Raw genomic sequence first — 70,571 nt, forward strand, 5'->3', positions numbered from 1 at the left:
AAATCCTTTTTAATTTAGGGAAAATTGAAACTTTATTGTCAACTCTCTTATTGCACACATTAATGAAGGAATGTATCATTATTGCTACCATATGCAGATGATAAAAGCCGCACCAAAATGCATCTTTCTCATTTAATTGTATCCATTTCCATTACGTTTTTGACATCATCCTACCATATAGGTTGATATTAAAGAGGTTTTACTTTTTGACATCATTTTGAACTACCACCCACCACCCCCAACCTATTTCACTAGTTTCTTTAATTGTTGACAAGAGCATTGCATCTGCATAACCTTAAAAAAAAATTGAAGACTTCAGTTAATGAAATAGAGTCCAACACAAATTTAAATTGATGTCCATTACTTAGTAACAATAATACGGACACAAATATATGTAGTATGCATTCATTGTCACATCTAACATATATGGTTGAAGTAAAATGAAACACACACACACACACACAATGTCAACTCAACATACTTGTCTAGGTTTTTTTTTTGACAAAACATACTTGTCTAGTTGTCTACCTAGGAAAAGCAATGTAAAAACATAAAATATGAGAAAAAAGAATAAGAAAGAAAGGGCAAGGAAATGACTAGTTATATGATGTAATTTAGGGTCGTCGACAATGAGCTTTGCACATATGGTAGCAGTCATAGAAACAAGGTCCACCACAGTGAAGAGGACAATCCAACCTCATACCTTTGCACCTTGTTCTTGTCATGCATTGTGCAAACTCCCCTAACCTATATTCTTCCTTGGATGCATGTTGATGTTGTTGATGATGATGCTTCATGCCTTTTATAGTTCCTCTCTTCCCTTTAACACGTGATCTTGGTTCACCTCTACACCCCCATTTCCACCAACCACCCCCTCCACCTCCTCCTCCCCATCCCCATCCACCACCACCTCCTCCTCCTCCTCCTCCACCACCACCACCTCCACCTCCTCCACCCCATCCCCATTTAAATCCTCCACTTCCTCCTCTCTTATACCAACTACCTTTGCTTGTGTTAAACACAACTTCATTGTTGTGTTTTCCTCTTACATGTTCCTTACTAGCCTCATGATTAGAGAGGGTTGCTAAAGTGACATTGCCTTGACTTTGAGCAGTGTCATTTTTCAGCTCGTCACCTTTAAGACCAACAATTTCCACTGTCAGAATTATCAAGCAGAGAACAGTACAAAATCTCAAGTTCTCCATCTTTTGGCAAGCTACAGAGGAAATGGAATATTAGTTATATCATATATATAGCAGCTTTTGTGACTAATATATATGGCGTGCCATCAACACTGGTTGACATTTTCCATCACAAACCTTTTCCTTCTTAGAAATATCTTACCATTCACTTTTGACCCCACATGCAAAATTTGTAGCAATGAGTAGTGCAACTGTACAAGCACCTTTGTGTACCTAAACTTCCCCACAAACACTGCATGCGTGACTCTTGGCATGGGATCATAGCTGGTCATATTCTCAAGTGATATTACCTATCCTCCATATAACCCAATATCCACAAAAAACACATTACAATTCTTAATAGATCTTTGGCAAAAGCTTTAATAAGAAGTCACTTTCAAAAGTGGCATTCATCAAATATTATGAAAGTCATTACTCATTATAGCCATAAAAAAAACTGGTTTTTATAGCAGTTGAGATTTACTAAAAGGTACTACACTAATTATCATTATTTAAAAAAGAATATACCAAACCAAAAGTTTAGCTCGAGTTATAGATTGCTGGTTGCATTAGCATGTATTAAACTTTTAGAATCAATGAAAAGCTATCCAAATAATAGGGAATCTTTGCCTCCAAGCAATAGGGAGTTTTAGCCAATATATATACACTATATAGATATATAGAATAGTGCAAAATCAACGCCAACCAAGAAGTTGAACGCCCATAATGATGGACCCTCATATCATGCAGAATCAACTTTTGGCATTTGTTCGTTACACACTTCTTCCGACTCTGAGTTGGTATTGCTTGGCCTTTAAGCCTAAGACTGTGGAGAACGTATATCACAAGACGTAGTGACGTAGTAGAGACGGATGGGAAGAAATATCCATCCATGTGATATACACTATCAAGCTACGTACCGTAATGAATATTTGACAACCATGTGTAACTAAAAACTTATTTAATATATGTATGTATATCAAGTAATTAAGAGCATTTGAATCTGCATAATATTAGAGCATCATAATTCATAAATCAATACCAATATTCAAGACGAATATTTGCTTTTTAATGCACATTTTTTATCTTAATAAAAAGAGAAAGTAATTTTAAAGAGCCTAGCGGCAAAATTCACACTTAATAGGTGAAAAATTGCTAGTTCAAACTCACACTTTAGCATATCAAATACCCCTATAGTCTTTTATCATATGTACTTATGGGACGGATCTTGACAATTTCATTCATTATGTGCAAAAACTACAGAAGATGTGGTGGCAAACTTATAATTAAAAACAAAAGCACCTATGAAAAAAATTTAAAACAAGTTTTGTGAACATTTGTCCTACACGGCGTTAAATACGAAAGTTGGTGAACTTTAGACTCAAATTTGGGTACAAAAAGGTAGAACAGTAAGCTTCAAGCCCCTATTTTTTCCCCAATTTGATCTTGCACCATCATTGTCACTGAAGCAAATCTAACACTCAAAAAGAGTAATGATATAATCAGCTTTCTTGTAATATTGAGTTTCTCACTTTCTAATTAAGTGGGGAGTTTTTTTTTTTTTTGACATTGTTCGTACCTACACAGACTTTTTGAAAATAAAAAAATATTGCAATAATCATCCAAATCTTTGATTAACCACCCAATCCTCAACTGAAAAGGTTTACATAAATTAATTGAAGTTTACACAAATTATTGTTAGTTTTCTAAGGATTGGTTTGGGAATAGCTCAGCTTGGTAAACTCAAAACCTAACATCCTTCCATACTTGACAACTTCCCGCTTCGCTTCCCTAATATTGTCCAAACAATGACCACATTACACTTTTCCATTTGATAATATCGTTTTCATTTTTGAATTTCCAAACGATTGTAAGTAAATAGAGGTTTAACATCCTAACCGGATAATTATTTGATCAAATACCCTGCAAGTATTTACAGCCTGACTACATAAATGCTTGAAAAATGCACAAAACAACAGGTACATACAAGACTGTGGAGATAGGCTCGAGAGGGTGACATTGAAGTGCACACTAACCTGACATATATTACATGTTACAAAACCTAATTACGACTCAAGGACAGCTCCTTCAACAATTTTCCACCCTGAACCTGAAAAAGACATTTCATATCTTGTTGTGTAGGTTCTGCTGCTGGAAGTATCATGTTGTGGATGACCAACAGCAGTGAGGTGGGTAGACTCTTTGAGAGTTGTTTCCACTACCGCACGCTGCCCATTCTGTGATACAGTCACACTGTCAATGTTGAGATCCTCCAAATTGTAGTCATACGACCAACCAAGCTCTGCAATCTCAGCTGCTCGATCAGTCCATATCTTCAACATTTCACCGTCCAACACCTGGCAGATCTTAAACTTCAGTGAAACTTCATATATGCAAAGATGGTAGGTAAATTGTTTATGAAAAATAAAAGGATAGTATATAATTCACCAAAGAAAACTGTCTCAAGATTATTAGTAATCAGTTAAGAAGTAACAAAAGAGAATGTTCAGTACTGGTCCAGGAGAAAGAAAAATCCACAAGCAATATAATACATAACAGTTCATTCAGAAGTTGCATAATGCTTCTCAGTTCCCAATATCCCCACATACATACACATGAAAAGGTCACCCTGCCCATTTATGCACATATATATAATATATGATCCATCCCATATGCAAGGGGTCATGTTATTTATACTTGACAAAATTCAACCTGACTTCGGTATCTAATATGAAATGTTAGTTCAGTTTTACTGTGAAATGTTGACAAAATGAAAATTCAACACCCATTTTTTATCAGTGTGGGGGTATGGGAATGGAGGAAGCAAACCAGGAAGAGGAAGTAAATGGTTAGCTAAGTTTGGGAGATTTTTCAATGGAGAGGACTAGAACCCAATTTAAAAATATCATGTGGTACGGTGTATACTCGCATCATCAAAATGATTGTTTAGAAACCACTAACCAGTTTACAATTTTCTACCAAAAAAAGAAAATAAACAAAAAATTCTTCTCCAAAAGGTTCTAATTCCACTCCTTCATTTTCAATTTATGAAACAATTCATTCCCCCTGCTGACAAAACTAAAAAAAACATAGCCTAAATGGTATCCCATTGTACCAAATTGGGATTCAATGAAAAGGAAAAACAATAAACACACATAAATAATTGCACATGAGGTCAAGGAAAGACACATGATTGCACAGTTGCCATATTTAACAAGACTGTAGAAGAAAAATATATTATCGCTGCATTGATCATATTCACACAAAATTTTGGAACAGTGTGATTAGTAATTCCCACCTCCATTTTAAAGGACCAACTAAATTTCTTACCTCTTGCAATCTTCCTAGGCAATGGTCAGGTCCAAAAGCCTGGGATTTGATATGTTGCCACTTGCGGACTAGAGTTTCTGCAACCCTTGCACTCATTTTTGGTAGTTGCTCTCCTAATTCTTCATCTCCTACAGGACCTGTACAGTTGAATCTGTTATGCATACAATAAGCAACTATTGCCAGAAGTTTACATCAAAAACCTAATTTCAGATCTCTGATAATTGAATCAATCTCAAGAGTAAGAAAATATATGTACTATAGTACTCCAATGGTTGTGTAAGAAAATATCTGTAGTTCTGTACTAGTACTCCAATGGTTGTAGATGATTCAAAAAGATCATACCTAAATTGATAGTATCTGACGCAATTGCTGAACCAGTCACTTTGCGAAGAATGGGCGAGCCATTTTTAGAAGGTAAAATCTTCAAACCAGCTAAAGTTATGAGTCCAATTGCTACACCAGCACACATGATCTTCACACTTGCATTTTTTATTTCATCAGTAATAAAGTTTCCATCATTTATCTCAGAAGTATTTTTTGTTCCAGAAACCTCAACATTGACAGGAGGATTCTGATCTGATAATCTAAGGGGATCCTCATTTTCAGAAACACTGGAATGATCCTTCTCACCATTTACTTCATATGTCAATATTTTATCATCAGACCGAACAGGAAACACCCTCTTTAATGCTTTTATTACACTAGCCTGGACATGGCCAATAACAGCAGTAGCCTCAGCTCCAATTTTTGCTATAGCTGCTGCAGCAGCCAGGGGTGAACGACCAGCACCCTCCAGCCTCTCTAGATATCTTAGCACTGTGGGGTCATCGTAGTAATCTCCAAGCTTAAAGCTTGTCTCTTTAGTATCTCTAAACCTGGGGAAAACCACCTCCATCAACCATGTCTCCAACAATTTACAGAGTCCAGGAAGATCACTGTCTTCATCACCTTTTGCGTTTTCCATAATAAAGTCTATAATGGATGGGTTTCGATAAGGAGAGCTGTCACTATCGAGTCCCAACCATGATCGACATTGATCAAGCTCCCCAACAAGCAGTGCACACAGACCCTTTTCTAATGCAAAATCAACTTCTCTCTTCTCCATCTCCATGGGAGTATAAACAGAGGGAGCATTCCTCATATTTGTTACCTTAGTTTGTTGAAGTTGGTGGAATAAATTATCAGCATCTTGGATAAGATGTGGCTTTTTACCTACAAAGGCTTGTGCAACCAATGCAAGTGCAACCCCATAGGCCTCAAAACTTTCAGCTGGAATATTGCTAGGGGTTGCTACAAAAAGTTCGACCTTAAAAAAAAAAAAAAAATTGGAGATAAAAAGAATTAATGAAAGAGATAAATGTAAATCCTTCATAAACAAAAACTAAGGGGGAGAAAGAAAATTAAAATAAAAAACATGCACAAAATATTCTATGAACACCTGTTCGGCAGCTTTCATATGCAGGAATGCCTCATTCATGAAATCCTCACGTGTGAAACTCCCGGCAATTGCTGCTGCTCCTCCACCTCCGACTGCCCACAGAATGTTGCGGACACCTTGGAGACCTTCTTCTCTGCGCGCTCGATGTTCATCATCAAGAGGCAAGGCTAAAAGTTCTAATACGCAGCGTGGGGTTATCTCTTCAAGTGTCTCATCAATTTGTGTTTGTAAATCCGGTGCTAGGCTGCTTGCCCCTTCTTCCTACATGATCAGGTGAGTCATCAGAAAGCATATTTCACCAGAACTGCAATTTAAAAGTCTACAAGCTATACACGTTGTTTTAATGCACATTAAATACATGCAAAAATAATATTGTGTAGATTTTGGAAATGCAACAGTAGTAAAGTTTTAAAAGGAATACTATACTTGACAAATACACAATTTCACCCCAAGTACTTATTACTTCCACATCCATAATACAACAACAGCACCATATCAATTTTGTGGCAGTAGTGATGAGTGAGATTACATCAATATTAGGAAAGCTATGTACAATAATGCATGAAAGAGTACACAAAATTTTAAACGAGTCCTGATAACAAGTAATCCACGGACATTCATTAAACATTATACAATGTTTAATAAAAAATATACAACATACATATATGTTCTAATATATTGCAAGCTTAAAAGAAAAGATTTTGTAAAAGTTGCATGAGTAATTAAGATTGGTTGAATAACTGGGTAGATTATTACTTTTTACATTGAACCATCATGAATAGTTATACTTTTTCTTTATTTTTGTACTCAGTTCGGTAACAAATCTTTATACTAGATAGTATGGCTCCACTAAAAAAAAGATATATGTTTGTCTAATCAGTGCAATTTCTGAATACATCAAATTGCAAAAAAGGGGGCACTGCCTATGTTCTATGTCTACAGGGTATTCTTCTACTACTCGTAGAGTCAAGTATGGATAATCTTGTCTACAAATACTTATCAAAATTGAAATATTAAAAAGTCGTATAATATCAATAAATTTTCAAACAATTGTTTCTCATACAACTTGAAATTAGCCTATACATTTCAAATTTCTCAAAAAACTCTCATTTAACTTGTCTATAATCAATCAATTATCTAAAACCATATAATGGTATTTCCTTATCCTAGAAGCTAAATCCAGACAGGCATCAGTGTTAGTAAATTACATTATTATAGGCCTGAAAACTAGGTATTATCTCTCACCTGCAAAAGCTTCAATGCCCTTTCCAGCATCTCACAAGCAACAATGAAATCCGGTGGGGAAAAAGCCATAGCATCCCTAGAAATGTCAACATATGCAAGCGCCATAGCCAACACAACATCTTGCTTAAACGTCTTTGGCAACCTCTCTCTCAGTAAACCCCCTCCAATCCGAAGCACCAACTCTGTCTCTCCAGCTTCTTGCAACACGCACAGAGCTCCAGGAACCTACAAAACATAAAAATAAAAAGAATCCTTACGTTAAAAATAACAAATACTCTGCCTCATTTGCAATATTTTTCTGTCCCAAAATAATAGTCATGTTAGTATACCAATGAAACATTAACTATTTTTTCTCACTAATTTAACCTTATTAAACTACAACTAATAAGGGTGTTTTAGTAATTGAAACTCATTTTATCATTGAAATCAACACACACAATAAATTATTTTCTTCTGAGGTGCAACTCAAACGTGGCACTCAAGGTATGTTTGCCAAGACACACTTCTGAGCTTGTAGCTTATGTCTGATTAAAAAAGACAATAGTCATTTTGTCACGAGCTTATTACTTATTTTTACTAGCTTAAAGTTTCTTTATAAGCTAACTCAAATAGTTTATAACTTACCAGTTCTCTCTCTCAATTTTACCCTTATAATCTAAATTGAAAAAAATTATATATTAATTAAATATATATTTTTTCATGTCATTTCATATATATAAGCTAGTTCAACTGCTAATTTAACAAACACTACAAATTCAATCATCTAGCTTATCTACCATAAGCTCATCCACTATAAGCTGCTTATCAACTATTCGCTGATTTTACCAAACATAGTCTTAACCTAATGTTTTGTATCTTATTCTTCTAGCTACACTACTCCACTTAGTACAATTAATAAGAGTGTTTTAGCAAATGAAACTCATATTATCATTGCAATTAACACAATTAATCATTTTCTAACGCAGCAGAATTCAAATGTGAATTGAATTGAATTGAATGAAATTGAAAGCTTACTTTGTCGAAAGGGATTTCAGTGAGAATGGAAGATTCCTCATCTTCGTCCTCGTCATCGAGGAGGCTTTGATTATACTCTCTTCTAGAAGCAGGATCAGCTAGGGTTTCACAAGCAGCTTGAAGAATCTGTCGACGACTAATCAAAGCTTCATTACTGAAAGCATACTGAGGAGGCTTCGAGAATTTCGCCTCATAAGCTCTCCGAATACCATCGCCGAGAAAATGCGTTTCTGCGCCGAGGATTTTGTACAAGTCAAGAGGGAGTGACACGTGGCGTTCGATTGGAGGAGGGTAAGAAGGAGTGAGAGTGACTGTGGCGGAGGTGGTGGGGGTGGAGGAAGAGGAGGTGTCGCCGAGGAATTGGAAATCGGAAATGAGTCGCTCCGCCCATTTGCTGGTGGCGGAGACGGCGGAGGAATGGAGGCGGTTAGGTTTTTTGGAGAAGCGTGTGAGACGGCGGGGAGTGGAGAGGCTGACGCCGATGGTTACGCCGGTTACCACCGCAGCATCCATAGCTTAAAACTTTGAACTTTTGTTAAAACCCTTTTCTTCTCCCTCCCTCTCTCTCCTCTAGTTAGTTATGTTCTATCCAATGTGTAATAAAATAATCTCGTTGTTTCTGACTATTGGTTATAAGAGTGAAACTCAAAATACAACTCAAAAGGTCTCTCGGGTTCAAATTTAAACCTGTTTTATTTAAATCGATATTCAAATTCAGATGAAAATATTTAGATAAACTTTTTAACAAGAAACATATCTATATCTATATAATATAAATTTACCACCTATTCCAAGGCCTCTTCTCTTCTTTTCTTGACAAGTGTCACCATTTTTAAAGGTTTTAAAGTTTCATTCAACTAGCGACATGTGGCACTCTAATCTTCTTTTGTTCTAATGTTTTATTTATGAAAATGTTATAATTCAATTTTTTTTTTGGAAGACCAATTATATTGTGTTATTATATGTTATTTTTTTTATGGAAATGTTACAATTCAATGTTTTTTATTTTTTATTTTTTTGACAAGATTCAATGTTTTTTATGTAATGCACTATATAAATTTAATAATAATTTTTCTAATACAAAATATTATTGTAACATTGACTGATTGATACCCTATCGAATTGATTTTTTTTTTGCTAATCCATGATTTTGTTATGAACTAACGAAATTGATGAAATAAACTAACTTTTATTCTTATTTTTAAAAACATATTACTAAAAGATTTTTTTAATTTTAATCTTCGATGAAATTAATTATTTTAATTTTTTTAAATTCAGATAGATATAAATATTCCAAAAGATTTATTAATTAACATAAAATCGTTTAAATGAATTTTTTTAGTTAATGTTATTTTCGATTTATTAATTTGACGTTTTTTTTTTTGCGATTATTTTCAATTTATTTTATTTTTTGTATATTATATGAATAATTCAAGTTCAAATATGATTGTCTATGATGCATACAGTTATTGTATCAACCAATTAAAATAAACATAGACACATTTGTCTTAATAATCGACCAATCAAAACGAAGAATAACTTATTTCTCTTAATAACCAAATAAAGTAGTAATTAATTTGCAGTTATGAATTCCAAAATAAGAAATGAAATAATAATAACAAAACTATTAATTTTAATGGAATAAAAAAGCTATCTTTGTATTGCGTATTAAGAAGCTTTAAAAACCTGAATAAGTAAATTGATTGACTATGATGAAAATGATTTTCATATCAACCAATCAAATTGAAACATGACTCATTTTTCTTTATTATCAACGAATCAAAATGAAGAAAAAATTTCTACATTAATTTCTTGAATGTGACATAAAGGAGAGAATTGTTAAGTATACATGATTTTTACCCTATAAATAGATAATCATTTTCTCATAACTTTCATCTGCCTCTTCATCCCATACCAATTTTATTACTATTTCTTCATTTGAAATTCGTTTTCCATGGAGAATAATCGTGTGTATGGTTTGTCCATGATATAAATTGAGACACACATCGTTTCTCCCTATATATGCACTATACAGTTATTAGGGATGCATCGTGTGTATGGTGTTTTTTTTTTGTGGTACATGTAAATCATGTTTTTTATCAAGGCATCATGAATTCTTATTATGCAGTCCCGTATAATTTTTTTTATTGTCAATTTTATTGATTTTTTTATTTGTTTGTAATTTCGTTAATATACAAGTTTAATAAACAGTTGAATGAGGGAAAGTGTATTCTAAATAACTCAGGTGTTGCTGCAAATCTAAATTCGTATCAAACAACAAAACATAATACAAACTCAATTTTTATTTTATCCGACAGATTCTTTTTTCTGTTTTTTTACCATGACATTAGTCCATCCGATATTTCACCACTAAATCTATTTATTTTTTTAGCAAACCACAGCCCCGTTTGAATTGAGTTTATTTTAAGTTTATGAAAAAGAGTATGCAAATAAATAGATTTTTATCTTAAATTATAAGTTCACTTTAACGAAAATTGTATCTTCGCAAACTGTTTTATTCATAAACCATTAACAAGCTAATAAATAATATAATAAATAATACATGAAGACATATTTATTTGCATAAGCTGTTTTGCATACTAAAATAAGCTAATCCAAACATGCCCAAATATATTCTAAAGTATAAACAGATAGGACTGTATTATCAATTCTCACATTCTCATTTCTCAACATCCGTTACGGGACTGTATTATCAATCCTCACATTTTATTAAAAATAATTTATGAATAAAACAATATATTTAAATGATTATTACCTTTTTTTTTCAACGTCAATCAATGCTCAATAAATATAACACACCAAAACTTAATGTTGGTTCGTTAAAAAAAAAAACTTAATGTTGGTGATTACATTAAAAAGTGTAACGTATTAGCCCAAAAAATCACAAACAATCACAACGATGTATATTTGTAAAGGTTTATTATTTATTTATACCACAAAAAAAGATTAAGAGTGATTTGCACACAAAAAATCACGTTTAAACGAAATATTTTTAAATTTGAAAAATATAGTTAAGATTATATAAAAAATATTAAGAGTGAAGATTCATTTTGATCTCTTACAATTTTCTAACAGTATAATTCAAACCTTGAGAAAAAGTAAAATTCAAATTAGTCTCTCATATTTTTATACTAGAGACAAATCAGTCCCTGATTTGTTATAATATAGAAATGATTATAAACAATTTGAACATGATATGGTTGATGTTCCACTTTTTTTTTTTTTAGGGAACTATTTATTCTTTCTTGATAACCATCCATGTACATCAACACATATCATGGAAATGATTGTGACATCAAATTCAATAAAATTCTTCTTTGTGGATTTTTAATTTACGATTTTAGATTCATCAACCGTTTATATTTTTTAATGTTAGCCTTCGTTTTTTAGGAAAAAATGATCCCAATATTTCAGACTTCAATTGAGAGACAAGTAAAAACTAACTAATAATTGTTCTATTTAATAATTAAATAGGTTCTTCAAAATGATTCTTTTTGTTTTTTTTGGTGTTAACCTTTTGGTTTTCAGGGGAAATGGACTTGGGAAATACTTTATGGTATGGAGGAAAAACTATGAATAACTACGAATAACACTATAGCAGACCCATGATTTCCGCTAAATAGCAGTTGGTATGCATCTCTACCACTGTTTCGTTGTTTTCCGTGTTTTTTTCGTACTACATAGCATTGCTCAATGGACTTTGGTAATCTGGAATTCCTCCGTGAGGTAAGGATAACCTGATCAAGAATTGTTCCATCAAAAAATCAAACTCAGATTCTCTCGAATTATTCGTCTGGGAGCTCATTAACCACTTGAGCTCAAAACTCAATCACTTGGTTACATCAACATATTAGATTTAATTGTGCCTTTGTTGTGATTTATTTTTGTAAAGATTTAATAATCTCAAAATATATCTTCATTACCGGCTAACACATAATCTACTCAAGAATATATACATGGGTGAGGAAGGCGAATCATTCTATGTAAAACTCATCAATAACAATGTTAAAAAGTCAACCCAAAACCATGTATTCTCTTTATGTATTGTATAGATTATTATTATTATAATTATTTCAACAATTTGTCAAAAAAAATAATTATTTCAACAAAAAACATAGTATTTTTCATAATCATAACTTTTTGGGATTACATAATTACGACATATTATACAACAGTGGACTTTCCTTTCTTAAAAAGTGTTTATCATTGATATATATATATATATATATATATATATATATATATATATATATATATATATATATATCTTTCTCTCAGTTTGGTTTCCCAAGCCGTGATGAAAGAGAAGGGTTGTATTAGGTCTCGATAGCCAACACAATAATTTAATTAATCTCCATGACATGGGCCGAATGCATAACAGTGTGAATGTTAGGTCGTTCCCTAGAAGCAACATGTTGTATAACTTAGGTACAACGTCAAATGAGCAAGGGTCCCAACATCGCCATCGAGATATAGTAAAAAATAAGCAAGGGTTCCCACATCTTCATGAACGGGTGTGGGTAAAGAAATTTACTCACTCTTACATGGAATATAGGTACTCTTACATGGGAATCTATGGAAATAGTGGATACTATGACTATGAGGAATAATAATTTTACGTGCATACAAGAAACTAAATGTGTGGATGAAAAGGCGAAAGAATTATATAGTTCATGAATTAAGCATTGGTACATTCACAAAGTTACATTGGGACATGTGATAGACATTATTGTGAATAATGAATGGAAGAAGCATATTATGAATGTAAACATGATAGGAGATCATATCATAACCCTAGAATATGTTTTGGAATAAGACAACTTTAGTGTTATTAGTGCCTACGCACCTCATGTACGGTTGAAAGAACACCTTAAAGTAAAGTTTGTGAGGATTTAAAGGCTTAATTTAGGATATATCACTAGGAGAAAATATCTTTTTAAGAGAGAATCTAAATGGGTATGGAGGGAGTGTTTTGAGATGTTTTGAAGGTGTGTGTGGGGGTATGGCCTTGGGGAGATAAACGTGGAGGCTAAATCCATCCTGGATTTTTTGTCGGCTTTTGATCTTACTATAGCTAATATGTGATTTTGGAAAAGAAAGATGCATCTTATCTCATACAAGAGCGAGGGTGTCATATTCTCAGATAGATTTATTATTCCTCACATTTAGACTATAAAGTCTTACCAGGAGAGAGTTTGACTACTGAACATAGAGTATTGGTTACGATTGTGAGGGTTAAGAGGTGAACGGAGAAAAGATGTCATGTCTGGGCTCCAAAGGATCAAGTCGTGACATTTAAAGGGTTAAAAACAAATTAGTTTCCAACACAAGATTTTAATGGAAGGTTTTAAGAAACTACATGGAAGCACCAATGACTTGGTAAGAAGATGTTACATGAGATTAGAAAAGTAACAAAAGAAAAGGTGGGAAAATCAAGTGGTTTTGGACCTAGGGGTAAAGAATATTTGTGGCAGAAATAAAGTGTTCAAAGTAAAGTGATAATCAAAAGAAAATGTTTTAAAGAGTCGTTTAGGTGCAAAAGTGCCAAATTTTGGGAAAGTTATAAGATGAACAAGGAGACCAAGAATGTGTTGCACGAAGCAAGAATGCAAACTTTTGATAGGTTATATCAATCCTTAGGCACCAAGGAGTGAGAATATATATATATATAGTCTTGCTAAGGGACGAGAAATAAATACAAGAGAATTAGATCAAGTGAAGTGTATGAAAGATGAAGAGGGTAAAACTATTGTTCAGGAAAGAGATATAAAGCATAGATGGAAGAAGTATTTCCACAACTTATTTAACGAAGGTTATGTGATCTTACTATACTCTAACAACCCATACATTAGATAGGAGAACCAAAACTATAACTACCATCGTCAGATTCAAGAACATGAGGTAAAGTAAACGTTGAAAAGGAGGATGATGAAAATGTGAACTCCCAACCATTTATGCATTGGAGAGACCGTTTCGAGTGATGACATGATATCATACCTATTAAAGGGTGGAAAATTCTAAGAGACAAAGGCATTGAGTGGCTTAATTTTTTTTTAAAAGAAATGATATGGTCAAAGCAAATGCCGGATTAGTGGAGAAAAACACTTTAATTTTGATTCATAAGAACAAGTGGGATATACAAAATTGGATATAGGGGAATTAAACATGAGTCATACCATAAAATTCTATATAAACAAAAAGGAGTGATTGAACATATACTAAAAAAGGAGACTCATGTTACTAATAATCAATATGGTTTTATCTTTGAGAGGTCGACTATGAAATCGATATACTTACTACGATGTGTGATGGAGCAATAGACGATGGATATAAAACCAATTATTTATAATACTACTAAAATTGTAAAAAATATAAAATACAAAAATTTATGATGCATGCTTAACATGACTCTCCACATATATTTAATTTGTTGATTTGGTGTTAACTTTGTGGAATTCAATGGACATCCGCTTCAAATATTAATAATTGAAGTATAAAAAAAAAGATCGCAGATGAACCGAGTAAAAAACATACAAAATTGTAAGGAATACCACAGTACTCAATAAGTGTACAACTAAACCGAAAAGAAATAAGAAAGAAAGAAAAAACAAATAGCAAGAACAATATTTTCTTGGTGCAAAAATTGACATGTGATTTAAACTATTATTACTTTTTTTGAATGACAAATGTTATTAATTATTTGTTAGATTAATATTTACTTCTTCATTCGGGTTTGAACCCAGGACCTATAATTATCCTTGGAGTGATTGAAAAAATTATTACTTATTTTAGTGACTTAGTAATTAGTTGTTAGATTAATATTTACTTATTTTAGTGACAAATGTTAAGAATATTTTCTTTTGATATACACCATAAATGGCCTCATGTTCTTAAACTGATGTTTCACACGCATAATGAACAATCGATACTATACGATGGTGATCGTGACATCGAGGACATAGTGAGGTATAACTAGGAAGCGTCAACCACTTTTCTCACGTGGTTTGAAACAAATCGTCGGTATGTAGGCAGTCGCAATCTGACGTATGCTGAATTTCCAACAAGATTTATTTATGTCAAGAAAGACAAACAGTGGCAGCCACGTAAACTAGGATATCAAATTGGAAGACTTCATTACACACTGCCTGGTATAGGGGAGCTGTACTACATGAGGATATTGTTGACCATTCAGAAGGGTTGCATGGGATATAGTTGCTTAAAAACAGTTAATGGACATACCTATGACACGTTCCAGGAAGCTTTGAGATTACTTGATGACGACAGAGAGTTTATAGATGGTATCACAGAACATGGTGAGTTTGGTTCGGGTCAACAATTACGTTGGTTGTTTGTGCATCTCTTAACCACTAGCACAATGACGAGCCCTGATATTGTATGGGATGCGACATGACAGTTGCTGTCCGATGCTATCTTATTTGAATGTAGGAGGCATCTTAATATTTCGGGTAATATTTATTGTACTTATTTCGAAATCTATGTACCATTTTGTTTTGTGTAAGATCTGATTTTTGCATTTTTTTTCTTTGATTAAAAAGGCACAGTTTAGAAAATGGTTGACATATTCATGCTCAAAGTATTGTATGCCTGTCTCGATAAATATATTTATCTATTTAAGTACTAATAATAAACAGATACAATTTATGCTTTGATGTGAAAGAATTTATACAAAAACCTATAGAATACTGAGCTTGAAGTAAGATGCAAGTTTAAAAACTCAATTTAAGAAGAGCTTAAATACATAAATCACATATAATTGGTCTGCTAATGGTTTCAGAGTTCATGCATCATTTCAACACACTAACCAATAACATAGAATGAGTTGGAAAATGAAAGTTAAAAGGTGCGCCACCATTATTTTTATAACTTTTTGAAAGGTTCTTTGCATATTTATTTGACATCTAGAGTTTTACATATATTTATATGGCTTAGATCTTACTATCTTATTTGTAGACCATATATTCAAGTGAACAAAATATAATTGTAGGCCTTGTGATACTAAATTAACTGATATATGTCTCTCACACGGGTAAGAAAGATAAAATCAAGCTACCTAAGACAATAGACACACCTGGGAGCTTTCCACTTTATATATCTTTTAAGTAGATCAATCCAATTCAATATACACTATTATTTATAAATGTCAGACAAATAAACACCATTTGCTACTGCTACCAAGCTATCGTAGTTTTAGTGGCAAACTTAATGGATTGTTCTTCGTATTACGTCATGATAGTGTGTATTTAGTGGTCATGAACTTAACAAATATTTTGGTATGACGACTCATGATTTGAGTAACACGTTTGATTTGTGGCTATCTACCCAAAAGAGGCTACAATTTTCCCTAGCATTTTGAGTTTTTAGGAGAAATACAAAAGAGAAAATAAGCATGTTTCAATACATAATGATACGTTTAAATATAAAGGCTTCTCATGTAAAGCTTAGATTTTTACTTTCTCTTCAATGTGTACGCAAATGAATGCAAAGGTTCTAATATTAATTTTGTGTCTTTACATTTAATATACAAATCTGCGTATCGGTGCTGATGATTTGAAGAACTTGTGTTTGATTAAAATTGAAATGCTGCTTCAGGAAAACGGACGTTCGCTTACTGATTTCAAATCTATGCCCAAGCCAAATGCAGTAGACATGACAACCTTCACAAACAAGCTTATCGTCGATGAGCTAAATTACAACAAGGATGAACTGGCAAAGACACACGCTAATATGTTATTGATGCTGCGTATCTAAATTACTGACAGAGATGTGTGCATGACAAGATCAAGGAATCCGTTGGTTCTGACGACGGTGGTTTCTTTTTCTTATATGGTTACGGTGGTACTGGAAAAACCTTTATATGGGAAACATTGTCGGCTGCCGTTAGATCGAAGGGGTTAATTGTTTTGAATGCTACATCCAGCAGTATATCAGCTCTTCTATTACTAGGTGGAAGAACTGCGCACTCAATGCTGACAGTCCCTATTGAGATTAATGAGGCATCATCGCTTACGATGGAAAAGGATAGTCCTAGGGCAGACCTGGTGCGTGCTACAAAGTTGATAATTTGGGATGAGTGATATCATGTCCAAGAATGATCCCCTAACCAAGTTTAGACCTTTTTGTGGAATGACAATAGTTTTAGGTGGTGATTTCAGGCAGATATTGCATGTTGTCCAAAAAGGAACGAGGCAGGATATTGTTGATGCCTCAATCAATTCATCAAAGATATGGGTTTATTGTAATGTGTTGAGGCTTACTGTTAATATGAGATTGGGTGCATCTTCGGTACCTGTAGAGCAGGAAGACATTGCTAATTTTGGGAAGTGGATACTCTCAATTGGAGACGGCAATGACACCTCGGATGAGAATGGTGAAATGAAGGTAGAAATTCCTGAAGATTTCCTCATATCGAACACAACAAATTCGTTGATGTCACTTATAGACTTTGTGTATCCCGATTTGAATTATAAACTTGGTGACCCGCTATTTTTTTTCAAGAAAGGGGAATACTCGCACCAACACTTGATTTAGTTGAGCATGTTAACGAATATACGATGTCATTGATTCCAGGTGAAGAGAAAGAGTATTTAAGCTCTGATTCTGTTTGTCGATCGGGTGAAAATTCTGATGTCCAAAGCAAGTGGTTCACAACGGAATTTCTTAATGGTATTAAGAGCTTTGAATTCCAAATCACCGGTTGAAACTAAGGGTGGGATGTCCAGTTATGCTGATGAGAAACATCGATCAGGCCAATGGACTATGTAATGGTACGAGGCTGACAGTTACACTTCTAGGGAAGAACACGATATCCGCTACCATAATTACAGGAAAAAGGGCAGGTACAAGGGTATTCATTCCCAGGATGAATCTTATTCCGAGTGATCCAGGACTACCCTTCAAATTCAAGCGCAGACAATTTCCATTGACGCTTTGTTTTGCAATGACATTAAATAAAAGTCAAGGTCAATCTTTATCTTGAGTGGGAGTTTATCTTCCTAAGCCCGTGTTCACGCATGGACAACTCTATGTCGTTGTCTCTCGAGTTACTTCTAGAAAAGGTTTGAAGTTGTTCATCTTGGATGAAGATAATAATGTTTGCAAGGAGACCACAAATGTTGTGTATCATGAAATTTTTCAAAAAGTATGATCATTGATTGTGTTTTAGAATTGTTGTTGCTATAATTTAAAAAACTAAAGTTGCGTATTGTTTGGAAATCATTTTTTTTTAATTTTTTTGTAAGGCATACTGGTCATTACAGAACATGCAATTTCTATATAAGCAGATCATCCTCCATTGACTTTTAATGGATGCACTTTTTAGGTATAACAATACGCGGAACTTTTTTTTTTACATCGTTGTTACCCTAAAATACAATATTTACATTATACCATTGGTTTTGTAAAAAAATAAAAACAAATAACAATCGGCGTTTCTGTAGCCCAAACTATATTTATACACATCCGTAAAAAATTTAACGTTTGCATTCATAGACTAGGTGTATACATCTGACATTGACTACTATATAAAAAATACAATTTTTTTTTAGTTTTTATGATTAATAAAATACAATATGTCAACAAATAATAATATACAGTACGTCGGCGTATTTTTGCAAAAATATTACATATGATAAGTTTAACAATGAGTACATCTTATACTACAAATAATTAGTATAAGAATAAATCCAAATACTTTCGTTATGTGCAATGTTTAGATATTTCAAAATATATACATCATTAACAAAATTAAGATGATATTTTTTCCCATATCAAATTTAAATTATAACCACACTTATAACTTTAAGATAGCATAATATAAAATCCATACATTTGATCAAAAAACTTTTTTTATTTCCCCGTGCTTGGCACGGGTCACTGTACTAGTATCTATTATATTGAAGATGTCCAATGTTGTAGTATTGATATTGTTGGTTGATCTATGTCTTGCAAATTACTTTATTTTATTTGTAGGAATGAATAAATGTTTTTTCTTAAGTTGAAATTTTGTGTTTTTTATTCTCGTATTATAAATGAATCAACCGTTGTACCAAAAAAATTATAAATGAATCAACATATGAGACGCTCATGATCGAGACATCTTATTTGCGTGTGTAAATTTTAAGTAGCGTTTACTGCCATTTAAGGATGAAAAAAATTAACAAGATGAGACTTTTTTCGAAATAGACAAAATTAGCTAAACATGTATAATAGTTTTACAATACATGACAAGAGAATGAAAGATGTCGAAGATGAAAGTTTGACATTCTCTTCCTTAGGTGTTCTCATTCTCTCTTGCGTTGATTGTTTGAAAATGTATTTGAGCTTGTATTTATTAAGTTTTGGAAAGTGGAAATTCGCTTAGCAGATTGCAACTTGCTAAGCGAATTGGTCTTTCTTTAAAGTGAAATCTTTGCCAGCTCAAAATGGTATGTCAAGCCGCCTTAAGTTTGTTAAGCGAGTTTTCACCCGTTTAGCGAATTTGCATTGTTTTTCCTACCAACTTTCTAACTTGTTCTCTTCTAACTCGCTACTGACTCACTTATCGAATTTGACAAACCCTCTAAGTGGACTGCATTCGCTTAGCCATTTTGATAGGATTTTTATTTTTCATCTCTTTTCTAAATTGATCTTGATCCATTCTTTTTGGGGTTAAATAATATGTTCCCCTTCCATTTTCCCTCTGCCAATTGGGCGAGTTTTTATTTATCCCTGTAAAAAAAAAAATTGATTCCCCCTGTCATGCTAAGATTCTATAATATTTTTATTTTTTATATTTAAGTACAATTTAGTTGATTTATAATATAGACCAAATTGACGGTAATAGGATATTACTAAAATACCATCAGCCTTATGTTTCCCTCTCTAGCACAGCACCCCGCGCGTTCTCATCTTTCTCTCAGTTGTGACTTACTGACTTGTGAGTTGTGACTCGCGAGCTTCCCTCTTCCTCTCTTTCAGGCGTTCCCTCGTAGGCTCTCACAGGTTTGTGTGCAATTTCTTCACTGTTTTTCCTTAAATATTTATCATAATTTTTCAACGATTAAACTTTCAATTCGTTAAGCCCTGAACCCTAAAATTAAAAAATTTGGGGGAAGCTTGTATTAGTTATATTCTATTCTATGTTCTAGGTAAAAATTGATTGCTTCATAGTAATGTGATAGAAATTCTTTATAGTGTCTTTGTTACAGTAAAAAATATGACAGCATTTCAAGATAAGCATTGAATTTTATAGATTAGAAGTTGGATGAGTACTGTGAATTTCAATTAACAGTTGTTGTTGCTAGAAATTAGACTGTAAATGGATTATTAGGGCTTGTTTGGGATTTTTTTTGGAGAAAAAATCTATTTTTGTTAACGAGAAAATTGCTTTTATTATTTTAGTAGTGTGTTTGTGTTAAAAAAGCATTTTTAACCTTTAGAATGAAAAGCTATTCCTAGTAGTAGCTTTTCTAGAAACAAGGAACTTGAATGAAAGATTTTCAATTTTAAAAAAAAATTGGTAAACAAACAGAAATAAGCTTCAGTGTAATATCCCAAACATAGAATCTTAATTGTGAGAAAGGGCACTTTAGTAATTGAACCCATAGAGAGTGTTAAAGAAAGAAGTTATTTATCCTCAGACGTATTTATACGATTGTTAATTGTTAAGAGAAAGGGAAAGTCAGATTGTCAATTGTGAACTATCTCGGCCAAACACTCAAACATCACCATCATAGCTTTTTCCCCAATATTCTTCCAAGAAAGTCATATGCATTTGATAAATTGTAAAGCTTAACCCATTAGACAATTAAATAAGCTTAGTGAAAGTGATTGGAGAGTAAATCAACCAAGGAGAAAGACTATTAAGGTTAGGGTTCTTTGAAAATTGGGGAAAAAGGTAGAGCTAGGATTTGGGAGGAAATAGAGTAAATAAGGAACATTGGAAGCTTGAAGAACCAACTTTCATCCTTAGTATCAAGGTGGGTTCCTCTTCCTTCATCCCTCATTCATTTGATAAATTATAGAATTATGAAATTGGAATTTGGGTATTTTGAAGTTAATCATTGAATTCATGAAGCATGCATGTTAGTATTAGAAGATGAAGTTGTTGCATATGACTTTGAGTAATTATCACTATTTATCTATGATTCATTATAGCTTTGAATGCTGAGTTGCTTTCATGTGTATGGAGGTTTGAGTTTAATTTAACTGTTTAGTCTCCTTCGATGTATTTGAATGCTTTTGAATTTGAGCTGATATTTACACATTGAGAATTTCATGATTAATTAATTTAAAGAAAGATTTTAGTCCTTGCAGATTAAGATTGCACATTAAGGTCATAACTCCATTTGGACATCATCATATTATTTTCTATATGAATTAAAGTGAATAAGAATGAAGTCTGGTATAAATTAAAGTGCTTCAAAATATACCTTCATGCAACAGATTGTATCGAAAATAGGATAGAACATGCAATGGATATATGCCTCTTAATAATTATAGACTATAGTTGATGTTTTTTATCAGTGGAATGAATATTGGCAATTGCAGAAGTATACAGTGTGAACCTGATATAGGGTAATGCCACTAGATATGAATATTACTAATCACTAGTAGAAGATATTGATTAAGGTTACTAGTTGCAATTTGTGCAACTAGGTAGTGTTTAGATAATGTGGGGAAGATTAGTAAGCTAAGGTAATTCTCCGACACAGTGAAAAACCTTAGGTGTCGGTTACAATGTAGGCAGGCAAGTGGGACGCGGATGCCACTTGCAAAGCTTTATTATTGTTATAGCATACTACATTGGCAGTACAAATTATTTTGGTTTACCGACACCCGAGTAATTTGGCAGACGCAGTAAGAGTTGTGCTCAATATAGTCTAGTTATATTAAAGTATATTAAAGAAGGCATGTGATGCTAACGGTACATTATATTATTATTGAAGTATAGTATTTTTATCATTATGTCTTAACTAGAAATTGATTCCAACTTGGCATTCTATGTTTATCCCGATTTGGGAACTCACTGTGAGATCGTAGTATCTCATCCCATTATGTTGATTTCTTTATTAGGTATAAGCTATTTTGCTGTCAATCGGATATCGGATCACAAATGTCTAGAGTCTAGAATTCTCGGTTGTAGTTTAAACATTTCCCTTTTTGTAAAATGTGGCTGATTTGTATTTGAAGTTCTATTTCAGCTCTCAAACTTTGTATTTCAATTTATGTCCGCCGTGTAAGATTTTTATCAAGTAAACTTTCAGTTTTAAATTCAGCTTTTTTCAAAAATCTCTAAACAAATTTGTGGATTTTTTTAAAACAAAATAATTTTTTTTGAAGCCAAAACAAACACACCATTAGTTTACTGCTTAGAAAAATGATTTAGTGTTGCGTAAAGATTGATTGGAGCTTACATTTTATCTTCTGTTTGTAGTATGATAGTCTGCATAATCCAACTTGTGCGGTGCTTAAAGATATCAGGAAAAAAATTAGGATTTTAGTTAGTACTTACCGCTCCCTACAATATTTTGGCAAGATTAAGTGCGAGTTTTGCTATTTTTGTTTTGATTTTTTAATACTTATTGTACAGATTTGAAGTAGAAACACAGAGAAAGCAACATCAATGGATTCACAGGGCCAGACAACTTCATTGCAAAGACTTCAGAATGTCGAAAAGGTGATAATATTTTCAAGCAACACCATATGAGTGACACAACTTTCCTTTCATACTTGATTTTTTTTAGAGAATTGCTTAATATTTGCTTGATTTATGTGTTTGTATAGAGAATTGTGAAGGTTTTGGAGCTTGCAGGAGGAGTGATGGACGAGCTTGCAAGCCCAGTTGGTCCTAGAAAAGATCTTGTCCAAAATCACTGTCTTGAATTCATGCAATTAATTAAGGTAATCCTTGCTTTGTCTCTCAATAATTCACTTTTTATTACAAGATTGCACTGGTATATAACTATAGATGCAAGTGGTTCCATTTCAATAATTAATATCATATAAAGATTAACACCAAAATTATTGTGTAACAACTATTGGAAATTCTGCCTTCATTGGACTCCGCCTCTAGTCGCCTAATTGTGTCCATTGGGTTTCCTTCATTGCACCCTCCAACACCTTCATTGTGTTGGGTTTGAAGGGGTGGATATAGTCCCACATCACTTAGAGATATGACCTGTGTGTTTATAAAGCATTGGTAACCCTCACCTTACAAGCCGATTTTGTAAGGATGAGTTAGGCCCCGATATAAACCGGCTTGTGAGGTGAGGATTGCCCCCATTTATAAACACTTATTCATGCCATCTCTCAACCGATGTACGTAGACATTTCAATATATAAACTATGCTTGGCCTCCATTCCCCTTTTTTATGGTGATTCCCATAACCCTTTCATTTGTATGCAACATACTTTCTTTATTTATTATAATTGACTTCTTTCAACCGCAATGTGGTTTCCACCATTTTCCCGTGACAGTATTTGCTATTTCACATAACTGATTTTGGCATTGCACTTTCCGCAATCTGCTATTGATTACATTATATTCAAGTATTTCTTTTATCACAATCTCACATTGATCTTACTCAGAAACACGATCTTGATCAGAGTAGGTGAGTAGGATCGCAAGATCATACGATTTTGCGATTTAAATTGTGATCTTGAGAACCTTGATCACAATTCTATCTGTTGATTTTCAATTACAATTAACGGTTATATATCCGCTTTATCCTCTTTTTAGGTATCAAATCTGAAAAAACTTGATATAACATTCATAGACATCTCTTATCACAGCATTCCTTTAAATTTGTGTAATTGAGTTCAAGATTTGACTATTAGCACTTAAAAAATGGTTTATCATTAAAATTGTCCTGTTTCTCCATGGTGTGTATTTTCATGCTTTGTTTTCACAGCTGTGATAAAACACACTCCTTTGTAAGTTTGGTTGTGATAAACACACTCCTTTGTAAGTTTGGTATTTGAATCCTGAGAAATCTAATGTTCATTACGTTCATAATGTTCTTATTCAAATTTAAAATCAAGACTGAAATTACCCAAGACAGATTGAATGTGCCACAGTACTGCTCAAACAACACTAGTTATGTGATGGAAAGAAAATTGAACATAAAGTTCAACAGATCCAAATTAAAGATATGAAATGAAGTCCCATTTCTATCAAAAATAGTTTACCTTGGATCCAAACAACTAAGTACATGTTTGGGTAATTGGTGCAAACTACAGAGGGTCTTCTGAGTGCATTGTATTTGGAATAACTACCTCTAGAAGAATTATTTGTGTTTGAAAATGCTTAGTATATTTCACAATAATGAGTTCTGTCCTGTTAGTTATTGGAGTATATACGTGTGTGTGTGTGTGTGGTTTTCGATGACATGGTTTCAGTTTCTCCCTAATTGCTAACAGGTTTAGTTATTCAGGGTTAAATACTGAAAATGATACTGCAAATTTGTGATCAAACCCTACTATAATGTTGTAATATTCTTTAATGTTGTAATATTCTTTAACCTTCATTTTCTTTCTAATTTTTGTAGGACATCCAAGTGGCGTTGCGTGATGAAATCAAAAGTGCTTGTGAATATCGTCCATTTGAAAAGTGTGATTATGGCCCAAGAATAGCAAATGAGATATGTTTCAAAAAGGTGGAATATGTCATGTCACAATTGGAAGCAATGAAACAAACTATAGATGAGTATAATGCAGCAGCCTGAAAATTTTGCTTCTTAAATTATTCTATTAAGCTGTTAATTTTGAAAATTCAGTCTGTAATTTGGAGTTTTTGCAGCCCTGCAAGCAATTCAAGTTGCACTCAACAAGGAGAGTGACTTATTTATGTATTTATTTCGAGGGGTCATTTGGGTAATACACATGTAGTATTGCTTTGTACACCAAACATGTAAAAGACAGATTATGAAGTTTTGGATTTATTATTTATGATTACTCACATACTCAAATAAATATTCTTAGCTACCTATGTTTGAGATTAAAGACATTTGAGAAACTCAATGGTGGCCATAGTGCAGTAGAACTATTGACAGAAATCCATTAGAGCTTCCAAGCCAACAAAACTCTGCTCAAGCTAACAAAACTCTACTCATAAGCACCTTTTCATATATGGGACAAACACTTCGAATTAAACTCACAACAGCTTTTAATTACAACGTGCATCACTATATACTATGATCAGCATGTATATAAATATCCTAAACTTTCATCTTGTTTGAGATTCCAAAATTTGTTACTTTAGCATCTTGACATTTTGTCTGCATTATTATCAGCATCTTATATGACAATAGCAACCAATACTGTGGCAAATAAAAGCTATATTGTTTTGTTATCATAAGACAGTAATAAGGGGGAAAAGAAGATAGACATAGCTAAAGATAATTTACTATTTCTACGACATTAATCAATGAACAACAATGCTGCTAAGTAACATCATCACATGTATTAATAACATACATTTTGGCATGTTATCATGTTAAGAATAGTAAGAGGAGGGTGATGAAGGATAGGGGACCATGCTTAATTAATGTTTAGATTATAATTTTCTAATGAAGAGGAAGTGATATGCTGTTGCATCTAAACATTAGGAGTCCTCAATAAACCTAACAACTTCGGTATTAGGATTAGCACCAAAACCATACAAATATGATTGATCGATGTAACAACGATACTAGAGGAAAGAGGTGGAGGAATAAGGTGGACTTCTTCGCTTCCTGTTGGATTCTGGAGATTCAACTTATTGAGATTACTATAATCGTTTTGACAGACAAATTCACGCTCTTTTCTTTTTTTGACAAATTTCTCTCTGATATTTTATTGCTAAATTGGCAGAGCACATCATTAGAGTCGAATGAATAAGGATCGAAGATGGTGTGTGTTTACATTGCTGTTGATTCAGAATTTCTCATAGCACAAAATTAATGAATGAGCGAGGGCATATATCACCAATCAAATTTATCTTGCAGTTCATTTTTCTTTGAATTGCTCTCACAACCGTAAATTCCATTAAGCAAGACTAGGACAAGGCTTGACTAAATTATGGGAGTTTATTTGAAAAGAATGAGATACAAACATTTACAGACAGCAGTACAGAAATTTATAGTCTATGGTCTATGCAGATGTTAGCCCTTCAGGAAGGGATTCACTGTCGGGATCAGGACTAAGAAACCTTCGACAAGCATAAAACACAGCTGAATGGAAGCCAGATGGGTTTTCAATGAACACAAAATGGCCACTCTGCAATAAGGAATTTAGTTTGTTAGTTCATTTCAAATATATTGAAATGGTTTCACGGTGAAATGGAGAAAGTGATACCTGTGGAACCCGGATGATTTCACATGGAACCTTCATATGCTTACGAGCTTCTTGGGCCCCTTCGTAATTCATCCAGTCATCGAAACCATATATGAAAGTGGTGGGAACTTTCCACTCCGAGGCACTGCAAACCAGAGAGAGAAATAGGGAGGTTAATAACATCGCAGATGCAGAGTCCAGAAGACATATAACATAGCAGTACATCAAGTAAAAGAAGAATGAATGATTGAACTGATAGAGAAATAAATTCATTGTTAAAGCTCATTGGCGTATGGCATGGCAGTTGAAAGTTCCTTAGCTGAACCAATTTCCCTCATGTCGATTGTTACCTAGGAGTTCCTCTATTATTCACTGATTTCTAGTTTGACATTTGCATCAATATCTTTCATTCCAATACAGTAAACTTCATCATTGAATAACTAGCAATGAGCCATTCACTGACAAACTCAGTTGTAGTATACTCCAATGAATATAAAACTCTGAACCAAACCACCTATTCTATGGCTTGGCTTCACAAGCTTCAATTTTTATCGCATTCAGCAATTAGCCATGAAATACAGATTCAATGGGTATTCCATCACATACATAAATGCTCCATTTATGTTACAACCTTCACTCTTTTCTCTTGTTTTCTGTTTCATGCCTTTATTTTCCCTTTTCTATCAGAGGAGACCATACACATGGTTTTTATTTTAGTTTCTTTTGACCATTTTATATAATGTGTAATGGTAAGAGAAAATCATTTGACCATACAACACAAACATCATCCAAGTTCCCAAAACATTTTTCCAGCGGGAATTCCACTCATTCTTGGACCAACTTGGCTTCGGAGTTGGATACCAATTACTAAAGAAGCACTTTTTAACTAAAACAGGATGTCTGAAGAAGCTGAGTGGACTGATTTTGTAACATAAATAAAATAATAAATGGAAAAAATTATGACACAAAATCAATGTACTCTAGAAGTAACTATCATCTGAAACAACATTGTGATAGGACTCCGAGTCATAATATAGAGATTTGGCAGGAGCTGGATCAAGAGTTTGACCCGAATCAAAAGAAGCCCACCATTTGGAAGGGTCCATTCTAGGAGGGGGAAAAGGGCCCGGCAAGGGAGTGAAATCAGTTATTGAGCTCGCATATGGCTATGGTCACCGCAATCGTAGGGAAGGGGATCCTACTGAATTAGGCTTTATTGGGCAATATGAAGCATAGAGGGAATTATTCACGTATTTTGTATTTAATCAGTTAGGAGAGTCTCTCTCTGAAAGGAGCCAAATGCTTATGAGATCCTTTGACCATTTAGTAATATATTCCTCTGTTATTGATTCAGAGGTCCTATCACATTGTTTTAGGAACAACAACCATTCAATCGAAGATACCACATATTTCAATGTACAAGTGTAAAACTGAATTATTAATACACTAATCAATAGTAGGAGGATGATCAACAATATTACTCTGTTATTGATTCAGAGGTCCTATCACATTGTTTTAGGAACAACAACCATTCAATCGAAGATACCACATATTTCAATGTACAAGTGTAAAACTGAATTATCAATACGCTAATCAATAGTAGGAGGATGATCAACAAACCTGTGTAGAAGAGGCGACTTGGCAAATGCTCCAAATGAAAAAATATATTTTAAACACAACTCACCACTAGCTTTGGCAGCTAACGTATGATAAACATAATCTTCAATATGAAAAAAACACCAATTAGAAATATGTTCTTACAATTGAGGAACATCAACGAGCTATCTCTCCGTACCTGTTAGTAATCTCGATTCAGATTCTGTCAAAAGTTCCCCAGTTGAGTATTTGACAAACCTAGCACTTGTATACCTGCTGACTAAATCAGGACCCCAAGGACCTAAACCTCTGCAAAAAAATACATGTAGAAAAAATATTAAACAGAGACAGTTTTATATAAACAAAAGTTTTAGTGCAACAAAAAATGCTAATACTAAAAGAATGACTTCGTAAATCAGGATCCCAAATTGCTTGACAGTAAAAAGAATGTTTGGTGCAGCCAAAAAGAAAAATGTGAGAAGAACTTGAACAATGACACAAGTGTAATTTTACCTGATAATTGTCTGCGGTGTCAAATTGGATTCCCATATTTGGTTCAGGATTGATCCCTTCCAGGTTGATAAGAACTTCGTAATCCTCTCTGTTTCCGAAGAAAATCCAGCAGATCCCACCAAAACCAAGTGTTGTACGTGCTCGGGGTGCTACACATAAATATTAAGAGATATATCAGAATAATAATTATTATCTTTTTGAAAGAGAAAAAGGAGAAAAACAAACAAGTCCTTTTAATGCAATGTAGAAGGAGATTCTACCTTAAGCGCGTATTTGGAAGCAATATAACCACCAAAAGAATGCCCTAGAAGTATAAAATTGCTCAGGTTTTTGGCTTTCCTCCATTCCTCAAAAGAATCGATGAACCAAGCCTCGGTTTCTATACAGTATCAATAAGAAATTTAGCATTTTGCTTCGCAACAAGATAAAACTTTCACAATTTCATATAGCATTCACCTTCAGTGCTTTTGCATGTAAAGTCTGGCCTGCTAGATCCACCCCAGCTGCAATAAGAGTGAAAACATAATAATTATAAACTATGATTAGAAAATGAAATAAAAAAATGACGTCATGGCGAGATATGATTAGATAATCATGCAAAATATTTTTACACCATCAGAACATAGTCATTAAGCTCAAATTGTTGTATATACATATATATGCCGACGTATTTATTTCATCACACTTAGCTAACTGCTGAATCGCTGATTTAAGAATTAAAACAAATGAGATTAATCAAAAAAAAATCGTGAAAAGCTAAGCTTACTCACCCAAGTTGATCAATTGCTATAACTCTGAAACGCGAGGCAAGAGCATCGAAATTGCGAAAGAAGAAACCCTGTGATGCAGCATATCCGTGAACCATTACCAATGTAGGAGAATCATCTTTACTGTCGAAAGTAACTGTGTTAATAAACCGCGGTTCATTGCTAGATGAACGAAACCACCTCACTCTTGAATCAGGTGGACCAGAGCCTATATTAACTTGTTCTTGAACATATGGAGTCCTGACAAAAAAAACATAGTAATAATTTGATTATAATAGACCCTGTTTGAATAAACAATTTAATTTCAATCTTATAGCATAAGTGCCTATCATTTATAAGCTATTTCTATAACACATATGGAGTCCTGACAAAAAAAACATAGTAATAATTTGATTATAATAGACCCTGTTTGAATAAACAATTTAATTTCAATCTTATAGCATAAGTGCCTATCATTTATAAGCTATTTCTATAACAAAAGATAAAATAAAGTTAAATTATTTATGTGCCCTGTTTGGATGAACAACTTAATTTGCTGCTTATAGCATAAGCGTTTATCATGATAAGCGCTGATAAGCGCACTTATGTATAAGCTATTTCTATAGCAAAAGATAAAATAAGTTAAATTGTTTTTGTATAATCTATAATGTTTCCATAAGCTATCTTGGTGAGCTTATGAAAATAAACCGAAAACAGTTTATGAACATGTCATATAACTTAAGCTCTTTTCATAAATACTCTAGGTCAAACAAGCCAATCTAAACAGGCCCATAAGCTGTTTTCATACCCAATCTAGGAAAGCTTATAAAAATAAGCTGAAAACAACTTTTAAACATATGTCATAAGCTGTTTTCATAAGACAAAGCTCAAATAACAGACCATGTTTGAATAAACAGCTTAATTTCAAGCTTATAGCATAAGCCCTTATCACGATAAGCTATTTCTATGCACAAATACAGTAAAGTTAAACTATTTTTTAAGCTATAAGCTATTGTTTTCATAGCTTTTAAACATGTGATGTGATAAGCTATTGTTTTCATAAGATAAAACTATAATAATGAAATCAAAACAAATTCATAAGGAATAATTACTTGACAAGAGAAAGAAGGCGTTTTTCAGCATTGATGATGTGGTCAGTAGAAGTAGGAATCCAACGTCGGAAAAATGGCCAGAAACCGCCGCCAACGTTGTTGTTTTTTCCGGTAGTCGTGTCTTCCGCCGCCATTCTTGTTCTTGTTCTTGTTAACAAACGAGATCGAATTGTGTTCATAGAACAATACAATAATTAACTAACTAACTAAATGGTTTATGTATGTAATAATTAGCATAAATAATTGGAAATGATTAAAGAAGAAGAAGAAGAACCGCGAAGAAAGAAAGAAAGAAAGCAAGCTTACGCGGGCAATGACGCATATACAATCCTCATCCTCAACTAACTCTTAATTACTTTACTTTTCAAACAAATAAAATTGGAAAATACACAAAATCATTTACTCACACAAAAATATAACTTTATTAACTTATGTAGTAGTAATTATTTTAAAGATAGTGTGACCAAATGATAGTTACCATGGTTTTTTTTATGAGCCTAATTTTTTTTTTATGAGCTGGTTGTTACATGTAAGATTCCAACTCTTAATAATAATAATAATAATGTTGTATGCTTTGATTAATAAGGATCATTAGCTCTTGATATGCAAACTAATTAATTTCATGTTTTTTTTTTGTTAACCCGCCCTAAGTAATTTTGAAATTCGGTTAAAATGTAAGTAAATACCAACAAAAAATTGTTTAAGTGAGTACTAACAAAAAATTGTAAACAATTATAAGTTTTCTAACAAGTAAAGTCATTAATGTCATTTTTCCTATGATTCTGTCCTTACAAAGCAATCCCATGTGTCATGCTCTAAAAAATTCTTTTCAAATTTCGAATACATTTAAAAAAAGCATAACTTTATGTGAAGGGTTAAAATTTTCAAAAATGGTGTAGTGTGATTCTAATTTATTGTCGTTTTTTTATATTAAAAATAAGATGTTCATTCGCTCAATCAATACATTAGATCGAAAACAATACAATTTCCTTAAAACTGAAAAGGATGAATTTGTATACAAACATACAACATTGAAATTAATAGCATAAAACTACTTTTCATTATTAAAATTTTGTTTGGTGAAGTGAGTCTCACACTCTCTTTAGCTAACGCATTACAAAAGCTTTGTGTGTAAAACAACTATCTTTCCTGTGTAAAATTCAATGAAAGTATATTTTGCTTCTCTCTTTTTATGAGGTTATGAAGCTAGGAATTCCAAGATGATATCTTTTTCCTCCTCAACTTCCTCAATCTAAACTCTCATCCATACATGTTTCTCACAACAGTACTCAAACTCCTAAAACCACTTTATCTAGATTTTGTTTTGATTTTAACACAAAGGCATCTTTTGTTGCATTGCTACATGCAAACAACTATCAAATAATCCAAAGACAGTAACGAAAGAGAAATGTGATAGGTTTGGTAAACATAATTGCTCAATGATCACAACTCTTGCAAATGTTCTTTCTTAATTAAGACAATTAGCTAAAACATATGCAAAATAACTATGTTGACAAGGGAGCAATGCTTGGCACATACTCTTGAATCCATAAATTCATATTATAATCAACATCATTTTGAAATTGGCAAAGTGAGTTGCCTTGATGGTCATATGATGCAAGAGACTTTCCATCCTTTCATCCAAGGAGTTGATTACCATTCTTCCAAAGACCGCGCATATGAAACATTCGCACAATTGAGCAAATGTTGTACTTTTTGTCCCATCCACTATGATCCATTACCCAAATTTTCACGCAATCGGTAAAGTGACACTGCACAACATAAGAAAGGGAGCCCTTGATCTCGGCAACGTCATCCCATAGAAAGCATCATTCTTTAATTGAGAAGGTTGGCCCTCTGAGTTGGTGAAATTGATTGTTTCGAAAGTTAAAGCATAGGATATTTGCAACATCATCATTGCGATAGTAGTATGCATTGTTTGTAATCCAATGATAAATGCCGTTAAAAATATTGATTTAGAAATCAAAGTTTAAGCTCATTTTACGCGGATGAATTTTTATAATATTTTAAACATGTTTGTAAAAAAAATCATTTAAAAATACTTGGGACTAAAACTATATGCAGGAAAATATTGTATGAACTAAAAAAACTATTTAAATTAATGTGGAGCTTCATGTTGATTCATTGGTATTTGTGCAAATGTTAGTTCATGATGAGAGGGTTTGCTCTTCAGTGGAGCTTGGGTCGGAAGATTCAAAGGTTATCTCAGCTGTGTAGTGGGAGGTGAAGGTCTCTCATATTTACCATGAAGCTAATATGTATATGTGTGTGGATGCTCTTACAAGCATTGGATGTGGTTTGAGTTGATTTTTTATGAGTTTTGTCCGACTCAGATTAGTCATATTTTATTAGCTGATGTTGCTGAGGTTAGGTATCCCTGCTGTGTAGATTTTTCTACAGGTTTTTGCCCTCTTGTTAATCGTAATTAAAAACTATACATATACTAGCAATTGTTTCTATGAGTTTGAGTTTTTGTTTGCTACTGTGATTTGCATTTCAAGCATGTAAGATTTGCATAACAAAGATACAAAGACAAATATAAATACTCTTGGCGTAGTAAACCACTACAGACATTAACTCATAAACATATGGAAAAAAGGTCGGATACGAAAAAGAATGTGCACAACCCGAATTGCATCTGCAAGACACTTTTTTTTTTTTTTTTTTACAGGTCTAATTGCAAGAAACATAAAAAAGGCAATTTATAAAGAAAATGCATCTGATAAGATTGATTGTAACACAAATCAACAATAATAGAATTATTAATTTCTCAGTTCTATCACTAAGCCTTGATCAATTGTTTCCCCAACACAAGAACTAGTGTTTGCTTTAACATCAAAAAGATGTCACAAGCCACAAAGTGATTCAAATGGAAATTCTGTGCAGAACAGTGCGAGTTCAAGACATGCTCCTTCCCTAGCCAAATCTTCTCTCAAGAGTGCTTTGCAGAAGGGTACATTCGTGGCACTAAGGGTGAAAATGCTTATATTAAGTGTGAAGATTCTTTTATCAACCTTATGCCAATCTCCGAAGAACAACCTTGATATGTAAAAACTTGTGCCGATCTCCCAAATTTTACAACTATAGCTTTTATCTCACAATAGTAATCAAACTCAAAGCTACTTTTTATAAATTTTGTTTTTAATTAATGCATTATTGCATTTCTACATGATAACAACTATTAAATAATCAAAAAATGATAACAAAAGAGAAATTTAGTTTCTTCAACAAAAAACAAAAGAAAATTCACTAACAGATGGATTAAATGAGCTCTATCGTGTCAGAAATATAAGCTGCTTATTAACAAGTGTCAGGGGAAATTCAATGAAATACTAGATTATACGTATATATGTTCACCTTTCTGAGCAACAATTATATGTATAACAATAACAATGTCATTGTTACTTACATCCAACTTTCTTTTTTAAGTTAACTGCAACTGTTAATTGTATGTTTTATATCTAAGGTAACAAAAATCAAGTATGCAATTCAATTACTCAAACAGAACATGAGAAAACTAGACCAAATTTCCATTTGTCAATACAAAAATCTCATTAGAAAAGTCATGCTCTTGAGATTACATTAGCTTATTTTTGGACTCTCCCAGTTTCTGCACCAAATTCTTTCTATGCAGCATCAAAAGCATAGTAAACCAATTAACTTGTTTAACATTCTTGGCTTGATCTCATTTAATATATAACCATGGTTCACTTACGAATTCATAGCTATTATTCAACATATGATAATCATTTGATGCAATAATACTACACTAAATTAAGTAAATTAAGTCTTGATCAATTGTTCCCACAACTCAAGAATGCTTGGAAAGGTGACACTAAGTGTGAAGATGCTTATATTAAGTCTGAACATTCTTTAATCAAACTAAAAAAGTTCCACAATGCTACGTTCTTACTAACTTCGTTTACAATCTATATTTGTTAAAAAAAGGGAAATGTTAACTCCCAAACAAAGGAGTTGTCATGGATTAGGACAACATTGCATTGCATTGCATGGGAGTGCAAAAGCATTAATACAATGGACAAAAGTCATGAAGATAATACATTAGATTTGTGGGATAGCATCTTTTTGTCAAAAGCAAAAAGCTCCATGAGTTGAGGCCATGAAGATATCACATTAGGTTGTCTTTATTATTATGTATTAAAAACAAAATATATAAAAAGTGGCTTAAGGAGCTTGATCAGTTGTAGTGCAAATGAGATGTGAGTCTATGCAATGGTCGAAATAATTTCTGACTTTCAAGAAGAAACAAATGTTCTCTATTGGTTCAGTGAAATATATAAAGCAGAGCATTTCTCTATTTGTTCCATTTCTACATGATAACAACAACTACATAATCAAAAGACAATAACAAAAGAGAAATTTGATAGATGCTGGTATCAATTATCACAATTCACAACGCCTATGCTAAATAAAGTCACTTAGGGTATAACCTTCTTTTCATCTCCAAAGAGGAACCATTTCATGTATTAGCAATATATATCCTAGTGTGCCCTAGCTAGATAGGTCGACAAGGGAGCTATGCTTGGCACATACTCATGAAGTTTAATATAATCAACATCAATTTGAAATTGGTCAAGTGAGTTACCTTGATAGTCATATGATGTGAGCGGTTCTCCAACCTTTCCTCCAAGGATTTGATCGCCATTCTTCCAAAGGCCACACATACGAAACATTGACACAAGTGGGCCAATGTTGCACTTTTTGTGCCATCCACTTTGATCCATCACCCAAATGCTCAAGATGACGGGAGCATTGAAGTTACAATGCACAACATAACCAAGGGAACCTTTGATCTCGGCAACACAATCCCATGCAAAGTTGCTATAATCATATGAGAAGGTTGGCCCTCTGAGTTGGTGAAACTGGTTGTTGCGGAAGTCAAAGCATAGAATATTTGCAACAAAATGGCGATTGCCGTATGAACTGCTTATAATCCAATGATAAACGCTGTTAACAAGAGTGCTATATCTAGAAGGACATTGGTGTGTGGTCTTAGTAAAAGGAAGAGGATGTTCAGTTGGGGTCCAAGAGTTGGTACTTAAATTATAAACTTCCGCTGATCTCATAATTCCATCATAACTAGTATGGAGTTTCACAACTTTGAAGTTGATGTTGTTGGGATCATCGGCACCGAAACCATACATGCATGAGTCGCTGTCAAGGCAGAGCCTCGGAGGAACACGGTGGACCTCTCTAGTTGTTGGGTTCCACATAATCAACTCATCAAGACAACTCTTATGAAACCAACACAAACCTTGGAGACAGAAAACGCCATTGCAACTACCGTATGATTCCATTCTTATAAAAGTGCGACAATTGCTGTTGGAAAAGAGGGATTTGATGTGTATTACGGTGTCACATGAGAGAAGAGTTACGTAGGGTTTTGTTTCATAAAGGATCATGAGACTAGGACTATCAGACATGTTTATGTGCCTCCTTTTCATAAAGGTGGGGTTCTGAGTAAGATCATTCCAAGACCGTTGGACACATCTAAAACACATCAATGAATTTAGAGGAAGCCACACCAAAATCTCAGTCTCTAAATCTATTCCTAAATTCATCTTCTCTGATATCCCTTCTAAGCTCAATTTTTCAACTTTTGGGGTTTCTATGATAACAAGCCGTAATCAAGTAACCTATAAGCACACAAAAAAGTAAGCTACAAATTAGGAGTCAATGAAACAAACTTTACTTTTTCTAAAAATGAATTAAAATAAATCAAGGAAACAAACTCAAATTGAGGAAAGTTCTAAACTAATATTAAAAATTCAACGTAGCAGATTCAATGAACGGAACAAAACTGAACTGAGAACGTTGCAGCCATGTACTGTGTTCAAATATTTTTTTCTTCTTTTATGAATGATCACAAAACAAGATTCAACATAGGCAGATTCAATGAACAGAACAAGATTAAAATCACATCGCAAGAATCAGTTAGCAAAAATGTAATCAGAATCATGAATTAGAACATAGAAGAATGACCACACACCTAGAGAAGATCCAACATGGATGAAGGAACTACGTGCAGAAGCAGGTTTTGCAGGCTGAGGCGTTGCTTTAGCACCACAGACTAGGCATGGTGGCGTGGCTGGCGGAGAAACAGGTTTCGCTGCAGGTGGGTTAGGATTCGCAGCGTGTAAAAGAACGAAGGTTTTTTTTTTTTTTTTTGACAAAAAAAGAATGAAGGGCTTGTGAGGTTGTTGAGAGAAATTCTTGAATGGTCACGGGACCAACAAATTGGCATTTGATCAAATCCAATCAAAATCCTACACCTCATATGCATATTTAAATAAAAAAAATAATAATCAATATCCAATTAATTATAACAACAAAGGAAGAGAGAGTTTTTGACTAAAATAAAAAGAAAAAGCTGTAAAATAAAAGCAAAGAGAGAGAAAGGATAACGAGCCAGGGAGAGAAGCGGTGGCATGGCCGACGGCAATGGCCACGCCGGAACTAGCGGAGGACCACTTCCCCTCTCTCTCCGACAACGTTAAACCCATCCCTAATTAAATGATATTTCATTTCTCCCTCTCAACCTTTTTCTGTGAGTTTCTTCCTGCACTTCTCCATTTTACGGTGACCAATTAGTTGTCCGGCACAGAAATTGAACATTAACAAGCCTGCGGTTCTCTTTTATTCTTCGACAGAATCATTTAAATTTAACAAACATCAAAATTTCTGAGGAAAAACAAAAAACAGAGTTTATTTACCATTAATGCAATTTTTTTTCTCTTTTATTCCTTTGTTATAATTATTTGAATGACAGATGCCAATTTTTTTCACTGAATCAGCATAACAAAGATGAAAATTTTGATTCGGCGAAAGAAAAATTGATCCATGGCTATGAAAGGATATGCAAAAAGATGAGAAGATGTAAGGGTTATTTGTTAATGAAATGTCTGTGAAGGATTAAGTTGAGAAAAAGAGGAAGAGAGAAAGGATGATGAGAATATGTGGGGGTTAATGGATGGTCTGTCGTCGTCGCCGCCTTCATCATCCTTGGTTCTTCCGACAAAGCCATTGTCCTTCTCTCTTTTGGCATCGGTTTCTCTCTCTATTCTTTTTTACACAGATTTCTCCTCTTTTTTATGACAAACTTTCTCTCTTAAAGGTTTATGAGGTGTCATGACTTTATTGGTTGTGACCAAATGCCCATTTGTTGGTCTAGTGACCATCTAAGAATTTCTCGGTTGTTGAAACCTAAAAGAAATGAGATATTCTTGTATGAACAGTTATCTTAAAGATTATTCTTACACCCAACCAATAAAAATATGACACATGTTATTAACTTTAAAAAAAATGTGATTTTAATTAAGGAAATGGAAACAATAAAAGGTGGTGAGTGGTTTTTGTTGGTTAAAGAAAGTGGAAAAAGGAGAGAGAAATATTAAAAATAATGAGAAAAAATTATGATACTAATTATTTTTATTATTTTAATGAGATGTTTGATTTTAATTGGTTGGGTGTAAGAATGATCTCTTAGGTAAGAGTTCATGTAAGAATTTCTCTTAAATAATATATATCTTTTTAAAAAACATATATTTTTAATTAAATTTACATAAGTAACCCTCAAGTTATTAGTTTAAAATAATAAAGATAAATGTTTTTTTTTTCAAATAAAAAGATGCACATATGCTAACTTAGACTAGGTTGGTCTAAGTTAGCAACCTATTGATCTATTTTTGTTTTAAGCTATTACTGGTATGCTTTAACCTAATTTATTTTTTTGTCAAGTGATTAATATTCATGCTTATGTTTGACCAAAAAAAGAAAGAAAAGGATCACGTGTAATGAGATAATCGTGACTCTGATTGTGTATGTTGAGTCATTTATGCATACATAATGTTACATAAATGTGGCTCTGATGTTGAGACATTTATGTTTAGCCAGTGTTAGATATAGAAAAGGATCAACTGTAATGGGTTAATTATGGCTCTGATTGTGCATGTTGATTTGAGTCATTTATGCTTACATAATTGTGGATCTGATTGTGTCTTTCTTGTATTGACATGTTGAGACAAATAAATCTAAATTTTTTTTGAACTAATTAGCTCCTAAGTCCTAACAAATCCATGTACATTTTTGTTTTACAATTAAATTAAATAGAGGAAAGTTTTCTTTTGTTTACTTGGGGCTTCTGGTGGGTGTCAATCCGAGGAAAGTTTCGACGTGAGAACCTTTGTTGGAACAATTGCGTATTATGTTAGTTTGGGAGGTAGAACTGTGCTTTTAAATTCAGTGTTGAATGCAGTTTCGATTGTCTATTTACCATATTTGAAGATGTCAAGAAAGGTGGTGAAATTGATTGTTGCACTCCAAAGGAATTTCCTGGGGGGGGGGGGGGATAAGTTGGGTGAAGTGGAAAAGGGTGCGTCAACCTGGGAAGAAGGGGGGTTTGGGAGTGAGTGGTATCAAGTTGGTGAATTTAAGCCTTCTTGCAAAATGGAGATGGAAGTTTCTTTATGAGATAAACCTCATTGATAAATATGGGATAAGGGTGGAGAGTGATGGATAGGAGGAGTGAAATGTGGCCATCTCTTGTTTCTACTTCGTGGAAAGATTTGATGTCTTTAGAGGATCAAGTGGCCATGGGGAGTGGTTAATTCAATTCAGCGGCGGTAAGGAAGGTGGAAAATGGAATGGATACTAGTTTTTGGATGGATACGTGGGTGGGGAATATGCCCCCGGGCTTCTCTCCCACACCTCTTTGCTATATCCAACCAAAAGTTCTCGAAGGTAGGAGAGTTATGGCACAATAGTAGCAAGAGATGGGATCGGTATTTATCTTGGAGGAGGGGGTTGTTTGGGTGGGAAATGGATCTTGTGGATGAGCTTTTAAGGTTGTTAGAGGGCTTTGGTACCTCGTGGACTTTGATGTGTGGTGGTGGAAACTTGAGGAGGAGGGAATTTTCTCGGTAAAGTCGTGTTATTGCTTTCTTGAGAGCTTGGTGTTGAGAGATGATGTTTCTAGTGGCGATGAAGAAAGGGTGTTTGGCTATCTTTGAAAGAGTCTATCTCCATCAAAGGTTTTGGCATTCTTTTGGACGTTACTCCTAGACCGAATTCCAACCCGGATGAATCTAGGTAAGAGGCGTGTTTTGGAGGTTGAGGCATCCAAAAATTGTATCCTTTGTGGGTTAGTAAAGGAGTCATCATCCCATGTTTTCTTACATTTCAAGGCGCTAAGGTTTGGCTAAATGTGTTTTTATTGGTTGCAATTTCATTTTATAACTCCTCCCAACTTGTTTGTGCATCTTGATTGTTGGAAAAATGAATTTAGATCAAAGAAGTTGAGGAAGGGTTTTTGGTTAATTTGGCATACAACAATTTGGATTGAATTTTCAATAATATAGTCAACAAAGTGGATACCACCATTGATAATATTAAGATTTTATCTTGGTATTGGAGTTTAAATCGATTGAAAATCGCTTCTTTCCAATTTTATGAGTGGACTTGGAATCCTGGAGATTGTTTGTTAAGGTAATTGGTTGTAGGGTGGTGGGAGTTTTGTATTGGTGAACATAAGTGGTCCATAGATGTTTGATCTGTTTGATTCAGTTCTGTTGTTATTAAGCACTGTTGAGTTTGCTGCATCATGAATTGCCCTTTGCGCTTTTCTGTGTGATCACGGCTATTTTTTGGGGTGTTTTTAGTTTCGCTTGGCTGTTATGTACTGTGCTTTATGTCGGTGCTTTTGTATTTAGTTTTTTCTACCTATCCTTCTCGCCTTGATAAAATTTTAGGCAGTGTTTGATAAAATTTTGGCAGGCAAAAAAATAAATTAAATAGAGAATAAATCAAAGGCCAAATACCTCACTGGGTTCTTTAAGTTTCACGTTTCTTTCAGATAGGTCCTTTAAGTTTCTAAGGTTTCAGATAGGTCCTTTGAGTTTCGAGTTTGTTTCGGATAGGTCCTTTAAGTTTCTAAGGTTTCAGATAGGTCCTTTAAGTTTCGAGTTTGTTTCGAATTTGGCTTAACGGACAGATCAACTTTGGCTTAACGGAGGTTGATAGAAAGGACCTATCTGAAACAAACTCGAAACTTAAAGGACCTGTCTGAAACCTTAAAAACTTAAAAACCTATTCGAAACAAACTCGAAACTTAAAGGACCTATCTGAAACCCTAGAAACTTAAAGGATCTATCTGAAACAAACATGAAACTTAAAGGACCCGGGAAGGTATCTGGCCTAAATCAAATTATGGCTTACTCCTAAAGTGATGCTCATGACAAAAATCAGATTTGGATTTGTTTTACCCAAATGCCAAATCTGATCGAAAATGATTGATAGAGTGCTGAAAATAAGCATAGAGTGCAACCTTCCGCGAGATTCATCCAAAAGTTTCTAGAAATTGTAGAATTGAAAACGACGTCTTATGCACATCATGATTCCATCTCGTATGTGTCGGTTGTGTGTCCTATATGTGTAAGGGTGGTGACATTACAATAGGTTGTCATGTTTGCAAAGAAGGTCATGGAAGCTGATTTAATTTGAGCACATTAACACACTGTCGTTGAACTATTGAAAGAAAATCCAAGTGAACGGGTTATTTATAGTATTATGTGAAACTGTTCGAACATTGAAAGATATCGATGTAGCAATTTGTCTGAGACATGATAATAAATATAACAACGAAAGGACATAGAAATGTTCTTCTAATTCATTTGACACTACTCAACGTTTTTAAGATTTAGACTTTGATCTTTGCATGTCCAAAATATACATCATGAGTCCATGTCATAAAACTAAGGAGGACAAAGTTATCTCCCTTATCACTAAAAAGAAGAACCTGTGATATTTCAGAACTCATTTAGATTCAAGTGCTTTTTATGGAGTGTTTACATACTAATTTAATTTCCATTCACCGGAACTTTCCCTAGATATGTTATCTGGAAACCTTAGGAGGAACAATGGAACATTGGTTTCATCTTCTAAGCAAGAATTGCCGAATAAGCATAATTTCACATGCAGGGGTTTCCTTTTATTATTATAAAAGTTAAAATATGGTTGAAGTTTAATTACACAAGCTACTCCAAAAAAGTAGCTTATTTCAGAAGTGCTTTACTTATGCTAGATGCCATGAAGTGATGCAAACTTGTCTCTATACATTTGGAACCTACTTCAGACTTCAAGCTATATTAAGTTGAATAGAAGTATAGGCAAAAAAAAAAAAAAGGCAAGAATGAAAAGAACAAGGTTATTAAACGTAGAAAAGTTAAAGTACGTACACCTGCTAGTTACAAAATGTGCGAAAACAACAATATTTGGTTCATAAAAACTATACATGTCTAATAACTACCTGAAATAACATATTTGTAAGCTTAAAAATAACTACCACCCTATACAATTTGACTCTAATATATTTAACAGTTTCTATAATTAAAAGCAAGATTGGAATCAGTTCATCTTGAGTGGACTCTTTTCTATTTCCAAGGGACCAATTCTATTGTTGCATTTTTATATGGTAATAACTATTAAATAATTGAAAGACACTAATGAAAGATAAATTTGATAGAATGTTGGTAAAGGATAGTTGATCAACAATGATATATAACAACTCCTGCATAAGCTCTTCTTAATAATTAAGTGACATTAAATTAACACCTATGCTAAATAACACCATTGCATGTATAAATAAAAATATATTGATCCTAGTTTGGTGTCCTAGCTATCTTGGTTGACAAGGGGGCTATGCTTGGGACATACTCTTGAATCCAATATTTAGTCTTACTCTTATGAACATTCATTTGAAATTGGCAAACTGAGTTGCCTTGATGGTCATATGATGTGAGCGGTTCACCAAACTTTCCTCCAAGGATCGTTCATCGCCATTCTTCCAAAGGCCGAGCATACGAGAGATTGACACAAGTGGGCCAATGTTGTACTTTTTGTGCCATCCACTTTGATCCATTACCCAAATGTTCGAAACAACAGGAGAATCGAAGCGATGCTGTATAACATAAGCAAGGGAACCCTTAATCTCGGCAACATCATCGCGTAGAAAGTTGTGGTCTTCAACAGAGAAGGTTGGCCCTCTGAGTTCGTGAAACTGGTTGTTGCGAAAGTCAAAGCATAGAATATTCGCAACATCGTAGAATGAAATGTTTGTAATCCAATGATAAACGCTGTTAACAAGAGTGTTATATCTAGAAGGACACAGGCGTCTGATCTCGGTAAAAGGAGGAGGATGTTCAGTTGGGGTCCAAGAGTTGGTACTTAGATTATAAACTTCCGCCGATCTCCTAATTCCATCATAACTTAGATGGAGTTTCACAACTTTGAAGCTGATGTTGTTGGGATCATCAGCACCAAAACCATGCAAGCATGGGTCTTTGTCGAGGAAAAGACTTGGAGGAACACGGTGGACCTCTCTAGTTGTAGGGTTCCACATAATTAACTCATCAAGACAACTTTTATGGGAGCAATGCAAACGTTTGAGACAGAAAACACCGTTGCAACTACCATATGATTCTATTGTATGGTAGTTGCATAGGGTTTTGTTGGAAAAGAGGGATTTGATATGTATTAGGTTGTCACATGAGAGAAGGGTTACATAGGGTTCTTTTTTGTAAAGGATCAAGAGCTGACTATCAGACATGTTCATCTGCCTTCTTTTCAGAAAGGCAGGTTTCTGAATAAGATCATTCCAAGAACGTTGAACACATCTAAAACGAATCAATGACTTTAGCGGAAGCCACACCAAAATCTCGGTCTCTAAATCTAATCCTAAACTCACCATCTACTATGCTCAATTTTTTGATTTTTTCAATTTTTAGGGTTTTGATGATAACAAGCTGCAATCAAGTAACCTATAAGTACACAAATATAACCGACAAATTAGGAGTCAATGAAACAAACTTTATCTTTTGAAAAGAAAAAAAAAACTAATCAAGGAAACAAACTCATATTGAGCTGAAAAAAATGAAAGTTCTAAACAAATTTTAGAAATTCACGTTCAAATAACATCTGAAACGCATCAGTGATTTTTGTGGTAGCCAAACAAAAATCTCAGTCTCTTTTTTTTTTTTTGGTAGTGTAAAAATCTCAGTCTCTAAATCTAATTCCTAAACCCTTTCCCTCTCTGATATCGCTAGTATGCTCAATGTTCTTTCGATTGTTGGTGTTTTTTGTAGTTGTTGGAAACGAACAGTCAAATAAATATATAGGAGGAGTGAAGAAACAAAAATTGAGATAAAAAAAAAGGTAAGTTATCAACTAATTTTTCAAATTTTTGTTCAAATCTTATTTTTAAAATAAAAATATGTTTCAAATCTTGTTAAATAAAAAAATATTTTTATCAATATATATATAGGGGTTGTTAACTTGCACCCACCTAAAAATACTAAGGTGCACGTTAACAAGCTACACTTACTAGTTCTTTACCAAATTACTCACTACTATCCTTTTAAAATATGTTTTAAGTAAAGGACAAACTTGTAAATTTACTTTTATTTTATTTCTTAAACAAACAAAATATTGCTACCTCACTGTACATGTTTTTTTTAAGGATGTTTTGTACATATTCTAAAGCCATGACTATTAACAAAAACAAAAAACAATCATGTAATTAACTAAATTACAATACTACCCTTCCATTTAAAGTCATTTAGAATAGTGATATTTAGATTATTTGGTAAAGAACTAGTAGGTGTAACTAGTTAACTTGCACCTTAGTGTTTTTAGGTGTGTGTGCAAGTTAACAGCCCCCATATATATATATATATATATATATATATATATATATATATATATATATATATATATATATATATATATATATATATATTCCTTATAAAAAAAACACATGCATATATCTTCTATACTATACTAGTGAAAAGACAGGTACTCACGTGCCCGTCTTTCCGCTCTTTTTATTGCGTAAGGTTTGAAAAATTATGAACAGTGTTTTTAGTTATGAAATTTTGATTAAAACTAAAAATATAAATGTTTGTTGCAATAAAAAAGACCCCTGATGTAATTTTACCAAAAAATAACCTTAAGGAGTTTTAATAGAATAACTATGCAATCCTATAACACCCTTTAAACTATGATGCTTGTAGCAAAAAAAAACCCTTTAACTATGATGTTTAAAGTTCTAACTAATTTTGTTTACAGACTGTGTATTTGTTCCAAAATATTAGCAAGCATGGCAGAAAATATAATGGGATATCCTCACTAGTTCCACTCGGTCAATTTTATTTTATTTTTGAAGAGGTCCACTAGGTGAAATATATCATAACCTTCACTAAAAATTTGAGCATGTTTTAACCAACATGTGTTTTTATAGAACAAGGTTTCTCATCCTTAAAAGATATAATATTCTTCCCTCTATTGTAAAAGAAAATTTTCAATCAAAATAATACCACTATCAAGGGAGAGAACAAACTAATTAAATACTTCATTAAGCATAATACCCATAGTTAAATGAAATCAAATCTGAGTGCAGAAGGTTTCAAATGCTTTGCCAGAGCAAACATATATTCTGGCTGCTCATCCATCCTCCTTCCTCATTCTTCCTAAAACTAAACAAACTCCTACAACAACTTATTACAAATTCATAATTTATTGTTGCATTTCTACATGGTAATAATATTAAATAATCGAAAGACAGTAATGAAAGATAAATTTGAGAGAATGTTGGTAAATATAGTTGATCAACAATGATAACAACTCTTCTTGCAGAAGTTCTTCTTAATATATAATATATCCTAGTTTGGTGTCCTAGCTATCTTGGTTGACAAAGGAGCTATGCTTGGCACATACTCATGAATCCAAAAATATTCATTATCATCAACATCAATTTGAAATTGGCAAAATGAGTTGCCTTGATGGTCATATGATGTGAGTGGTTTTCCAAACTTTCCTCCAAGGAGTTGATCGCCATTCTTCCAAAGGCCAAACATACGAAACATTGAAAAAACTGGGCCAATGTTGTACATTTTTCTCCATCCACTTTGATCCATTGCCCAAATGTGCAAGACGACAGGAGCATTGAAGTGATTCTGCACAACATAAGCAAGGGAACCCTTGATCTCGGCAACATTTTCCCATTGAAAGTTGCGAGAGAAGATTGGCCCTCTGAGTGTGTGAAACTTGTTGCTGTGAAAGTCAAAACATAGAATATTTGCAGCATAATCATTGTGATAGTAGTATGTATTCTCTGTAATCCAATGATAAACGCCATTAACAAGAGTGTTGTATTTAGAAGGACATTGACGTGTGATGATAGTTAAAGGAGGAGGATGTTGAGTAGGGGTCCATAATTTAGTACTTAGATTATAAACTTCCGAAAATGAAATATAATGTTTCCTTGTCACAGAACAATAATTGATATGAAGTTTCACAGCTTTGAAGTTGATGTTGTCGGGATCATCAGCACCAAAACCATACATGCATGAGTCGTTGTCAAGGCAGAGACTCGGAGGAACACGGTGAACCTCTCTAGTTGTTGGGTTCCACATAATTAACTCATCGAGACAACTTTTATGAAACCGACATAAACGTTTGAGACAGAAAACACCGTTGCAACTACCATAAGATTCTATTCGTACAGGGTGAAAGACGTTGTTGGAAAAGAGGGGTTTGATGTGTGCTACGTTGTCACATGAAAGAAGGGTTAAATAGGGTATTGTTTTATAAAGAATCATGAGACTATGGCTATCAGACATGTTCATGTGCCTCCTTTTTAGAAAGGTGGGGGTCTGAATAAGAACATTCCAAGACTTTTGAACACGTCTAAAAAGCATCAATGACTTTAGTGGCAGCCACACCAAAATCTCAGTCTCCAAATCTATTCCTAAATTCATCTTCTTGCTCAATGTTTTTTCAGTTGTTGAGGTTTTGATGATGATAAACCCAATCAAGTAGCCTATAAGAACACAGAAAAGTGACCTACAAATTAGGTGTCAATGAAACAAATTTTATTTATTGAAAAAATAAATAAATGGAAACTCACAGAATCGCAGAAGCAGGTTTGGCGTGGAGGCACTGCAGTGTGTCTGGCGGAGAACAGGTTTGGCCCGCAGGTGGGTTACGATATTTTTTTTCTTAGAAAAAGAATATACTAATATTTTTTTAAATATAATTTGGTAAAATATTACTAGTATCTTTTTTTAATTTGGTAAAAAAATAATATGCGTGTTAACTATTATGCTAAAGTTTGGAATAAGGTCTAATTTCATGACTATTCTTGATCCTTCAACTGTTCGCTTGCTTCTTATAACGAACAATATGTGTGTTAGTTATCCTCGTAGTCATTAGTTTTCTTTCCAAGTTTTTTAGTTTTCCTCTATCATGTATAAAAAAAATAGTATAAAATAAAATTGACTATTTAGACGTCATCCTTCCGTAGTCTATATACTCCTTTCGTTCTATTTTAAATGACCTAATTTGAAAATATGTATTATTCATATAACATACTTTAACCATATTTTCTACTAATATACAAGGACAAATTATAACTTATACGATGTTGTTGGATTTGTCTCGATAAATATTTTTAAAATATCATATTTTCATAATTTTTTCTAATAGATTACTAACATATTTATCGTGGCACGATTTAAGCAAATCGTGACACGATTTTGCACTAGGTTGAGCGCTATTTAAGGCTTCATTCATTGTTCATTTTTTAGGTAGAGTTTTAGGAGAGAGAAACTTAGGAAATCAAAGGAGGTAACTTTAAGGTTGAGGGTATTTGGTGAAGGTTCTCTTGAGTTAGGGAAACATTTGTAAACACTAGGATGAGTGAAATGATTGAGTCTCTTGTTCTTGGGATGAGATTGGGAAAATGGAAGAAATTAGGTTTTCTTCTTGAAGGGCTTTGTTGAAGCTAATTTCATGTAACCATTTTGTATCCATTTGTAAAGAACTCATCGATAGTCTCTCCCCCATATAGTAAGTCATTGTTGGACCGAACTCGGTAAAAAAAAAAATTGGTGTGTTTGTTTCTCTTCTCTCTTTATCTTTTGCTTGTGGTTTTGTGTTTTACATTTGGTTCCTAAATTAGATCTATGATTGTTATTGTTGCTTGAGGTTACTTTGATATTGGTTACTACTTTCCTTTTGCTCCGCACATCTAAGTTTACTGGTGTTATTTTTAGTCGGAATTCACAACAAAACCTAAACATATTGAATTACAAGTGTCAAAATCCTAAACATATTCAACGACAATTGGGTCTGAATTCTATAGCTTGATGTTCTACAAAGTGACTTGATGTTTGAAGTCTTGGCCAATTTCTTTATCAATATCCTGAAAAGAAGAAACCAAATTAGAATATATGCTATCAAAACTAAAACAAATTAGCCTAGAAGAAACCACAAAGAAATAAAGGCATCTTTTATACTCAATTTGTTCAAATTCCCAACATTTCCCTTTTACTCATTTCATCAAACAAAGGCTAGAGAAGTAAGAATCAAACTTAATATATTTGTAACCAACATAAACCTTTCCAAAAGAAAAATTCTACATATATACAAACAACCCACCTTCAGATCTATGACACTAAAAAACACATCATCGACGATATCCATCACTTTATCCTTATATCAAATGCCAAGTATCTTCGCCAAAAAAAGATGCAATTCAGATGACATTGGCCTATAAATTCAAGTTACAGATTTGCCATAGTCCCCCAAAACAGCAAATACGAATTGGGGAAGGGATTATCAAGTGAATGATGAGCCAGAGACTTGTGACGATTTGATGCAAAATGAATATAAATAAACAATAATGCTATGTGTAGCGAATGAATGCACGGCGAATGAATTCACAATACAGTTGCCATGTTTTAATGGATTTGGCTTCCGTATTTTCCGCCCATCAGCCGTGTATCCCGTTAGGCACTGCACTTTTTATCGGGTAACCGTGTATTCGTTTTGCTCTCGCAAGATATAGCAATCCTCATAAATAAATGAGGCACATATCTTACCAAAGCAAGCCTTAACTCACAGTGACTATGTATGGCTTGAAGAATGTACTGCACAGATTCTTGATATGCAATTCCTCTTGATTGATTTGTTACAGCAAAAAGGTATTTTCCAGGGGAACATTTATTATTTTGAATCTATATTTTCAAGTTGCAGTGTTGGTATTGATTTAAATACTAAAAAGAACCAAAAAGAGAAATCATACCACTATGCCAAAAGATGGAACCCCGGATAGAACAGAAACACAGTGATAAAACTCAACCGAGTTGTATCATTTAGAAAATACCAGAAATTGTATCATTCTTCATCAATATTTATGGGTTTGGCTATCTGCCCCTTAAAGGAATGACCTTGTAACACGAAGCAAAAAAAAAATATGCAACAACAGAAAAAGAAAAAGAAGGGATTATCAGAACTACATGAAGAAACCAAGAGAAAAGGACCTCTTTGGTTTACCAATTTTTTTCCATGACACTAGATGCCACGTTCCTCTGCCGGACACTTGTTTCTGTACTTGTTCTTGCGACGACCACTGTTAGAACAAGTTGATGGTTGTGATATGTAAATTCCATTAAGTTCTGATTTTGAAGTTTACCTGTCCAATGCACATAGGGCTGCCGCCAGAAAAGAGCGCAGGACATAGCCAAACGATATTGACTGCGGCAGTGAGGGATGCATCAACTTGTGATGGTACAAAAAGGAGAATGTTGTAGTTTCTCATAGAAAGTTTATGGAGAGCCCTGGAGACAATTGGGATAGACAGCATCACCTCCATCATCAAATATCAACAAAACATTGGCATTGGGATTATCTAGAGCCCACAGTGACATATCAGTAATAATCTATTTGTAACTTTCATCGAAGTAACTATTAGAGATGGCGGTGACATGATGGACGGCTATGCACGTTTAGAATTTCAGCGAAGATAATATTGGTGTCTCTATAAGCCGAAATGGAAAGTTCGCATGAAGGTTGGCTTGCGGCGGAGCTAAGCGAATGTTGTTAGCAATGTTGGTAATGCTCTCGAGGTCAGTTGGAACTTTACAGTCGTCAATGTTCCACCAAACTGGGATTTTAGCCTTCACATATTCCAGATTCATCTCAAAGAAGTCAGGTTCGAAAGGCTGAGAGAAGATGTAAAATTTCACACAAGAAACAGTATTAAATGATCGAGACTCATAAAAGAGCAGAGACATCATTCCAAAAACAGTGATATTCAAGCATGCATTCAGTGATAAAGACTAAAAAAAAAATCAACAGATGAGTTTCAAAAACACAGATTCATCATTCATAGAAGTGATCACGATTGCAGAAATAAATGATCAAGATTTTTACATAAATGAGTAAGATTTTTACATAGATGATTAAGATTTTTACTTAATGATCAAGAAACATAAAAAACTGAGAAATCGTTCCAAAGCACAGATTCATCATTCATAAAAAACTGAGACATCATTCCAAAGCCAGTCTTGTATTAACAGATAGTGCATACATAAACATTTAGATCTGAGCCACAAAAACTTTAGAACTGTTGCGGAAGAATAATTTTCCCCATTATTTTTTTTTCTTAGCATCCGAAATAGATATCAAATAGTTTTCAGTTTTGTGAAATTTTATTTCCATAGTTTGGAAAGATCACACATATGGAGTTTTTGTATTACTATGGCAGCATATTTCATTAGCAAATAAAAACTCCTCGGTAGCAGTATAAACTAGATGTTTCCTTGAATCCATCCATGATAAAGCATTTGTCTGACATGACAAAACAAATGGTTGAAGAATTGTCGATGAAGCCTTGGAAAGAAGGAGCACCACTTCATACTCTTTGGCTCTACGGCAGAACTACTTACAGGAGAATGGTTGAACCTTTAGATATTGCTCAATACCATCTCAATGGTGGTAAAGACTATGTGACTTGAGCAAGATCAAGACACCACAAACAATTGGAGGATTGGCTTGTAGAGGAAGCAACAACTACAGCCACAAACAAAGTAACCAGAGATAAAGAACTCACTCACTTTGAATAGACTCCATTTTAGGTATATTTAATAGTACCGATCTTTCTCACTTTGAAAGCAAATGTAATGACACAGAGAAACCAACAAGTTCATTATGTTCAAAAAGCATCAATGCATAGCTTTGATTGATTGTGTAGATATTAGAAATTCGAAAAACTTCACAAATTAAAAATTGGTCATAGCCTGATATACATGTCTCATAAAAACTAGACATATAGAATTACAAGTGCCAAATTCCTACACATATTCAACTACAACTGGGCCTGAATGATATAGCTTGAAATTCTACAAAGTGACTTGATGTTTGAAGTCTTGGCCAATTTCTTTATCAAGGTCCTGAAAAGAAGAAACCATATTAGAATATATGCTTTCAAAACTAAAACAAATTAGCCAAGAAACCACAAAGAAATAAAGGCATCTTTAGTACTCAATTTGTTCAAATCCCAAACATTTCCCTTTTACTCATTTCATCAAACTAAGGCTGGATTAGAGGTGTAAGAATCCAGCTTAATATATTTGTAAATTTGTAACCAACAGAAACCTTTCCAAAAGCAAAATTCTACATATATACAAACAACCCACTTTCAGATCTATGACACTGAAAAAAAAAATCATCAATATTCTCTATCAACTTATCAAGTGAACTGTGAGGCAGAGAATTGCGACGATTTGATGCAAAATGAATGCAATTAAATGAGGCACATATCTTAGCCAAGCATGCTTTAACTCACAGTGACTATGTATGGCTTGAAGAATGTTCTGCATGTATTCTTGATATGTAATTTCTCTTGATTGATTTGTTTCAGCAAAATGGTATTTTTCCAGGGGAAACATTTATTATTTTGAATCTATATTTTCAAGTTGCAGTGTTGTTATTGATTTCAATACTAAATAAAAAGAACTAAAAAGAGAAACCATATCACTATGCCAAAAGATGGAACCACAGATACAACAGAAACACATTAGTCAGTGTTATTAATATCAGATCGCGGAAAATAACGGATCGCAAAAAATCCGATACGACAAATACAGATAGCGTAGCGGGCAAATAGCAAAAGCCCCAAAACAGTTTAAATAGATAATTGTATATAAACTAAAGCATGGTGCACACAAATAAAAGCTTCACAAGTTAAATCCAGTAATAAAAGCTATGTAAACAGAAAGTAAAAATGACTTGACATAAAACTTAAAAAATTGATAATTCCGCTTATTACGGATATAACCGATATGTACAATATCGCCGCTATTTCAAAAATATCGAAACTACCCTAAATTCTGATACGGTACAGCAGTATAGTGCCAATATATCGGATATTTAATAACACTCATTAGTCATAAAACTCAACCGAGTTTTATCAGCGGTATAGTGCCAATATATTGGATATTTAATTAACACTCATTAGTCATAAAACTCAACCGAGTTGTATCATTTACAAAATACTAGAAATTGCATCATTCTTCATCCATATTTCAATTAATGGAGTTTCCTACAAAAGTTTGCTGTAGTGTTCTACAAGTCATATCAATTACTGGCCATTTCAAAAGATGAAACTAATTTTTAAAAAAGGCAACTTTCATGTGTTGTTCTATGATGAAAAACCATATTATGCACCACCCTGAGGTTTGGTCTGACCCTTAAACAATGACCTTGTAACACACTAACATGAAGCTAAAAAATGCAACAGAAAAAGAAAAAGAAAGCAGAACTATATGAAGCTATTCTTTAGTTTACCAATTTTTTTTCCATGAGACTAGACATCAATTTCCCCGCCCGGCACTTGCTTCTGCACTTGTTCTTCCGACGACCACTGTCATAACAAGCAGAATTAGAACAAGTTGATGGTTGTGATATGTGAATTCAATAAAGTTCTGATTTTGAAGTTTACCTCTTCAATGCACATAGGGCCCTCACCAGAAAAGAGTGCGGGCCAGAGCCAAACGATATTGGCTTTGTCAGTGAGGGATGCATCAACTTGTGATGGTATAGCAAGGAGAATGTTGTAGTTTTTCATAGAAAGTTTAAGAAGTGCCCTTGAGATAATTGGTACAGCATTACCTCCATTAGCAAATATCAACAAAACATTAGCATTAGGATTATCTAGAGCCCACAGTGACATATCAGTAATAATCTTTTTGTAACATTCATCAAAGTAACTATCAGAGACGCTGGTGACGTGATGGACGGAGATGCCTATGGAGGAAAGCGCGTTTAGAATTTCACTGGCGATGAGATTGGTGTCTCCGTAAGCTGAAATGGAAAGTTCTCCAAGAAGGTTTGCTTTCGACAGAGCTAAGCGAATGTTGTTAGCGATGCTCTTAACATACTCGGGGTTTGTTGGAAATTTACAGTCGTTAATGTTCCACCAAACTGAGATCTTTGCCTTCACGTATTCCACATCCATCTTGAAAGGAAGTCTGGTTCGAAAGGCATGAGAGAAATGTCAAAGTATTGAATTAAATTACAGATAAGAAACATTACTGAATGATCAAGACTAAAAAAATATAACCATCATTCCAAAAACAGTGATATTCAAGCATGCAATCAGTAACAAAGACTTAAAAAAATCAATAGATGAGCTTCAAAAACACAGATTCATCATTCATAGAAGTGATCATGATTGCAGAAATAAACGATCAAGATTTTTACATAAATTATTATCAATATTTTTACATAAATGATTAATAATATTTTTACATAAAATGATCAAGATTATTACTTAATGATCAAGAAACATAAAAAAAAAAAAAAAAAAACTGGGACAATATTACATAGCACAAATTCATCGTTCATAAAAGTGATCATGATTGCAGAAATGATCAAGATTTTCATTTTTACAAAAACCAATAATGAATCCATAAATCAGTGCAGTTAGGGTTTAAACGAGTAATCATGTCTTCCATTTTTCCAACAATAATAACAGGTTAAGACTTTCACATTTTAGGGTTTTTTGAATCAGTTAAGAAGAAGAAAACCTGAAGGAGAAGTACAAACGTGAAGCAGGAGGACGAAATCGGCAGAGAGCAGTACAAACGTGAAGCGGAAGTGATGTTTGTTTGTGATGTTAGGGTATCGGGACTGTTTGGCTCTCTATATTCTTTTTACCAACCTTTATATTATTTTTTACCAACCCTTGTGTGTTTACATCTTCACTTTTCTTACACCCATTTAACCACTCATTTTCTCCATTTCTCTCTTCCTATCATATCACTTGCTTATCATATCTATCATATCTCTCTCTATTCTTATATCTATCCGGTGTGCAAAAATAATTTTTCTTTTTTTACTATCAAGATTCATTCCTTCAAAAAAAAAAATGTCATTCACAATTTTATTTTCTAATGGGTCAATTAAGTCTCTGATCGGGTTATAATATTATTGTTCAGATCATATGTATAATATTTATTAAAAGTTCATATATCGCATAAAAATTAAAAGAAAAAGATTATGCATATATTAATCCACAATTTATTAAATGAACGATTAACATCTATCTAAAATATAAAACAAATAAATCATAGTCGTGTATGTTGAAATAATAATCAAGAATATGTTTTTTTTTGTCGGGGTTTGAACCCCGGACCTTGCATATAATCAAGAATATGGATTTACAATGAATAGAATGGACACAAGTAAGAAAAAAATATTATTTTCTTATCTATAAAAATAATATTCAACCTTTTTTTTTACGTTAAAAATAATATTCAATCTTAAGAATACGGTAGTGTTAAATCTCTTATTTTAATCAATTTTATATATAGGAAAATAATATTTTTTTCTTACGTATGTCCATTCTATATATCTCAACCCTAAGAATACCCCAATGTTAAATATTATTTTTTGCGTGTCCAATATTTTGCGTGCAGAAATTCATACCCTTATGATTGGGATTAAGCTTTGTTGGGAGGCTAGTTATAAGAAATTGGTTTGCTTTTCTAACTCTCTTCATGTAGTGCATTTAGTGTCAAAGGAAGTGTCGAGACTTCACCACTATGTGAACCTCTTGGAGCTCATTTGGATGTATTTGGTTAAAGATTAGGATAATTTCATTCATCATATTTTTCAAGAAGGAAACTCTTGTGCGGATATACTTGCTAAACTAGGTGCTAATCATTCAGAATCTCTTGTGATGGTGCATCAACCATTACCATGTCTATCTTTAGCCTACTAGATGATGCTACATGAGTGTCCTTTATTAGGACATAGTTTTTCTTTGCTTTTTTTTTCCCTTGTTTTTTTCTTCTCTCATGTAACCAAAAAATAATAATTAAATTTACTGAAAAATATGTTAAAATAGAAGTATAAATTAAAAAATAGTTAAATATAATGAAAATTTAGATGTATTTTGTTTAGAAGTTTATGCTACTTAAATTTTTAGAAAGAATTAAAACATAAAATGAAATATTTAGTGGATAGTATCAGATTAATATATGAATTTTGGTGAGATGTTTATGATAAATAGAAAATAAATAATTTTAAAAAATAAAAAAAAAGTTAAAAAAAATTAACATGAGAGTGACAAGCGTACATAAAACACAAGATAAAAATAAAATATTATTAAAAAAATAATGTATAATTTTTTTGTGATATGTGTGTGTGTATGTATATATACAAAAAATCGCACGTGAGTGGAAGGCATGCAAGTAACTTGCTACACCCTAAGCCTTATTAAAATTTGAATTAATATTAAAGAATCAAATTTATTGAAAAATTATGTTCAAATAATTGGATAGTTGCAGCAGCTTCCAGATCCAACCCCAACCTATATGTAATGAAGGTTAAGATACTTCCTCTCGAGAAGCCACATATAACCATTATTAGTGGTGTAACAACCGTAAAGACCGTTCTTCAAAATCAAACAATCGCAATGGACTCCACAAAAACGTTTTGAGATTCTAAATACATGAGACAATATTTGGTGGAAGAGTGATATATATATATATATATCAAGACTAAAGATGACACATTCCCCATCTTCCCATAATTATTTAACATTCTTGATGAGATTCCTAGATTCAACATTTTGTACTATGACAATAAGAGGTTGTTTCCTGGTCCAAGAATGAAACCAAACATTAGTGTCATTCACACCTCTCCATATAAAGTTTCTCACGTTAATTCATGTCAAGTCTTTCATAAACATATTGTGGAAACAAATTGATTTGCACGTTGTTAGAAAGAATAGCAGTAACGACTGCATTATCCAAAGTAACACATGCATGTTCGTTGAGAAGTTTGCCTTTCCACGATGCTAGCTTAGGCCCTACTTTGTCATACACTTCCATGAACTCGTCCTCTCAAAATGCATGTCGAACCCCAAATGTTTATCCAGTCGATCTATACAATGATGATTGTGATATTCTCAAGCTCGCACTTTAATAATATGGCTCACGCATTTAGACAAGGCTAATCTTGATTTAGACAAGGCTAATCTTTAAACCTAATAAAGGAAAAAGAAAAATTCTAGAAGGTTATGGATAAAAATAGCTTGAGAAGGCTATGCTTTCGCAAATAGGAGCACATCATCCACACATAAGAGACGGGAGGTCTTCAATTCCACGAAAAGGGATAAATTGTTCTATCTTACTTCCATCTCAAAGAAGAGAAACAAAAGTGGATGAAATACAACTCATAATGATGGAAATTAGAGTTGGAGGGAAAAGAAATAAATCAAGGTATTTTGTAGAAAAATCCAATCCACTTAATCATAAGCCTTCTTAAGATCAAGTTTGTAAATCACATCCTCTTTCTTTATTTTAGATTTTTGCATACCTTAGATAAAATCTTGAAGAATGATATAATTATCCATAGTTCCTCTCCCTAGAACAAAACTACTTTGTAGTGGACTAACAATCTCATGCAACATATAGGTCGGAGACAAGTCGCAATAACCGTAGTCACAAGTTTATGATTGATATTGCACAGGCTAATAGGTCGAAAATCTGTGAATTGGAGTTAGGATTATACCCTTAGGAATTAGAACCATCAAAGTTTAACATAACCAGGATCAATGTGTCTGAGAAGAATCACTATTCACAAAAGATCACACATCCTTACAATAATCTCCCAAAACATCTGTAGAAAATAGGTTGGAAACCATCACGTGAGCGAGAATTAAGCATGACATTTGATAAATTAAATTTTGAAACTTAGTATTTATTTCTATCATTGATGTCATTATTGGAAAATTAACCATAATACAAAATCTTTAAAAGTTTGCAATGTGTACAAAAAATTTTTAAAATATTGTATCTTTTTTAAACCAAATCAGCTCTATAATGCAGTATGTCATTTAGATATAAATATTAATTTAGTGGAGTATACAAATAAAGAAGGGGAAAAAATCATTCAACAATTGTGAAGACAAATTTGCTTCTACTCCATCCGTCTCTAAATTATAGTCGTTTAAGGTTTGTGCACGATTATTAAGGAAATGATTAATTGTGTTGATTTCAATGGTAAAATTGATATCATTTACTAAAATACCCTTATTAATTGTAGTTAGTGGAGTAGTTAAGTTGTTTGAAATTCAATAAATAAGGGTATAATAATGGAAAAAAGTAATAAATGTTGCATTGGTATTCTAAAGTGATAATTATTTTAAGAAAAAGAAAAAATGGTAAAAAGACAATTATTGTGAGACGGCGGGTTTGCCATGACTTTTGCCCAATCATCCCTTTCTTTTTGAAGTTCGCTTTCAAAGAGGGCAATACATTCGATGATCAATTTTCTTTTTGTCTTTTTAAGGGTAGTGATAGATTCGTTGATAACTTTGTGCATGATCTCAAAGGAGTTTCAAACGATAAAGAGTCACATTGTGTTGAGTGTCATCAAAATTAGACAACACTTTTTTTTTTTTTAGACAACACTGATTTGACGATATGGATATCATTGTAAGGATTACTAACAATGATTTGAATGGTTTTTTTTTTTTAAGCAAATGGGGTGCATAACGATATGCAACACCCATTAAAAATAAACAGTACAAAAAATTGGAGGGACATAAAGTCTGAACTAGTGAATCAAAAATCAAACGATTCGAATGGGTGATGAAATACAATCTGTTGATATCTTTAATTAAATGGAAAAATCATGGACGAGAGCATGATCAACCATCTCAATGATAAAGTCATAAACAATGAGATCTTTCAAAATTTTCAAGAGATTCGACACCTTTTAACATTAGGATTAGAAAGTATGACACTTGAAGAGTCAACAAATGTTGAAGAATTAACACGATCAAAAAATAAGTTTTTCTTGATGCTTTGGCTGGCATCATTCTTCAGTACTTGCGAAAATATTTGAGGTTATCACTTAAAACTAAAAGAGGGAGAATGGGTAGTCACGAGATTGAATCGATGTTGCTAACAAATAAGGGACACACCTGTGTGTGTGTGTGTGTGTGTGTGTATATATATATATATATATATATATATATATATGTGTGTGTGTGTGTGCGCGCGCGCGCGCGCGCGCATATATATATATATATATATATATATATATATATATATATATATATATATATATATATAATAACAAATGATAGTTCATTTTGAGGGTCCACATAGGCCATGGAATGAAAAGGAGAACAAACTTAATCAATAATTGTAATCACCAAATTCGTCCCTCATATTAGAAAAATTTTGACATCTGAATTTCAAAAGTTCAAATTTAAGGGACACTTGTTGGCGTGACAAATTTGTTTGTATTTTTACAAATAAATAAAGACAAAGAGTAAGGTGTTGCATGAAAAAGCTTGTGGACTTAGAAAAAAAACAGGGAATCTCTGTAAACCACCGCTAAACTAAACTAGCACTAAATAACCTTTACTCAATTCTACACCAAGACAGTTGCATTAGAAATGGGGATGGCAATACGGGCCAGCCTGCCCCGTTTAGGCACAACCCACTATTAGCCCGCCATAAAAGGGTTGGGGTGGGGCGGGCCAACTTGAGGGGGGTGGGCTGAAACTCACACCCGCCCCGTCTAAAGGCGGATTAGCGGGCTGACGGGCTGACCCGTCTATTTTCTAAAATATTTTTTGTCGATTGTTATTAACAAACACACTGCTATTATAAAAACAATAAATTCAATATAAAGACTTTAAGATTAAACAAATCTCAAAATAAATCCACAATACATTCAACATAAAACAAATTACAAAATAAATCCAACAACATGAAATAAGTCTCAATATAATGTAGTGATGAATTAGTTTTTTTTAGAGGTAGTGGACGAGTGATGAATCAGTTATTACTTATCACTATGAGAGATAGTGGGACAATTTAAGGTTGGGTTGGTATCATTTGTCCCAATTATTTATGGGGTGTGTAAATTAAAAATTTGGTCACTAATAGTAAAAAAAGAATGTTTAATAAGCCCGCGGGCTAGCCCGTCCCACCCCGCTATGGCCCGTTTTTTCAGTGGGCTTAACAGGGGCGGGCCAACTAGAGATGGGCTCAAAATCTCAACCCAGCCCGCCTCGAGTAGAAAATTTTACTTTCTAAAAGAGGAAAATATATTTTTTAACACAAGAGGAGATAAGAGTGTAATTCAAGTTTCTCTTAAAAGAGCAGAGTGCAATTTACTCTTTTATTATGTATTAACCCTCTCATTTCCAAGAGAAAGGGACCTTAATTTGGAGTTCGACCGGGAGATAAATAGTGTATGTTTCTACCAGAAATCGAATTCATGTTATATTATACTGAACAATCTGTCATTTGGTTGAGCTCATTATTCACTAGAGTATAGTTTACTTAGTAGATTCCAAACAAAAACCACTTAATAAATTTTCGCAATTCTGTCATTGCTTCCACCAATAATCCACAGAAAATGGATCCTAATAATCCGGAGCTCAACTAAAAGGTAAATAAAGTTTGATTAATAATTATTCCATCAAAGAATTGAACTCAAGTTTTCGTAAACAATTTGTTATTTGGTGGAGCTTATTAACCACTTAACCTATTTACCACTTAAACTATTAACCACTTAACCTCAAATTAGTTTTTGATTTTGTATAACACATTCGAATAGATCATTGACTTTTTGAAAATTTTAAAAAATGTTTAGGACTATATTAAGGGAAATGCTAACAAGTTAGTGCATTTATTAAGAAGTTTAAAATAGAAACTTTACCTTAAAAATTGTTTTTCAACATAAAATTCATCCATCATTTCTAGTTTTGAATCCTTAAGGACACTTATTAACATTACCTTATATTTAATCATGGGTTAAATATCTTTTTGCTCCCTATAAAAGTGGGACCTTTTTTAGTCCCTGTAAAAAAAATTATACTCAGTTTTAGTCCCTACTAAATTTAAATTTGTTTAATTATGCTTAAACTTTTAAAATTTTGAACAATTTTTTACACAAGTGTTAAAAATATTACTAAAAGTTCATCTGTAAAATACGATCTTAAATTTTTATTTCTACGTCTAGATTTTTGTTACTTTTATATTTTAAAAAAAAATTCATATTTAATTCAATTTATGTTAAAAAAAATTCTAAATTTTAGTAAACGAACTGTTTGTTAAATATTAAACTTGTCTCAAAGAAATCGTTCAAAAATTTACGAGTTTAAGGATAATTAGAGAAACTTTGTTTTAGTAGGGACTAAAACTACATGTAAATTATTTTTATTGGGACAAAAAAAGCTATTAAAAATAAGTAAGAATTAAACATAAAAGTTCCAAATTTTATAGGAACCAAAATCATATTTAACTCTTTAATCATTTACCATTAGTTCAATCATTTTATTTTAACAACTTATCTTCAATTTCTTCCTAAATTTATCCACTTACCACCAATTTAGTCCTAACATATCCTTTAAAGGACTAATACGACCAAAATTAAAAGAGTCAAATATTTTTTTTAAAATATTTATAAATTCAGAGATTAATTTGAGATCGATCTACGGATATTAATTTGGTGGGTTATGGGTCGAGATGCATTGACCCACGGGTTTAAAAAAACCGAGTGAGTCATCATAGCTATAAAAGAGCACCGCATTAAGCCACAAGTCATTATTCATTCATTCATACATCAAAACCTCTTTCGAAAATCAAATCACTTTTTCTCTCTGCTAGGGTTTCGTATCTTCGTCTTCTTTCTCTAACACTAAAAACACACTCATAATTACACTAAAACACCGCATAATTTGAACTTCGAATTTGAACAAAATGATGATGGATTTAGAAGAAGAAAACGAATTCGATCAGCAAATGGAGGAAGAAGACGATGAGGAAGAAATCACCCAAGAAGATGCTTGGGCTGTGATTTCTGCTTATTTTGAAGAAAAAGGACTTGTCCGTCAACAGCTTGATTCCTTTGATGAATTCATTCAGAACACGATGCAGGAGATAGTTGATGAATCCGCTGATATCGAAATTCGACCCGAATCTCAGCACAATCCTGGTCATCAGTCTGATTTCGCTGAGGTAGTTAGATAAGCACTTGCTGAGATAATCACTTTTTTCAATTAGATGATTAAATCTGGTCGTTGTTACAGCTTTTCAATTTTCAATATAACTTGGATGTGAAAAAAGAAAAAGTGAAAAGCTGCTTACAATGAGAAGTGTTTTTAGGGTTTGTTTGTTACGGATTGTAAAATAAGTGATTTGGATACTTCAAAAAAATATGGCGGTTAATTTTTGGAGTAAGAAAAAAAAATAACAGAAGTTGTTAGTTGTTTTGTGTTTGTTTACCAGAATGAAAATCACTTCAAAAAATCAGTTATAAAAAGTGATTTTCTAAGATACTAAGTGTTATGTTAGGTTCCACTTTTAAATGGGTCAAAATTGATTCTGGAGGTGTAGAACTGATTCTGACATGTTTGATTGCTTTCAAGTAGAATTCACTCTACTTGAAGTTAGGATTTGTAGCTTTTGATTATAGAATTGATTTTTACACCCAAATTGATAGTTCAACTCACTTTTACATAAATGTGTCCAAACACAAATCACTTTACCTTCAACTCACTTTTAGTTGGAATCAATTTTATAGAATCAGTTCACCCAAAATCAATTATTGTCACCACATAACCAAACATACACTAAAAACTGCTTCAAAGGAGAAGCTGTTTTTTTTAGTTATTGTTGTTTTGAAAATCTGTAACTAAAGGATGCAAATTCCTATAAGTGATTATTTCATTGAAGAAAAAAAAAAAATCTAAAAATTGCTTAAAATGAGAAGCTGTTTTGTAGCTTCTTTAGAAAATCATTTTGTGGTTTTTTCTTTTTTAGAAAGTGATTTTTTTATGCATATGCTTTTTTTTAAAAAAAGTTTAATATCTAAATTGTTGAGTATGTGAATCCCTTTTTTTATAATCTGTAACTAACGGGCTGGCCTGAATGTGATGTTGATGTTAATATGATTTTGGTTTTGTTTGCAGACGATTTATAAGATAAGCTTCGGTCAGATTTATTTGAGTAAGCCAATGATGACGGAATCTGATGGAGAAACTGCTACATTGTTTCCTAAAGCTGCTAGGCTTAGGAATCTGACGTATTCAGCTCCTTTGTATGTTGATGTTTCTAAGAGGGTCATTAAGAAAGGGCATGATGGTGAAGAGGTCACTGAGACTCAAGATTTCACCAAAGTTTTCATTGGCAAGGTACCCCTTCCTCTCAATTCTAGTATTCTACAGATTCTGATTTCATTGCGGTCCGCCCCTAGCCTCCTAATTGTGGCATTTGTGTTGCCTTCATTAAAGCATCCAACACCTTCATTGTGTTGGGTGGATTTAGTCATACGTTGCCTAGAGAAATCGCCTGTGTAGTGTTTAGGAAGTTTGGGCAGCCCTCACCTTACAAGCTGGTTTTGTAAGGTTGAGTTAGGCTCAATCCGAATTCTAAGATACATGCTTAAAAGGGTTTTTGGAAGAGTTTTTACAACCAATTGTTATAGTTGTAGTTTAGTATATTAGTATTTGGATATATTTATTAGAGTAAATGACATGTCCTATAAGAAGTCTTTTTCAGTTTATTAAATTCCAATGATAAGCTTAAGCTTCTATTTAGGTCCTTTTGTCATTTTCAGTTTACTTCAGTGATAAGCTCACAGTAGGCCTTTTTTGTTGTTTGTGGTGTTTCTTCTTACTTACATAATCAAAATTGTTACTGAATAAATGTGTTAGGGCCTTCTTCAAGTTAGAATAACATTTAAATCAGCTTATTTTAATGATTATACTTTGATTATAGTCAATTATAACTATATTGTAAATGAGAATTTTAAGTTATTTTATGATGTGGTGGTGAAATATAATTGGATCGGACTTCTGAGGCCTGAGTAACCTAAATAATGGTTTTGTTGTTATTAGGTTCCTATTATGCTTCGGTCTAGTTATTGCACACTATATCAGAATTCAGAGAAGGATTTGACTGAGCTTGGAGAGTGTCCGTATGATCAAGGAGGTTATTTCATTATTAATGGCAGTGAGAAGGTTCTTATTGCTCAGGAGAAGATGAGCACCAATCATGTCTATGTCTTTAAGAAGAGGCAACCTAACAAGTATGCTTATGTGGGTGAAGTTCGGTCCATGGCTGAGTCACAAAACAGACCACCTAGCACTATGTTTGTGCGCATGCTCTCTCGGGCTAGTGCCAAAGGGGTAAATGAAAATCGCTGTATATTTGTTGTCTTTGTGTAGTTTTTGCTGTGTGGCGAGTCACATTTTGCAGATGTTTTGATGTCTTATACAATGTCTAAGTTTATGCATTTTTATTCCTACCAGGGTTCTTCAGGGCAATATATACGTGCTACTCTTCCTTACATTCGAACTGAAATTCCTATCATTATTGTGTTTCGGGCATTGGGGTTTGTCGCCGACAAGGATATCCTTGAACATATATGCTATGACTTTGCGGATACTCAAATGATGGAGTTGCTTCGTCCTTCCCTGGAAGAAGCATTTGTGATACAAAATCAACAGGTTGGTTTTGCTATTGTTATATATTTTTTGCTTACAGTCAAAATGGTGATTGTTTGTCTAGAGTAATTATATATTAGTTTCGAGTGAGATCGTCGTACAGTCCAAATATATTTCAGACTGTTCAGAAGATGGAATAGTCTGTTTCTCTTGTACTGCATATTATTTATACTCGAATGAAGGCCCAGTTTGGATTAGTTTCTAGCTTACGAGAGTATTTCGATATAAGAGTATTTAATTTCTAACCCATGAAACAGCTCTTATAAGGTTATAGGCGTTTGTGAAGTTAAAGGTTATATGCGTTTGTGTAGAAGCTTTATAGGTGTTTAGTGTAGAAGTTAAATGAGAGATCTTTTAAACTTATTAGGGAAGCTCTTTGTTACCATACAGATGGTTATTGCAACATTATTTTAATTTTTTTCCCTATAAGTACTTGTGCAAAAGATGATCTAAACTAGCTCTTAATTAAGTCTTCTGTCCACATGTACTAATTTAAATTCTTCACACTTTATTTTTACATTGCAATATAATTTCTTAATTCTACTGCGTTTCTCTTCCATATTGTGTCATATGATTTTGCAGTTGCATATTTTTCTCCATATAAGCTTAGATGATTCAAAATCAAAACCGTTCTTTAGGGAAATATTGCACTCTTTGGCCCACAATTTTCTTGATACTTCAATGTCTTCTGTATATGGCAATTTTATTATTTATCAATTTCACTCCAGGTTGCACTTGATTATATTGGAAAAAGAGGATCAACTGTAGGTGTAACCAAGGAAAAGAGAATTAAGTGAGTTTAGTTGTTTTTCTCAAAATAAGAATGATTTATTTGCACCCATTATGAAGCAACTGTTACACTTGTATCCTAATCTGCAGGTATGCTAAGGACATCCTTCAAAAGGAGATGCTTCCCCATGTTGGTGTTGGAGAGTATTGCGAGACTAAAAAAGCATACTATTTTGGGTAAGTTTGTTAATGTCATATCCTGTTACTTGAATTTCAAGTATCTATTTATGCTTATTATTGCTCCACAGATATATCATTCACCGGCTACTTCTGTGCGCACTTGGGCGGAGGGCTGAAGATGATAGGGATCATTATGGAAATAAGAGGCTGGACCTGGCAGGTCCTTTACTTGGCGGACTCTTTAGAATGGTTTGTATCTCAAGTAATTGTTATTATTCTACTTATTTGGTCTTGTTATTTGGTATCTTTCTATTTCTTAATTCCTGGTTCCTATAATTTGTGATGCAGCTATTCAGAAAGTTGACTAGAGATGTCAGGGGTTATGTGCAAAAGGTTTGTTCTACTTTTAAGTTTTGTTGTGATATTTATTCTGCATTCATTGCCTATAACCTTCTACCTCTTGAATGGTGCAGTGTGTTGATAATGGGAAGGATGTTAACCTGCAATTTGCTATCAAAGCAAAAACCATCACAAGTGGACTTAAGTACTCACTTGCTACTGGTAATTGGGGGCAAGCAAATGCTGCGGGTACTAGAGCTGGAGTGTCACAGGTGTGATTATGAATTATTTTTTTGCTTCAACAGTCGTGCTCTGTCTTCTAAAGATGAAATGGAGCATTAACAACTTAACTCGTTGTGTTTCTGCTTCAGGTGCTAAATCGTTTAACCTATGCTTCCACTTTATCACACTTGCGAAGATTGAATTCTCCTATAGGACGTGAAGGTAATTGCTTGGCTTATACTATTCAAGCCTGACCCAGACTTCAATCTTTCCCTCCTCTTTGTGCATTGTTGCATAAATTAATTATGAATAAATTGGCACTAGGGGTGTGGTAAAAACCTGGTTCAGAACCAAAACCATTTTTTACAAACCGGTTTACCAATTAAAAAAATCAAAGTTACTTAATGGAAAACCAATCCACAACCAAATTGCTCAAAAAATAATAACCGGTATTACATTACTAGAAATTGGTTATAACTAGGGGTGTGCACGATTCATGAACCAAACCAAACTGATGGTTTGGTTCAGTTCTTAAAACCTATTTTATTATTACGGTTATTTTTACAATATCAATTCAATCTGGTTCAAAACCGGTTATATTCGGTTTGGTTCATGAACCATGCACTCCCGTAGTTGATACAATCAATGGAATATGGTAATATGTTCTCGGTTATTTCTTTAGGATTTTAGAATAAATAATGTTTGTCTAAGTTGTATTTTTGTTGGTTCTCTTTTACTATTTCAGGAAAGTTGGCCAAACCAAGACAGCTGCATAATTCACAATGGGGAATGATGTGTCCGGCAGAAACACCAGAAGGACAAGTGAGTATTTTTTCTTGCAAGCTTCCTATATTACTACTTGTTATATAATGAACTCATCTTTCTCTGGTATTTATGGACGTTATTGGGCTATTATTTAGGCCTGTGGACTGGTGAAGAATCTGGCCTTGATGGTATACATTACAGTTGGTTCAGCAGCATATCCTATTCTGGAGTTTTTAGAAGAATGGGGCACAGAAAATTTTGAGGTGCTTCTGATTTCCTTCATAAAAGTAATAATTTGTTTCTTTCTGTGTATGGTTTGTGTAATTTGCCTTTTTTTTCCACTATGTAGGAAATTTCTCCTGCGGTGATTCCCCAAGCTACAAAAATTTTCGTAAATGGTTGCTGGATGGGTATTCATCGCGACCCTGATATGTTGGTTAGGACATTGAGAAAGCTGAGACGTCGGGTAACTATTCATTTAACTTCTCTGATTTTGTCTTGAGTCTTTTGGCAACCTAAAAAGCTGTCTTTGAAACTGTTGGCATCAAAATAATGAAAATCTCGCAGTGTAGTAGATACAATCATTGGAAGCTGATTTTGCAATCGTTGTTTTCATCCCTTCTTATAAAAGAACGACATGGGATCAATACACAAATACTATTGTGTGCCTTAAGGACATTGCTTAAGGAATTAAAATAAAATGTATTTATTGGAAAATACAATGATTTCAGTGAACTGCATTAAATGATGCATTATCTATTAAGTATTCTATATTTCTGGATTCATGATGTATTATCTGACAAGTAGTCTATATTACTTAGCAAGGCCTTATTAAGATAATCTTTTGGGTGAGATATTTGGAGAGAATTCTTGTATGGATGAACTATTATTATAAGTTAAATGGAAAAACGAGATCTTTTAACCAAAAAGGTAGAAGAATTATCATTCATTTCTTTTCCTCTAAGTCCCAACAAAGTCAGATGTGGTTGTTTAAATTCCTAGACTCATTTTTATAAAAGCATCTATCATATTACATTTTTAAGAGGAGACCATCATTGTTTGAAATTATTTATTTGTTACGTCATATGTTTTAATCATAGTTTAGTGCTGATGGCTTTGATGTCGTGCAGGTTGATGTTAATACTGAAGTTGGGGTTGTTAGAGATATCCGTCTTAAAGAACTGCGCATATATACAGATTATGGTCGCTGCAGTCGTCCTTTATTCATTGTGGATAAACAAAGGCTTCTCATAAAGAAGAAAGACATTCATTCTTTGCAGCAAAGGGTAAGTAGCAAGTAGTTACTGTAGTGCATCTGAGTCGTCATTGTTATTTCAGTAATTGCTTAACTTGTTTTTCCATTTCTTCAGGAATCCCCGGAAGATGGTGGATGGCATGATCTTGTGTCCAAGGGCTTTATAGAATATATCGACACAGAAGAGGAAGAGACTACTATGATTTCCATGACAATTAATGTCAGTACTATAATTCTAGATTTGGAGAAGCGTATACCCTTTATTAGTACATAAATGCAAATCATGAATATGTAAAGCAATTATGAATATGATTATGAATGTATTTAACAGGATCTTGTACAAGCAAGGCTGAATCCAGAAGAAGCATATTCTGATACATACACTCACTGTGAAATCCATCCATCACTGATTTTGGGTGTATGTGCGTCCATCATACCATTTCCTGACCACAATCAGGTAAATATGGTATTTTGGGTGTATGAGGGCTCATTTTGATTAATATATGCGATTAATCTCTATCTTCTTACCTTTGGTGGTGCAATCAGTCCCCTCGTAATACGTATCAGTCTGCTATGGGAAAACAGGCAATGGGAATTTATGTTACCAACTACCAGTTTCGAATGGTATTGTTCACTCACTTGTTTATATGATTCAAAGTATCTAATGTGCCATACTTGATTCTGGATTCCACCTGATGCTTTTGCTTCATTGCTTAGGATACCTTGGCGTATGTTTTATATTATCCTCAGAAGCCACTGGTCACTACGAGAGCCATGGAGCATCTTCATTTTCGTCAACTCCCTGCTGGAATTGTAAATTTTGACCTTCTTTATTAAAATCCTTTTGTTATTATATTGATAATTAAGTGCTCTAATATATTTTCCTCTTGTGCCATAGAATGCCATTGTGGCCATTTCATGTTATTCTGGTTATAATCAAGAAGATTCTGTCATCATGAACCAATCATCAATAGACCGTGGCTTCTTTCGGTCTCTATTTTTCCGTTCATATAGGTCTGTTTGCTCCCCGAATTAATTGAAAATTCACTGCTTTTTATTTTCAAGCTTGTAATTTTTTATGATTATGTGCAATATTATTTTACAGAGATGAAGAGAAAAAAATGGGAACTCTTGTCAAAGAAGATTTTGGTCGGCCGGATAGAGCCAACACCATGGTGAAAATTTTGGCTCTTCCTACATGTTGTTGATTTGCTATTTGGTAGTTTATAAAAAGTGTTGTTTTGCAGGGCATGAGGCATGGTTCTTATGATAAATTGGATGATGATGGTCTTGCTCCACCTGTAAGCATATATTTTGACAGCATCCTGAATAACATGTCTGAAAGTTAAATTATGTACTAAATTTCAGCAATTTATCACTATGAAACAGGGCACAAGAGTGTCTGGTGAGGATGTTATTATTGGAAAAACCACTCCTCTATCTCAGGAAGAGCAACAAGGACAAGCTGCTCGTTACTCAAAACGTGATCACAGCATAAGTTTACGCCATAGTGAAACTGGAATAGTAGATCAAGTAAGTTTTGTCAAATTACTTTCATGTGTTTCAGATTGAGTGAGACTATATTATTAGATCTTATTTAATGGGGTCATTTTTAGTTACGTTATGAAACAAAATGACTACATCTGAAATGAAGAGCATACTAATATACCAAAATCCTGAATTTCTGGCTTTACTCTTTTTTGCTGCTGGATTTACATATTTCCTATTTTGTAGGTTCTGTTGACCACAAATGCTGATGGGTTGAGATTCGTGAAAGTAAGGGTGAGATCTGTTCGAATACCACAGATTGGTGACAAATTCAGTAGTAGACACGGTCAGAAGGGGACTGTTGGTATGACTTATACACAAGAAGACATGCCCTGGACTGTAGAAGGCATCACCCCTGATATTATTGTCAATCCACATGCTATACCTTCTCGAATGACAATTGGTCAGCTTATCGAGTGTATCATGGGGAAGGTGGCTGCCCACATGGGAAAAGAAGGAGATGCTACTCCTTTTACAGATGTTACTGTAAGTAGCATTCTTTCATCACATTTCTGTTTTAACATCAAATAGTTGTTAGAAATTGAGAAAACTGCTTGATTAAGTAAGTTACTTTTAGCCGTACCTATTGTATTTTGTATGTTGTTGTTACCCTTCCACTTAAATAGGGACAACTGGCCAACAATATGCACTCTACCAGTACACAAGGAAATTGTTTTGCATTTAAAAAACGTCGGCCCAAAGTTTAACAATGTGCTATTCAGTGTTCAACGTCATTTTACTTGAGAGATCATAGAGTGTGCATAATGATGTATAAGTTCTATCTTTTTAAATAGCTTCAGTCAGTGATTCGTCTACTTACCTATTTAGAAAATATCATGGTAGAATTTTTGCTTTATGGATTATGCCTTTCTAGCTTGTGTTTAAAATTATAATTGTTTTCTACTGTAATCCAGGTGGATAATATCAGCAAAGCTTTACACAAATGTGGGTACCAAATGCGTGGTTTTGAGACAATGTACAATGGTCATACAGGAAGGCGTCTCAGTGCAATGATTTTCCTTGGGCCTACCTATTACCAAAGGTTGAAGCATATGGTTGATGACAAGATCCATTCTCGTGGACGAGGGCCTGTGCAGATTCTTACAAGGCAACCTGCTGAGGGGCGGTCACGTGATGGAGGTCTTCGATTTGGAGAGATGGAACGTGATTGCATGATTGCTCATGGAGCCGCTCACTTCCTAAAGGAAAGACTGTTTGATCAAAGTGATGCATATAGAGTCCACGTGTGTGAACGCTGTGGATTGATAGCTATTGCAAATCTGAAGAAGAATTCTTTTGAGTGTAGGGGCTGCAAGAACAAAACTGACATTGTTCAGGTGAATGTCATTTATCTTCTTTTGCATTTAAGTCCGTATTGAAGTCCATGGTGTTCTCTCCTGGTGCTAGATTCTTAGTTTCTCGTTTTGGCTTTTGATTGTCTTTGCAGGTTTATATTCCTTATGCTTGTAAGCTGCTCTTCCAAGAGCTAATGGCTATGGCCATAGCTCCAAGAATGCTTACTAAAGAGGTGAAAGCTATAAAAGACCAAAAGAAGAAAGGAGCCTGATGAGCAAGTTTGAGAAAATCGACCAGTCTTTATTCCATGTTGACTGCTTCCTCTCGTGAACGTGGATCACACACACATGGCTTCTGAAGATGTATGAATTTGATTCTGTTATCTCAAGACTGATAAATGAGATCAGTAGCCTTTCAAGTGTTGGGAAATGACATTCCTTTTGTTGGGAAATGACATTCCATTTATATGTCAAGGATTTTTCCTTTCTAGTTCAAGAAATAAACCTGAAACATACCTCTTAACCCAGTAGCCTCATCACTACCTCGCTTCCTATATCGCATCTGGTAATGTAATTACTAGAGAATATATTGATCGAAAAATTAGCTGGGCTGTCAACTTTAAGCTCATCATTCTATAGACCTGAATGCGTTTTGTTTGGGTAAAGTACCGGATATACTTTTTTAGTACAACCGTATAAATACAATGAACAATACATATGGTGTCTTTGTTTTGTATGGGTGAAGGAACCATGCAAAATAATGAGTTAATAGTTTTTTTGGTCGAATGGCAACACTACTCGTTACTCCAGTTT

The 70,571-nt window shown here is 33.5% G+C and overlaps 9 protein-coding genes and 1 pseudogene across 11 annotated transcripts in view; 3 read left to right on the top strand and 7 right to left on the bottom strand.

The window, feature by feature from the left end:
- Positions 1-319: 319 nt before the first annotated feature.
- On the bottom strand, positions 320-1,611 carry LOC146951813 (uncharacterized). The gene has a single exon (XM_085755084.1). The coding sequence runs from the start codon at positions 1,203-1,205 to the stop codon at positions 615-617; it is 591 nt and encodes a 196-aa protein (XP_085611210.1). The 5' UTR covers positions 1,206-1,611; the 3' UTR covers positions 320-614.
- A 1,400-nt stretch (positions 1,612-3,011) lies between these two features.
- On the bottom strand, positions 3,012-8,809 carry LOC146951814 (protein ACCUMULATION AND REPLICATION OF CHLOROPLASTS 6, chloroplastic-like). Its single transcript, XM_085755093.1, has 6 exons — positions 8,209-8,809; positions 7,195-7,419; positions 5,950-6,210; positions 4,854-5,817; positions 4,512-4,648; positions 3,012-3,538 (listed from the first exon to the last, which is right to left on the bottom strand). Exons 1-6 carry the CDS (start codon positions 8,719-8,721, stop codon positions 3,248-3,250), a joined length of 2,391 nt encoding a protein of 796 aa, XP_085611219.1. The 5' UTR covers positions 8,722-8,809; the 3' UTR covers positions 3,012-3,247.
- Positions 8,810-20,109: 11,300 nt separating this feature from the next.
- LOC146951815 (mediator of RNA polymerase II transcription subunit 11-like) lies at positions 20,110-25,200 on the top strand. 2 transcript variants are annotated; one of them, XM_085755130.1, is made up of 4 exons: positions 20,110-20,229; positions 22,820-22,906; positions 23,014-23,130; positions 24,777-25,200. In XM_085755130.1, the coding sequence occupies exons 2-4, from the start codon at positions 22,853-22,855 to the stop codon at positions 24,951-24,953; spliced, it is 348 nt and encodes a 115-aa protein (XP_085611256.1). In that variant the 5' UTR covers positions 20,110-20,229; positions 22,820-22,852; the 3' UTR covers positions 24,954-25,200. The 2 variants fall into 2 exon arrangements, with proteins under 2 accessions (XP_085611256.1, XP_085611253.1); XM_085755127.1 differs by lacking the exon at positions 20,110-20,229 and adding an exon at positions 20,871-21,206.
- Positions 25,201-26,187: 987 nt separating this feature from the next.
- On the bottom strand, positions 26,188-30,851 carry LOC146951816 (putative 1-acylglycerol-3-phosphate O-acyltransferase). Its single transcript, XM_085755104.1, has 9 exons — positions 30,509-30,851; positions 29,421-29,657; positions 29,107-29,153; positions 28,911-29,029; positions 28,651-28,799; positions 28,337-28,446; positions 28,162-28,261; positions 26,563-26,686; positions 26,188-26,484 (listed from the first exon to the last, which is right to left on the bottom strand). The coding sequence occupies exons 1-9, from the start codon at positions 30,685-30,687 to the stop codon at positions 26,359-26,361; spliced, it is 1,191 nt and encodes a 396-aa protein (XP_085611230.1). The 5' UTR covers positions 30,688-30,851; the 3' UTR covers positions 26,188-26,358.
- A 2,379-nt stretch (positions 30,852-33,230) lies between these two features.
- LOC146951817 (F-box/kelch-repeat protein At3g23880-like) lies at positions 33,231-37,630 on the bottom strand. 2 transcript variants are annotated; one of them, XR_015032334.1, is made up of 3 exons: positions 37,090-37,630; positions 36,540-36,816; positions 33,231-36,186 (listed from the first exon to the last, which is right to left on the bottom strand). XR_015032334.1 is itself a non-coding variant. In XM_085755114.1 (2 exons), the coding sequence occupies exon 2, from the start codon at positions 36,109-36,111 to the stop codon at positions 35,032-35,034; it is 1,080 nt and encodes a 359-aa protein (XP_085611240.1). In that variant the 5' UTR covers positions 36,112-36,186; positions 36,540-36,732; the 3' UTR covers positions 34,776-35,031. The 2 variants fall into 2 exon arrangements, 1 of the variants encoding a protein (XP_085611240.1); XM_085755114.1 differs by lacking the exon at positions 37,090-37,630 and having other exon boundaries at positions 34,776-36,186; positions 36,540-36,732.
- A 4,574-nt stretch (positions 37,631-42,204) lies between these two features.
- On the bottom strand, positions 42,205-43,292 carry LOC146951818 (F-box/kelch-repeat protein At3g23880-like; annotated as a pseudogene).
- A 1,877-nt stretch (positions 43,293-45,169) lies between these two features.
- Positions 45,170-47,339, bottom strand: LOC146951819 (putative F-box protein At3g23260). Its single transcript, XM_085700118.1, has one exon. It carries the CDS (start codon positions 46,357-46,359, stop codon positions 45,262-45,264), a length of 1,098 nt encoding a protein of 365 aa, XP_085556244.1. The 5' UTR covers positions 46,360-47,339; the 3' UTR covers positions 45,170-45,261.
- Positions 47,340-50,566: 3,227 nt separating this feature from the next.
- LOC146951820 (uncharacterized) lies at positions 50,567-53,650 on the bottom strand. The gene is made up of 4 exons (XM_085755139.1): positions 53,473-53,650; positions 52,386-52,914; positions 52,232-52,307; positions 50,567-50,835 (listed from the first exon to the last, which is right to left on the bottom strand). The coding sequence occupies exons 2-3, from the start codon at positions 52,899-52,901 to the stop codon at positions 52,251-52,253; spliced, it is 573 nt and encodes a 190-aa protein (XP_085611265.1). The 5' UTR covers positions 52,902-52,914; positions 53,473-53,650; the 3' UTR covers positions 50,567-50,835; positions 52,232-52,250.
- Positions 53,651-60,522: 6,872 nt separating this feature from the next.
- NRPB2 (DNA-directed RNA polymerase family protein) lies at positions 60,523-70,567 on the top strand. Its single transcript, XM_085755151.1, has 25 exons — positions 60,523-60,936; positions 61,890-62,111; positions 62,817-63,107; positions 63,231-63,428; positions 64,154-64,218; positions 64,305-64,391; positions 64,463-64,583; positions 64,683-64,727; positions 64,808-64,945; positions 65,045-65,117; positions 65,641-65,717; positions 65,816-65,923; positions 66,010-66,126; positions 66,791-66,946; positions 67,031-67,135; positions 67,247-67,372; positions 67,462-67,539; positions 67,633-67,728; positions 67,814-67,929; positions 68,021-68,090; positions 68,163-68,216; positions 68,305-68,448; positions 68,650-68,949; positions 69,378-69,800; positions 69,911-70,567. The coding sequence occupies exons 1-25, from the start codon at positions 60,679-60,681 to the stop codon at positions 70,028-70,030; spliced, it is 3,588 nt and encodes a 1,195-aa protein (XP_085611277.1). The 5' UTR covers positions 60,523-60,678; the 3' UTR covers positions 70,031-70,567.
- Positions 70,107-70,571, top strand: part of LOC146951822 (thioredoxin H-type 1-like) — a 3,155-nt gene continuing 2,690 nt past the window's right edge. Inside the window, exon 1 of the mRNA XM_085742319.1 lies at positions 70,107-70,121. Within this exon, the coding sequence (XP_085598445.1) occupies positions 70,107-70,121 (15 nt within the window). The remainder of the gene's footprint in view (positions 70,122-70,571) is intronic.

The sequence above is a fragment of the Medicago sativa genome, chromosome 1 (genome assembly GCF_051527215.1).
Source record: "Medicago sativa cultivar Bolivia chromosome 1, Bolivia_mono, whole genome shotgun sequence".
Taxonomy (NCBI): Eukaryota; Viridiplantae; Streptophyta; class Magnoliopsida; order Fabales; family Fabaceae; genus Medicago; species Medicago sativa.

What these genes read in the sequence shown, in the direction of transcription:
- LOC146951813 (XM_085755084.1), bottom strand. Translation starts at nt 1,205, where the DNA reads ATGGAGAACTTGAGATTTTGTACTGTTCTCTGCTTGATAATTCTGACA.
- LOC146951814 (XM_085755093.1), bottom strand. Translation starts at nt 8,721, where the DNA reads ATGGATGCTGCGGTGGTAACCGGCGTAACCATCGGCGTCAGCCTCTCC. An exon ending in GGGCATTGAAGCTTTTGCAG is followed by an intron (nt 6,211 to 7,194) that starts GTGAGAGATAAT and finishes CTGATCATGTAG; the next exon opens with GAAGAAGGGGCAAGCAGCCT. An exon ending in GTCAGATACTATCAATTTAG is followed by an intron (nt 4,649 to 4,853) that starts GTATGATCTTTT and finishes TCAACTGTACAG; the next exon opens with GTCCTGTAGGAGATGAAGAA.
- LOC146951815 (XM_085755130.1), top strand. Translation starts at nt 22,853, where the DNA reads ATGGATTCACAGGGCCAGACAACTTCATTGCAAAGACTTCAGAATGTC. An exon ending in GACTTCAGAATGTCGAAAAG is followed by an intron (nt 22,907 to 23,013) that starts GTGATAATATTT and finishes GTGTTTGTATAG; the next exon opens with AGAATTGTGAAGGTTTTGGA. An exon ending in AATTCATGCAATTAATTAAG is followed by an intron (nt 23,131 to 24,776) that starts GTAATCCTTGCT and finishes TAATTTTTGTAG; the next exon opens with GACATCCAAGTGGCGTTGCG.
- LOC146951816 (XM_085755104.1), bottom strand. Translation starts at nt 30,687, where the DNA reads ATGAACACAATTCGATCTCGTTTGTTAACAAGAACAAGAACAAGAATG. An exon ending in CGCCTTCTTTCTCTTGTCAA is followed by an intron (nt 29,658 to 30,508) that starts GTAATTATTCCT and finishes TTTTTTTGTCAG; the next exon opens with GACTCCATATGTTCAAGAAC. An exon ending in ATAGCAATTGATCAACTTGG is followed by an intron (nt 29,154 to 29,420) that starts GTGAGTAAGCTT and finishes CTCTTATTGCAG; the next exon opens with CTGGGGTGGATCTAGCAGGC.
- LOC146951817 (XM_085755114.1), bottom strand. Translation starts at nt 36,111, where the DNA reads ATGAATTTAGGAATAGATTTAGAGACTGAGATTTTGGTGTGGCTTCCT.
- LOC146951819 (XM_085700118.1), bottom strand. Translation starts at nt 46,359, where the DNA reads ATGAATTTAGGAATAGATTTGGAGACTGAGATTTTGGTGTGGCTGCCA.
- LOC146951820 (XM_085755139.1), bottom strand. Translation starts at nt 52,901, where the DNA reads ATGGATGTGGAATACGTGAAGGCAAAGATCTCAGTTTGGTGGAACATT. An exon ending in GCCCTATGTGCATTGAAGAG is followed by an intron (nt 52,308 to 52,385) that starts GTAAACTTCAAA and finishes TTGTTATGACAG; the next exon opens with TGGTCGTCGGAAGAACAAGT.
- NRPB2 (XM_085755151.1), top strand. Translation starts at nt 60,679, where the DNA reads ATGATGATGGATTTAGAAGAAGAAAACGAATTCGATCAGCAAATGGAG. An exon ending in CAGAAACACCAGAAGGACAA is followed by an intron (nt 65,718 to 65,815) that starts GTGAGTATTTTT and finishes GCTATTATTTAG; the next exon opens with GCCTGTGGACTGGTGAAGAA. An exon ending in ACAAAACTGACATTGTTCAG is followed by an intron (nt 69,801 to 69,910) that starts GTGAATGTCATT and finishes TTGTCTTTGCAG; the next exon opens with GTTTATATTCCTTATGCTTG.